This window comes from Acyrthosiphon pisum, chromosome X (genome assembly GCF_005508785.2).
Source record: "Acyrthosiphon pisum isolate AL4f chromosome X, pea_aphid_22Mar2018_4r6ur, whole genome shotgun sequence".
NCBI classification, from domain to species: domain Eukaryota; kingdom Metazoa; phylum Arthropoda; class Insecta; order Hemiptera; family Aphididae; genus Acyrthosiphon; species Acyrthosiphon pisum.
The window spans coordinates 69652854-69723432 of NC_042493.1; the positions used below are offsets into that span (position 1 = coordinate 69652854).

Genomic DNA, 70579 nt, shown 5'->3' on the forward strand with positions numbered 1-70579 from the left:
ATGAAAATAAAAACAATAATTTTATAAGTATAATAACAATATTTTTATTACTTAATCAGCAGCGTAAATCATGATTTATTGGAAACCGTTTTCGCGATAATTTCGCAACGTAGGTAGGTACATATAAATATTGAAAAATGTGGTAAACAGGGCTGTGCATTTAATGCGTTTGCACTACGTTTTTCATATTATTATGTTTAATGTTTGTACATTTAACGGGTTAGGACATTGTTTCTTACAACTGCTATATAATTGCTATAACTATAACTATAAAGTATTGATCGATATTTAAAATAAGTATTATTATTATTAAATTAAGTATAAAATTATAAATAGAAGCAATGAGCGATTGCTTCCACACCACTAATTCCCTCGCTAACCTAGCCGACCGGTCAGTCACCCACAGAAACATACACACACATAATTATTGTTCTTGTGAATTATAATATAAAATCGTAATTTTATCATCGACTTTTTTGTATATAGTAGCTCCTAAAATTGTGTGTAGTACAAAAAGTGAAGTGTGTAATACGAAATTTAAAAATGTGAACTCAAATTAAACCTTTATAATTTTATGGCTTAATTTTTTTTTATATTTGCATGGTTTTTTGTCAAGCTACATTTTAATTATAATTTACATTCTGTGAAATGGGGGTAAGTATGTTACTGATACATTTTGTAGGAGGCCCCTCTTATTGATTTGCTGACTTTCTTTGAATCCTTAAATCCGCCACTGACAACAAGTATTCACAGTTTGTTCTTTTCTTAAATCTTCCAAATTTTTTTTTTAAATTCTGAATTTCAGAAATACACGATTTAATGTTTGAAAGTATTTTTGATTGGAGGAAATTAAATACATGATCCGTATATTATATGAAAATCGTATAAAATAAAATTAACAGATACACAAATTGTGCATCATTAAGTTTATCTAAAATACCTGATGCTGTAGAAATAGAAATGTGGTCCCAGTTTGGTTCTTCAATTACATGTGTAAAAGCATTTTTAATTCTATAAAATGGGTTTTAATTGTGGAAGCGGCTCTTGAATGATAATTCCACCTAGTATCAGAATGATTTGGAAGTTTAAAGCCCTGTTGTCTTAGTAACTCACTCCTTTTAGAAGACCTACTAAAAAACGTATGAAACATCGTTAAATTACAAATAAAAAGTTTGACTGGTTTTATTGTCTTAGCGCCATATAACAATACCAAGTTCAACTGATGAGCATAGCAATGAATAAATAATACATTTGGATAAATATTCTTAATAAGACTTTGTACGCCATTTTTTGTTCCAGACATAACTGATGCTCCATCGTATGTCTGTGCAATTATTTTATTCCCTAAATCCCATTTTTTAATCACGGACAATATTACATCTGCTAATCCAGATCCCGTTTTATCACTTGAAACATCAAAAAAACCAATAAATCGTTCGACAATTTCTTCTTCTATAACATAACGAAAAATAATACTCATTTGAGATCGACAGGACACATCAGTGGTTTCATCTGCTTGAATAGATATGTAATTAGCAGTTTGTATCTCCTTAAAAATGTTTGAATTTAAAATTGTAGTGACTCTATCAATTAAATCATTTTGTATTATTTTAGATGTGCCTTTAAATATTGACGATGACAAAAAATGATCCTTAAGTAAATGCTCTTCTTGAGCGAGTAGATCAAGTAACTCAAGATAATTCCCTTTATTTAAAGATTCCTCATGTTCCCGATGTCTACGAAAGGCAAGCTCTTGTTTTCCCAAAAACAAACAACGTGGATCATACGTGCTATTAAACGTCTATTTATAGAAACTTGTTCATTATGTTTTGTAGCAGCTAATCGTCGACCTTCCAAAATAGCATGTTCAATTCGAACTTTTCCTAAAAGATGGAATTTTTCTTGATTTATCAAATGCTTTTTAGATATAGAATGTTTTTCAGATTTTCTTATAAAATTTTTTATTGACGATATTCCATCAACAGTCCATTCTTTTTCACCCCCAAAAATTACACAATAAAAAAAAAACACTTTATTTAGCTTATCACTACCAGTTAGCCAGAGAAATTTAGTATACCAACTATATTGAAATTTTCTAACGAATTTACCTTCTTTATATTCCAATGCAATGTTAGGTGTCGATCTGTTTGATTTTAATTGACACTTTTCTTCGTATGTTAACGTATTAAAACTATTTTTGAACAAAAAGTCTAGTATATCTGTTTTTTTATTCTGTATTTCCATAGTAGAAAATATAATAAATATATGTATTTCTAGTGTAATTTATTATATTATAATTAAGTTTGTAAATTGTGTAGTTTTGTATAATACCAATAATAAATAATAATAATTTAATTACTAGGTACACGCTGCTATACAATGTCAAATAGCTAAATTTAATAGTCTAATACGGACGCACGACACGCTGCAGTTTTCGTGTTTACAGAAAAATACGTGACGACCGCAATGCGAACGGCAAAAACTTTGAATGAGTCTAGTCTCAATGTACTGAATAACATCTATACAATCTATCCCCGTCCTCCGCCTTGTCATGCATATGCAATTTGTTTATATTACATAATTGAGTCTTTCGGACGGCAGACTCTCGAACTAACGACCGTCGTCGTTATCGATATATTTTTATATTGTATTGTTAATTAATAATATATATAATAATAATATATATATAATATATATAATTATTAATGTAAAAATAGAATACAAAATATTATCAATATTAATATCGAAAACCATGATAATTATTTTCAGAATGGATATAACATAAAAATATTAAATTATAATACAATTTTCTTCAAACTTTTTTATTGCGTTACTACTTGATATTTTTATGGGGAGTCGCCGTCTCAAAGACTCCCCTGACGAGCCGCCGCTGGCTCTGTTGCAAGCAAAAGTAAAGATGTCGTCGACACACTGATGTGGTTACCCACTGATGAGAACGTTACAAATTTATGTAATTTTCGGCATCCCGTTAAACCCCGTGTAAATCCCGTTGGACCTCATTAAACAGAGGTCCAACAGGATTTACACTATACAACTCTAAGGTTACTTTACGCTCGAACAACTGACCACGATAACGAGTACTGGATGTCCGAGGGTGAGATATCTTTAACCCAGACAAAATCTTACTCTTTCTCAACAGACCACGATAACGAGTACTGGACGAGAAAGTAAGTACTACAGTGTCTTTCTACCTTTTCTAAAAGTGTCATTCCCCACAAAAGCCTGAAATAAAACTTAAACACAATTTTCGGTCAGAAACACTTTTATTGATGCAAATATAAAACAATCATAAAATAAAACACTTAGCCCGTTACCCGCGTACAACCGTCGCACTTCTACGCTCCCGTCGAGTTCCTCGACGACAGCGGGACTGCCTCGTGCCTGCGCATGTAGCGGTGTTATATTATGCACAAAATATATTAAAGTGTTACCTCAGCACATTTTAGCTTCATTGGACTTTGTAATAATTTACTTATTCGCTAAATTATATTTATACGTTAATACTATATAATATATATGTATATTATAATTTACAATTGTATGATTGTCTAAGCTAGAATACAACACTTGTAATTGCCAAAATCATATAATGTATTGCTATTTAAATTATTATTATTTGCAAATTGTTGCATAGTGTAAAATATAAACCACCTGATTACTTTAAACTCACTTTTATTATTTTAGTATTTCAATAGTGTTACCTCTATTCTATTTATATCAGTAATATTATATTTACTTTAAATTTTAGTTCCATTGAATTGGCCTTAGGGCTTAGCCACGGTGCAGCTGACGGGTCACGAGTCAGGTGCTCCCCCTGACTCGTGGATAGTTTTTGGAAATGGACGGCTATATTAGCCTGTGAGACATTTCAGACGTTGGCCTATTGATATGTGGAAGAATGTATTTGATAATAGTTTGGATAAAATTATTGGTTAACCCAAGTAAATTGGCCATTTTTAAAAGTATTGGTGAAATGTTGAGAACAGTGGCCTAGGTCTTGCATATGTGGGTATTTTGAGAATGATTTTGAAGAATAAGATTTTTGAGTTATGGAGAATGTACTTACGAACCGTGGGTAAGCGATTGTGAGACAATTAGGTGGTTGGTAATCTGTCCGATAACTTGGGATCGTCCGAGATAACTTCGAGGTGTGTCCTTTCTTGCCTAACCACTAGTTGTCACAGCGAATGTTTTTATGTGTGCCTGCTCTTAATAATTATTGTTGCCTCTATAAAGAGCCTTTTATGGTAGTTGGGGTTGTTCCGTAACGCTTTCCTTCATTAAATATTGATACCAACTGATAACTTAAATTCTACGTTTAATTTAAATTATCTCGCCCTCTTGAACTAGATGTATTTAATATGAATTCCTCTCTGACATTGTTCCAGATGAAATATCTTCCTACACAACTGCAGAGCTATCCATACACGCACCATAACTAATATCTTCAATATCTTCCTGAGTAAAAGTGTTTACCCAACTTTGGAAGACATCATTGATCTCTCCAATTCTAAAATAGGTTGACGCATCATTTATTTCTAATAATTTCTCTATTTCTAATATATCTATTATTCCTAAGATTTTTTCTCAATTAATTTCACTAAAACTATCGAAATTTTGCATTTCTCTCTTCACAAACAAAAGTATGGGTTTATTCTTAATCATCAGCCTGCAATAATATATCTGCCATCAAAAGTATCATATAATATTAATCCTTCGAATTAAATGCGCAAATAGACATTATTTATACTAATTTATCTAAGGCATTTGAACAAGTAGACCGCTTAATATTATTTAAGTAATTTAAATAATTCGGGTTCTCCAGCTGTCAACTTATTTGGTTTCAATAATTTATTTCTAAACATATACAATCTGTTAAACACGTTGACTTTAAATCTACTCAATTCCACGTCCTTTCTGGTATTCCACAAGGAGACCACCTATCTACTTTACATTTTAATATATTTATCAACGATATACTATTATGATCTCCAAAATTCTACACTGATGAAGCTAAACTAGCATAGATCATAAAAACGACAGTAATACTTACAAGTGGATTTTGATAATTTACAAGGTATGGTGAAATTTAAATTACCTATCTTTAAATATTAATAAATGCAAATTCATGCGGTATTATTTAATAAAGAATCCTATCCAATTTCAATATTAAGTATTTGATTCTCAAATAGAACTTGTCTCAGGCTTTAAATACCTAGGAATAACTTATGATATCAAATTTAATTTCTCCTTACACTCAGAAATGATAAAAAATAAGGCTATGTGCAATTTAAGATTCAAAGGGTATTTGTGGAACTTATTCAAACCCTTTCCCTATAAAAATACTTTATTGCTCTCTAGTTCGTTACAATTTAGAATACTGCTCCTTAGTCTGGTTAAAATACTACATTAAAACGAAACAGTTTGTTAGTATCAGTTAAAAATAACTTTTTACGATTCATCTCGTTCAAGTTTTATGTCCATAGACCATTGTTATATCAGTTTATCTGTACTTAAAGACCATCGTTTACTCCTGCACTCAAAATATTTGTACAAATTATTAACTGGTATTATCAACTGCCCAGAAATGCTGTTTCTGATTTGTTTTAGAATAAAATATAGCCTTCATATTACAAGCTGCTTACCATTTTATCCAACTTCTTCAAACAAAATTTATATTTTAAGTTCCCCACCTAACATTTTATTGAACACAGGAAATACCTGCATTTTTGATTATAATATTTTATATTTTTATCTAGCACTTTGTTATACTTAAATTAAGTTAAAAGTACCTATTTAATAAAATAATATAATAATAATATATTATGTTGATACACAATTACTTAGCTAGCGTCAAAATATTCATATTACATACTGTCTACGTCACATTATTTTATTGTGCAATTGATAAGAAAATATCCATGAAGTGATTTTATAAGGAATATTATAATATAAAGAAATTAACAACACATGTTTAATCCGTTAATGTGATGAAAATCATTCATATATTTCATTAATTGATTGAATTTAAATTTAATTTTTTTAATATACATTTATGTATATTATATAATATATAATATACCTATATGTCCCAGACTGTAAGACGCGTGTGTCATCTTTCATTTATTTTATTGTATAATATCACGGAGCCCCACTATATGTATATAGGTATAATTATTTTGAATAATTAATAAAATGTATAATAACCGTTGTACTAGATTATCGTATGCCGAACTAGTCTCGTTTCATCGCTTTTTCCGTGCATTGCTACCAGGTCTTCGGTAAAGTATAATGTTAAATAATGTTTTACACACGGCAATAACTTTTATTTCTATTATAAATGGGTTTCTACCAACTGCATATTGTATTGAATATAAATATATATATATATATATATTAGACTTTGGTGGTCATAAGGTTATAACAAATTATTCAAGCACATCGATAAAATGTAAAAAAAAAAAATCACTTGCTGTTTTAATATATTAATCCCTTTTATTCGTCGTCGTCACATAAATAATTTAAATAAATACATTTCATAAATACATACATATTATTATAGTTTAATTGTTTGATTTACCGATGAAAAACAAAATAATGCGCATATACAGCAGCATACGCCACTTTTACGATATAGGTACACGAGCAGCGCATAAGACAAATATGGTCGGCGATCGTCTAAATAATCGTCCGTTATATAATATTATAATATAGTGAAGAAAAAAAAATAAAAAAAATACTCAAAAATTTAAGTTTAATATTATAAAATATATAATAATAAGTCGCTAGGTTGGGTAGTGTGTAAACGCAAAAATATAATATCATAATAGTAATAATAATAAAACTACTTGGATACTTTAAAGTCTTCTGCTATCTTAATGAACTGGAGAGGGTGGCAACATAAATAAAAAAAAATAAATATCATATTGGTCCAAACGCGATACAAGTGTCTACAATAAATATTATATAACAACGATACATTACTACGGAAAAATTATACTAGTTAATTATAATTAAAATGAAAAATAAATAGTTACAATCGTACTTGAATTCAATAATATATTATTATGTACAATTAGAATATAATTATATTAAATTGGTGGGGCCGGGGAGGGGACAGAGCGTATGCAATAATGAAATCCAAAGGGTGTGTACATAGAAGCCAAACGAAAGGATGGGTAAAAGGCAAAGGTACACCAAAATATAAATTATAAATAAAAAAATAATATTTTATACTAAAAATAAAAAGTTATAATCTGTTAACAATTGGGACAAAACTAGTTTAAAAAAAAAAGTGGTCTTAAGAATAAACAAATAAAAATAACACGTGAAACTAAAAATTATAAACTACACAATATTAATTTAGAACGTAAAATATGTCAATCACGACGGACGACGTACGATTATTATATTATAGGAGTGTGTGCCGTGTAAAACGAAAATATTTCCTATTAGCCAACGGAAAACGAACGCTGATGGACACGGAACAGAGAGGGAAAATTGTTTAAGACGACCATGCGCAAACTACTTCTTACTACTCCTTCTCTTTTTGGCTGCGCCGACTGCAGGCTCTGCAGGATCATCATCCAGGAACTCAAGCCGGGTGCCGCTGTCAAAGAACCGCACAAACGCAGCCGGTGGGGCTTTGGGGCCGTCTCCGGTGCGGTTGTCGTTGTAATCGATCGTCATATGTGGTGGTGGACGGTCGGGACTGAACCTCTTGTGGGACCTGATCATGGCAGCAGTCGTCATGCCGTTGCCGATCGCGGGGTCATTAGTAGGGTAACGGAATTCGCCACAGTCTTTGAACACAAAAAATGGTTCAATGTCTCCTTCGTCCAGGTCGTTTGGCACGTCCTCTTGGTCGTCGGTGTTGTTGTTCCGCCGCCGCTGGCTGTACACGACCCGCTTACCGTGAAACTCGATGTGTTTGATCTCACCAATGTCCGTGGGGGGCGTGTAAGTATCTAAAGACGAGTAATCCCCGTTGTTGGGTACCGGTTCGCCGGTCGATCGCAAGAAATGGACACGGGTGTGCTCGGCTAGGTCGACTTCGCCGTGCGTGCGGTACGTGCAGAACCTACACGACCGTTTCCACGACCGCTTGGACGCAGCTCCTGACGAGTTCATCGCCACGTGATGATGCGTGGTGTGCCGATCCAGCTGTGACCGAATGTCACACTCGAACGGGCATTGTGCACAACGGAATAGGGATGTAGTCGTCTCGCCAACTAAATTTCCGGTGGCTCCGTAGGCGGCGTTCAGCTCGTACGCAGTCTGCTGGTCTGATATCTCATTAGTGAAAGCCGTGTCCTGCGGCTGTAGTTTCAAAGGTGGCGGTAGCATCGGTTTAGTCTGACGCTGTGGCTTCCGGTCTTCCGCGGTCGGTCGCCGGCGAACCCGTTGCGCATTCGACGCCTCCTCCTGTTCTTTGATCATCTTCGCCCTGTCGGCCGCTTGCTCATTGTTCTTCCGGATCTCTGCGTCCTGCGCATGCTTCCGTTGGTGTTGCACGTAATTAGCCGTGTATCGTACCGCATAGTCACACTTATCACACTGGTATTTGTCCTGGGCTCCATGCAGGGTCAGGTGTACGGCGAACTGGTCGCGCTTGTCGAACGCTGACGGGCACTTTGGGCACTTGTACCGTTTAGTTCGAATGACACCGTTTGTTACTGTTGTCGCATAAAAGAAATTCGGGTTGCCCAACATGGCGGACCCAAACTCGGGATCGATCTGAAACTCCTCTAGTCCGTCGTTGTCGTCGGTCGCGTTTTCCGGCTGCGAATTCGACGTTGCTGGCATTGCTGATAAAATTACGGGCAAGGGAATTTTCTTTCCTTTGGCCTTCAACTTTGACAGAGCTCTCAATTTTTTTGATGTCTTAGTCTTAACTTTTTCCCTGGCGGGAAGATCTCGGTGTACGGTTTCATGCCGGACCAAGTTGCCATAAGTGCTCACTGCATAATCACAGCGCCTACATCGGTAATGCCCCGGACCATTATGTAATGTTTTATGGTACTGCAAGGCTGTAGATTTGAAGAACTTGCCTGGGCACATAGTGCACATAAATTGCCGTATATAACTTGCTTTAGTATTCTTAACGGGTTTCATGGGGGCATCACTGGTGGACTTTTGAGCGTCAAGTTCAGTGGTGGCTACACTGGTAGTGTTAATCGCATTAGCCACTGGGATCTTAGGCGCAGGAAGTAATGGTGGCGGGATTGACTTTGAAGTTGTGGTTTTAAGCACAGGTAGTAGTGCTGGTGGTGGTGGCTTTACACTGGCAGTTTTCATGGGAACGCCAACAACCATAGAGCGACGTCGTCGTTTACTAGTGTCATTAGCATACTCGATGGGCGGTGATTGTACTGCCGTGGCGACATTGGGCTCGGAATACCGCATACGTTTGGTCCGCCTTTGACGTTGGCTGTCAGGCTCGGGTGAAAGTGTTTTTGAATCATTATAATTTGGTAATTCTGGCGGAGACCATTGTCGTCTCTGAAGCTGAGGGGGTGAACCGTCACTCACCGATGCAGGATACTCAGAGGGTTGAGGATATTTAGGGTTAACCGGATATCCGGAAGCAATCAGTTCAGTAGTACGCTGTGCATACTCGTCACAATGAACGATCTCGTGCGCAGTTACATGGCTTTTGGCCCGAGCTACAAATGAACAGCAGTCGCAAGCGTTTTTCCAGCCTCGGAACCTATGGAACCGAATGTGGAACTTAAGGTCAGTGATGAAAAAGTACCGAGCCGGGCAATATGGGCAAAATTTAAGCTCAGGTTCGTCAACTTCTTTGTACTTTGTGACGTCTTCTTGACTTTCATTATCACTAGACGTATCGGACAACACTTCATTACCGGAATGAGATATTCCGCTGTTGATGGCTGTGTTCTTGTCTAGCAGCAAGCTGTGTTCTAGCTCCATCACGTATTCGAGGGCCCGAATCTGAATCGTGTCCACAACGGTGACATCATAAAAGCCCACTGTTGAGCAGCTATAACTGGTTGAGTGTACCTTGACATGAGATGCCAAGACTCCCGCGTTGTTGCATACATAAGTACACCGTTTGCATGGGTGTAGTGGGGATGGTGGAACTGAACAGCCTGATAGACGCTGCTGCATTTGTCTGTGATTCTGATGATCCGGATGGTCAGAGTGCATTCGCTCGTGCTCAACCGTGTTGTGCCGCCGACGATTAGTGTGAGGACAGTACCGACACTTGAATACTTTCGTAAAAGGCGGGACGTTTTCCTTTCTATAATGCCATACCATAGGTGGTCCGGTGGTGGTCTCTTCTACATCCGTCACAGTGGTTGTCTTGTTTTCCAGTTTGTCTTCTGCATTCTTTGCAATCATGTCTCTTTGTCCAGCCCGAACTACGGAATCTTCTGGATATCTAAGTTCTGGTTCTTCGATCACGTGTCCGTGTCGATAATGATGATACAGAATAGCTGCTTTAGTGACATTGAACACGCATTCTGTACAGTTATATAGTGCTCCCCGTTCGACGTGCAGCTGCTTATGTGCTAGTAAGTCTTTTCTACTGGTTGAATAGTACCAACACTCGTTGCATTCGAACACCTCAATTTCCGTGCGCGATACAGTTGTGGCATCTCCTTCAGACACTGCTGACACTGTAGGTGCGAGAATTTCCTGCAATTTTAAAGACATTGAGTTACAGATACAATATTAATATTTGTATTGAGCTTGTTGTTTATTTACGGGTTGAAGGAAGGGAGGGAACTAAACTTACTTTGATTATTTTAACTGATGTGGGTTTGATTACTTCTTCTGCTCTGACTATTATTTCTTCGTCTTCGTCCCGTTCTTCACCTCCATCGTATTCGCAACTAACCATATTGTTGGATATTTTATCATCAGCGGCGTTACTACTATAGCTGCTTTTCTCAGAGCTCTTGCTCGGTGTCGATGGTGTTTCAAGGGTTGATCCTCCATCGTTATCAACAAAATCAGGTTTGCACTCTACCGCCTCAATCACGACGATGTTTTCGTCAGTGGTATCGAACATCACTTCCATGTTAGTCGTTGTGTTCGTGTCATCACTTCCGTTATCGAACATTGTCGTATTAGCTGTCACGTCATCACTACTACCGTTTTCGTCGATTCCCTGCATTGCCTCCTCGTCGTCATCGTTAATTGAATTTGAAGCCGATTCATCTCGTTGCTCGGTCCCGCAATTTACATCAGTAGCATTAACATCGGTATTTACACTTCCATCGTCCATTTCGTGTGCAAACATCATGTGGTCCAACATAGCTCTGTGTTAAAAATTAATAACATTAATATTTATTAAACATTGAAGTTCAGATTTTAAAACCGTAAAAACTCACTTTTTTTCTTCCGACCAAAATGGACAGTATTCACACCTATACTTGGTTTCTTCAGGAATATGGGTGCACTGCATGTGTTCTTTCAGTTTGCCCGGACTAGCAGCTGTCACGTCACATAGCGGACAAGACAAAAAATTTTCATCATCTGAAAAAAATTGTATGTTACTAACGTAAACTGCAGTTTATCATGTATAGCTTGAATTAAAAAAAACGTAATAGTTTAAATAACTTATTTAACTCAACCTAACATAGAAATAGATAAATAAATATAATTCTCACCATAAAGCATTAACGACTTAGAATTGGTGGACAACAGCAACAACTTATCGGATGTGGTCCCGGTTGTGGAAATCTTTGTTTTCCTGCGGTCGGTGGTCGGAGAATTTTGTTCTGCCTTTTCTTTCATTCCAGAAGATTTTTTTGTTTGGATCTAAATTATATACAACGGAATTAATTATTAATTTATTATAATGCGACGCTCAAGTCGATCACATCTAAACACAATAGATAACTTGTTATAAATTATTGATTAGTGTACACTCTGCATATCACATCACATTCATAAATATCGATTTGAGTGATAGTAATTACTGCACAGTGTTATTATACCCGTAATTAATTCAAATACATTTTCAGTGGGTGGGCTAGCTAAGAGAACATTATGTATATTAGATAACATATATAATATAATATGAATCCTATATACATATGAAAAAACACTATCTCCACAGATAAGACCAAAAAACAACCATTTTGAAGTCAGCAAGTCGTTTGACACTTTAGAATTATGTAGTATGTATACATACGTATACGTATTTTTTAAATTGTATATTTTACATGAATAATCATAAATCAGGTGTTAGCAAAAACGCTGAATCCAAATATAGAGTAGAGAACCGATTTATCGCAGTTTTGGGAATTCGAGCAGCACAGGCCAACAAATGTATAAATTATATTATACTACCATTACTTGGTGACGTACCTATTAGTATAGGTTTTGATAGCTACAGTAGTTACAGACTTCGTCATTTAAGCCAATCAAAAAAATTTAATGATAATATATATACATAATGGTACAGATAAACTACGTTGATATTCGTGAAAATCGGCGAGGAAATCGAAAACCTTGAACGGAGAATTTAGTAGTGCGGGATAAACTATAAAGTTGTGCAGGTAAACTGTACACATTACATACATGTAGATAATTTGATAAAAACAGAACATTTTGGGTGATGAGAGGGGGCGGGGTAGTAAAGTCAGGAAAGTAGTTTTAGAGATAAATCTAGCTAGAGATACTAGCTTAATATGATATTAAAATTAATACTTTTGAAGACGCTGCGTAGCCTTTTTCTCAACACGTTTAACAATAAGTTATCCAAACATAAAGCCATTGGAAAATAATTTATAATAATAATAATTTCTAAAATAATAACTTCTTGATTTTCAAGCGATATATTTAATATATTAGAACAATATCAATAACAGATCCTCGAAAACATGAGTTTCAATCAAATTCGTAAAAATCTTTTATCTCTATAATCACTTTCCTGTCATTGTAATATTATGATTTATGACAGATCTTCGAGAAGATAACAAATTTCTTAATAGGGAGGTATACTCAATTAGTATTTATAATATTATACAATATATTTATATTAGCTTTTTTTTAAGTTGGTCGGTAATCATTGGGCATGGATCATAGACCTTAGAGTAACACATGATTAGTATAGTAAGATTATATAATATTACCAAATAACTTAATGTTGTGTTGATAACTAATGGGTGTGTTGTGTGTAAAGTGAGGCACAAAGTTAATTTCAGTAATAGACCAACAGTTAAAGACGGATGTCAAGTTAAAAATTATGAGAAATAATCCGTGAATTTCTAGGCTTGCGAATTGAAATGGCATTGGTATACGAACGCTTCAGCTGAATGAAGTCACGCGCTGAAAGTTAAACGACTAGAGAAAGATAAAATTGTCCACAAAACAGAGAACCAGAAATACAGGCGAAAAGGGTGTATAAATGTACCGCCGAAGTCGGACTAATGGTACCTACCCAAATACGCGCACAGGGCGGAATGTTATATGAACCTATCCTGCCTATACGGTTATACCTGTGTTTTTACGTGCACAATTAATTATCTAGGTACCTATAGCATTGGTAAAAAATAAAAATTCTTTTACAGTTAATTATTTAGCATTACCGATTATAACTGCTATATGAAATAAAAATTGTTTACACGGCCCAAGTGTGCATGTTTTGACACGTGCGATATATTCTTCGGAATTTTGGAAAAAAAAAACTGGACATACGCTCAGCTTATAGTAATACTTTAAGATTAAGTGTGAATAATAACTTTATGCTCACATTTATTATTTCAATGACGAATTGTACTATCAGCTACTAAGTTTAATTATATTTTGACGTCATATTTAAAAAAACTGCAGCTATCAAATATATAGTATACCTATAACTTGTTTCATGAAAAGGGGGTTATCAATTATGTTAATATCACGTCGCATATAATACCGTCTTTTGGCATTATTATAATATGTATATAATAATTATACAAATTTAAATTATGTTCGCTTATTGGCTATATACCATATTATATATGTTTTATTATTATTTATTAAATTAAAACTATAACAACCGACACTAAATTAAATATAATCAAGTTATTATACTCCATGGTTTGAGACTTCGAGTTTACATCATTATCGTCCAATTATATTATCGCATCATTTCAAGTAATAAATAGTACGATCGTTTCAAGTATAATCATTAATAATATTATCTATCTAGATGGTTGTACCAAATCAGCGTGTCTTGTTCTGATTTGATGATCCGCGAGCAATCACTATGTATTGTTTCTTAACATCCTCTTGGATGTCATGCCAACGCACTATTTGTTTTCACTGAACCACACGCGAGACACAGACAAAATTAATTCATGGAAAATCGTTTTGAATGATTTTCGAGTAACCTTAGAGTAAAATTACCTTAATTAATATTTTACTCAAAAATAAATGTATATTTATACAGATATTAATTTTTTTTTTTTTGAGACAAAATTATTAGGTATGTCAAACCTTTTATAAATAGAAGTTCATCATTTTTATAATCGATGATTTAACTCTAAGATAATTTGAAGATTAATTTTTTAATGCAAAAAAACGACAAATATAGACAAACCACTTACGTTGCGCATGGGTCAGAAGGAAAAATAAATAGTGAGCTAAGTTAAGAACGATGAGTTGGAAGGAGGTACAGTAATCTACACATTATACGAGTAGGAGTATAGTATGTCAAATATTACGTCATATTCAAATGGTAAAAATCCAAATGATAATATAACAATTGTTTAAGTTAGTAAAAATATTTACTATTTATTTATATAGGTCTGCCGCATAATGTCAATTAGTTTATTAAAAATAAAAAAAAACTATATATCACTGCAGTCATTTTAATTATGTTGTGACGACCTTTCTTATCCGTATATTATGACGGGTTCCAAATATTGTTGAAATATATAACAATGAAATAGTTAACATAAAGTTTAAAAAAAATCTTTCGATTCAGACAGTTAGTAGTATAAGTACTTATTCGTTATTACATACTTCCTTATACCTAGGTTATATCTCAGTTTTCGAAAGAGAACAAATTATTTGTTCTAGATCCAAGTTGTGTAGGATTTGCCTAATCCAAATCAGTTTATATGATGGTAATCACAATATATAATATATTATAGATACAAAAGGGTGAGCTATAACAACAAAATGATATCTAAATCGAATTTTTTATTTACGAATAGAGTTCAACAGAATAATATAATGTGCTATTATTTATGTTTATAATAAATGAATAATCAAAAGGACGGTTTGATACAGGCAATTTAATTCAATTTTGAGATAAATTAAAATATTAAACCTTAGCATATTAAATTAATATTAATCTAAAGTAACTTCCAAGTGGTTTATATGTCAGTTACTGTAGGTTATCATTGTTGTTTGTTATATAATTACAAGATTATATAAAACAATTGTTTAGTATGAAAATAGGAACCACAAAGCTACAGTAATAGACAAGAGCCCAAATGTATACACGATAAGGAGACAATATTTGCTGTCTTAGTGTTATTATTTTTATGATTCATAAATTCACAAAAGTTATTAATGTTATAGAATTCGTTATTAATTTGTATGTTTTTCAAACATAAATAACTTTTTTTGTATTGATGATATAAAATATACAATATTGAATTCCTGTGTATAAATTCAGTGTTTCAACTGTATAGCCTGAGTAATAAACATACACAACTTAAGAGTTTAACTACTATCACTCACATATAATTCGTTGTTGCTTGCGTTGGCCGCGTCAATGGCCGTGGTGGCTGCGGCGTCACCGTGTTGCGACGAATTAATTCTAGTGGCACCGGTGTTGCTACCGAATTCTCCTCTCCTGTAGTGCGCCTTGACATGGTTCAAAACGGTCAGCCGATCGCAGTCTCTGTATAACACCAGACAAAGGAAAAGGAAAAATCAATTATAAAATATAAAACATTTTACTAAATTAATAATCGAAGGGTGAGACGAGGGGAATGAAACGGAAATATATAATTGCATCAGTAGCATTGTCAGGAATTTTCAACGGGGGAGGGGGGTCGTGGATAATTTCTAGAAACATGTGTAGGGGGGCTATCAATAAATAACAGTTAATGTGGGGACGGTTAAACCCCATGACCCCCCGTCGTAAGTACACCCATTATTGGCATGTACCATGTATCCACTCCAAACTATCCGATTTAGTGACCAAAAATATAACAAACCTGTAGAGAATCTGCAAATATACGATTCGGAAAAAAATTATCTTTCATCAAAATCAAACGGTTTAAAACTAAAATAAAAAAAATCATTGAACTCGCACTGCTGTATTGTAGGTTTCAAGTATCATTGAGTAAGTCACTGTAATGAGTGTGCTAAATTTGAATTTTATTATGTACATAAAGAATGATAAATGTGAATTGAGATGGAAGCCTATATTAACTATTTGTAAGAATATTTTGTAATTTATTTATAAAAATATTGCATATAACTTATATAATATATAAGATAGTTTGAACTATTTTTTTCTAACAAAATCCCATATGTTATATAATTATTTGAAATCAACACCTAAGTCAATACCAACGTACAATAGAATGGTGTAAGACGTAAGTACCTATATATGGGTTTGTAGAATAAATAACTTAAAATTAGTAGAAATATTTTGTAATTTTCGTTGTGTTTATTGTACATAGATTTTTATAATATATCAATAGTACCTAATAGAATGATTCAATTTAATTTGATTAATATTTATTTGAATAAATAATAATACCTAATCGTTGGAGAGAATAAATCGTTATTTTAAAGTTTACATATCGAATATCGGCAAAGTTTAAAATTCAAAGTTCAAACACTCATAAAAACGTAATGTACCTAGCTTGTAACCTAGCTTATTTATGCAAAATATTTCTGTAAAAATAACTTATCACTATACTTGTATTAAATTTTCATGTCTCAAGTATTACAATTAAAATGTTTAATAATTGTAAACTACAAAATTGTTAGTAAATATTCGTGATTTTCACGAGTAGAAAATAGAAAACTATATATTGTTGTTTGAAAATGCTATTATAAATATTTGATGAAAAATTCCAAGTCCTTACTGTTGTTTATTTTTGAACTACAACAAAAAAATCAAAATGTTGGTGACGTGTCAATGTGTAGCAAGTAAATCAATATATTAAGCCACTTTTAATCTGGAGATTTTATCGCCCGTACAAATGAGGGATACTACCTACACTATTTCTTACGCGGCGGCCGTGCTAAGCACATGTAAATGTAAATGAATAATTATGATCACAACTTTCATGACATCAAAACGATAAAAAATATAGTATCGTCAGAGTGTCAGACCAAACTGTAGGACTCAAGTTAAAATAATTCAAATATTTTAATCGTTGCATTACGTAAAACATGTATACAAGTTTTATAAATATTAAGTCACTTTGATTAATAAATAGAAAACTTCTTAGTGAACCTAAATCCATTTCATATTAAAAATCCGTCGAAGTCGTTTCGTTTTGTCAGGCTATTATAGGTCTAAACACTACATTTTTGCTCAATGGCTGGTTTCCTTATATAAGACTATAATTTGTTTCTCATTTGGTTTATATAATATAAAATACATAAGTACAATTTGTGGGGGTGGGGGAACAAAATAATGTTGTTCTCCTTTAATAAGTCATATAGTGCTCAGAAATGTATATGCATTTGCATATTTTTATTGATCGATAATACACTACCTACGCGTATGCTAGAAATAAGTATAAGAAGCACAAAATAAATTTCATGAAAATCAAGTGTGTTCAAAAGAACGAATTATTTTTCAGTATACTTAAATATAAAATTTTTTTTAGCGAATATAATATTATAAATTGTATGTAATATTTGATATTTTTATGTCATATAATATTTACCTAGATAACATATTATAAAGAGTGAAATTTCAGTAGAAGCAAAGAAGATCAAAATCTACTATTACTCAATTAAATTTTTTAACCATATTGTTTTTAGAAAATTATAGTTATACAATTAATAAATAAACATTTTTGTAATTTTTTTATAAATTAAAAACCAAAATTATACTTTTTTAAATACAATTTAAACATTTTACGAGCATGTTTTAAAGCATGTATTTTGTACGTTTTTGGAGCACATATTTTTAATGACATGCCGTGATTTTTAGTATATAATAAATCTGAACCCTTTGTTATAGTTTTTGTTCATAAGAAATAAATTCGTTAATATTATTACATAATAATTTTCAAAATATAATTTACAATATTAATTTTTTTAAATAATCACTAAGAATAACCGACTAACCAACTGGAACCAAATCTATCGTAAGCTAAATATATTGTGGTTATCCGTTAACTATTTATATTTGGCATTACAGAGGACTTGGTTTCACACTCTAAACCACTCGCAACATAGCAAATTTTCGTTCAGCTAAACTAATCTTTTGTTGTTGGATTTTATAATAGAATGAATTGAAATAAATTGACCTATCATTGAACTTAAAGATAAGAACATTATCTGTGTTTATAATATGTGTTATGACGTTGAGGTTTTTTTTATATGGTATTTCAATTTTCATGCAAGTTAAGAGTATGTAAAACAGGACATTTAAAAATGATCATTATATCATGGAATAATTAAAAGATCGTAAAAAAGCCAACGTGTGATAGTGTGAATTAAAATTATTTATAATAGGTCAATTTATTCACTCTTGGCTATCATCAGAAGATTGGTTTAGATGGACGCAAATACTATACAACGTGGCGCACGGGTTTCACAGAGAGAGAAATATTGTAGCGCGCTGACATCCTCTTTATGCATATATGATATTTAATATTTATTTGCTAGCATTATTTCCTTATCATTTATATTTTGGTATTGTTGATATAGGTGTGTGTGTATGGGCTGGTTGCAACCACTACATTCACTCGCTGGACAGGCCCGATCATAACAATGACATTATTTAGTAAAAATCTCGTAAGAAGAAAAAAATTGTTTGAGGTAAACTAAAGTTGTCCAGTTTGTTATACATTTATTCAGGTTCCTCATACATCCACCCTTCCAAGAATAAACAAATAAATTCACACTCATGCAATAAAAAAGACATTTCCCATAACCGGAAATACGTGTAGATGTATATTAAAATAATTGTATTTACCTGAAGAAACATTTTTTGCACTTCCAAACGGTCTTACTACGTCCGTCACCTCCGGTGGCTGACGGGGGAAGGAGCGTCGTCACCCCGGAGTTATTCTGGTTCTGCTGCTGGTTCAGCTGTTGGTTCCGGATCGCCGCGGCTTTGAACCTTTTCAACTGTCCAGCCGCTGTCACGGCCTTACCCGACGACGAAGATGTCTGGTGCTGCTTGAGCAGGAGCGCAGCCCCGTTGTTGTGGGCAAAGGCTGGCGACCGCCGTTTCCTGGTGATGCCGCCGCCCACGGACTTGCGGACGCCTTTTCCGTCTTCGCACTCGCCACCGGCCGCCTTGTCCGCTCCGCCCGTTAAGTCCATTTCCATTACGGTCAGGTACCGGTTGTACTTGCTGTAGTTTCTGCGACCCGTCTCGTCCGTCATCAGCACCTTGGCTCCTTGATGCGAGTTGTATGACGCAGTTGTCTCTTCACCGCCACTCCTCTTTGCCGACTTGAGCCGGATATGCTTGGTGATATCCCAACGCCAGTTGGACCGGTACGCGCAGCACGAACACTCGAATGGCTTGCGATTCAGGTGGCCGACGATGTGCACGTGGAACCGAGAAGCGGTGGCCGCCCAAAACGTGCAGTGTGGACACTTGAATACCTGCAGCGGAGAACGTTGCCGATCAGAACACATTATATAATTTATATTTCAGTAGGTAATATTATTTGTATACTATTTTATGCACAAGTACGCACAAAAGCCTAACAATTATTTTAATGAACAGGTTGATTTTTACGATGGATACAGATTAACAGAAATTTACAAGTTAGGGTAAAGTTGTACGGAGTAAAATAAGCCGGATAATTGGGGTATTGTACAAATACTTTTCCGGAGAAATTGTGGTATGAAACTAGGAATATAAGCGGGTAAAGCGAGAAAGTACATTAAATGAGCTGAGAGCTAAACTGTTGGGGAGTCGATTTTATCAGACAGGACGTTGGGTAGAAATTACTCTAGGAAAAATGTATAGGTACATATGTTACATACGTTTCCAATAAAGTGAATATTTGCCTAGATAATATGTCTAAAATCATAGGACATAATTATTAGATATTATTTAGGGCTTATGATTATAAATAAATAATTATTATTTAGTAACATTCACAATTAAATTTACAATTAAAATATTTAGGACTGATTTAGCCACAAATCCCAACAGAACTTTTCAAAAAGTTTAAGTAAAATCAATGCAAATAACCAAATATCAGTACCTACGACCGAAATGGTAATATATTATATTATAGTAGTTATTATTATTACCAGAATTATAGCCCCATGAATATACTATAATATACACATATACAGTAAACCAACTTTATAAATATATGGTTTATATATTATATATAGACGATAAATATATAGGGACCTAAACGCCACATATTATCTAAAAAACTTACTGTTTTGTACATCATTCCTTCTTTTCTGATTGCGTGCTTCAGTTGTTCCTGATTTTTTAACATCTCAGCGGAGCAGGAGTTAGTATTGTCAGGTGTATCGTTGATGTCGTCCTCCGACTCATCTTCGACCGACGGCTGTTCGACATCGGGCGGCATCACGATTTCCGTCACGGTAACAGAATCTTGTTCTTCACGGTCATTGTCGTCATCGTCGTCTTCAGCGGCATGATCTTCGCCGGGCGGTGTTGCCACCGCGGAGGTGTTCCATACAAAAATCTTATTCTCCATCGGGTGCTGTTGCATATCTCGGCCATCGTCGGTAACGGTTTCTTTCACGGCGGCAGGTTGGCTTGGGTTATCAATCGCTGCAGCCGCAGTGGTGGTGGTGGCAGTCGTCCCTCGGCAAGTGGCCAAGTGCACAATCAACTCGGTACTGGTCTTGCAACGCTTCCGGCACCTCTGGCACCTGGTCGACTTGAGTTCAGCGGCCGTCACCGGCGGCGGTGGAGGCGGCGGCGGCGTTGATGTCGTCCGCTCTTGAGCCGTCGCGGTATGATCTTCGGTCTTGAAGCCATTGACGTCAACGGCCGCAGTAGCGGCGTCTCCGTCTTCATCTTCGCCGTGAGTTCGCTGATGTCGCATGAACTCCGACAGACACTTGGACTCATAACTGCACACCGAGCAAGTCAGGTCCGCCGTCTCGTCCACTTTGGCTTTGAGCTTGTCGAAAAACGAAGCGGTCTTGCTCTTCGGCGACGTGATGGTGCTGCTGCTTCCGGTGCTGCTGCTACTCCTCCGCCGGTCTGCTGTTGCGACACCACTGGCCGTGGCGTTAGCGAAGGCGAGACCACAGTTGAACGGACCCGGCGCACAGTCCGTGTCATCGATGATGGACGCGAAATCGCTGAGAGCACTCTGGCCCGCCGCCAAGCTGTAGTAGTCGTCCGTGGTTATGACAGTAGAGTTTTCCGATGGTGGCGGTGGTGTTGTCACGGGCAGTCGCATGCGGACGGTCGTGGGCACGCGCCGTGACTGTTGCTGTTCAACGATCGGTATGAGCTTGGGCATAGGCCGACGCCGTGCTGGCTGCTTTTGCTCCGCAGCCTTGGTGTTGCCCTCCGGTGGGCTGGTAACTGAAATCACCTTTATTGGCATTGGTGATAACGAAGTGGTAGTCGTCGTCGTGGTAGTTTTTTTCACAACGGTGCAGGTGCCGCCAATCTTTGACGCCACGGCCTTGGACGTCGAGCCACCACCGCTGCTGGAGGATACTGACGGCACGGTGCTCTTTGTCTCGGTCATGAACTCGACGACACCGCCTTCTTTTGTCGTCTCGTACGTCGCGATCTGTAAAATATAAATAATTTGTTATGTTACACCAAATTACTTAAATATACAGCAGGTATAATATAAAATACTATAAGGGTTGGAATGAGAACCTATTTTGGTGTGTATACACAGCCATCTTCGACTTGTTTGTAAACATAAAATAACTATTAAAAATCGAAAAACCCGTGTTCATCATCGGAAGGTTCCTACTATTTTTAAAGTTGTATATTTCTTGTGTTTAATAATTTCTATCAAACCAGAAGCACAATATTATAGTAAGTACCTACAATTCCTCCTTTACATGCATGACACTAATAAATAATCAGTACAGTCAAAAATTAAAAAACAGCAGTTTCTAAACAAATGGTTAATTAATCCATGATTACAATATCCAAACTGCCAAACAATAGTATAACTATATATTACAGACGCAGTGATGTGCCCTTGGGGGGAGGTTAGAGGCAATATCCCCCATATTATCCCATAAAGCCCCTTATCTGTGTCTTTGGTATTATTACATAATGAAAAGATAGGCACACCACTATATAGGTTATAACCAGACAAATAAGGTAACGAATATAATAAGACGTGGTATAGATAAAAATTACTTACTCACTGCAGGCTGACAGTGAATAACAGATAATAAATAATAATATTTACATTTTTTTGATCACAGCACATATTTTATTTTCATTGACTCTACTCATTTTGCTTAATTCTGAATCCTACTTAATTATACGCATATGTGTACCTATTCCAATGTAAGAATAAATATATTTCATAAATTATCGTCTGTACCTGCCTATATAATTATAATATTATATATTATGACCAAACCTAAATATTTTTTTTTTTGTTTCTACTAAAATTCAAACAGATACACTCGTTTTGATAATATCCTGATTGCTTGACATCCATAAAAGTTAACGTCGGCATTAAAAACGAAAAAGAAAATAATGGTCTCATCGGGCCATGTTTATGTATATAGGTAATACGCCCGATTGACTTGAGAGCAATCTCCAAAAGCACAAATTTTCTGGACCGACGATTGTAATTTACCTATATAATATAGTGATAGGTACTGCAGGTTATAATACCATATATGTATATGCGCATTACACAGGTAGCCACGTAAACGATATGATATAGAATGACGTAATGAATAAAAATGTTGAAAAAATTAACATCACGCAATTTTTTGTCACATTTTTCTTATTATTTGAGCTTTACGAACAAAAACGGTAAACCTAACCTAACTTCCAGAACGGTATAGATTTCTGCACGACACAGCAACGACGCAACATGCGCACTGTGTATATCACTACGTAGTCGCCTTCTATTATAATATATGCGTAAGAATTGCTCGATTTCAGTAGGTATTAATCAAATATTGTATTAAATGTAATTGTCATTATACATACGTAGTGTGAACCATCACGCCACATAATCACTGCGAGTAGTGTAGAACCGGAAGACACGAAACGGAAAAACGGAACTACTTTAAATATAATTAACTAATTTGGATGTAATTGTATATTAATCCGCCAGATACAAACATTTAAACGAACAACGACCTCGGGTTTCGTCTCGACGATAAAAGATTTGATCGGCAGTGGTATCACCACTTATGCACGGAAACGACTGCAAAGGCATTCACTTGTGATTACACTGCGATATACGATATAGCAATACAATATATATAACAACCGTGATGGGAGGTATAGGACAAAAATCAATTCGCACAACATACGCATTATGTACATACGAATTCGACACTGACCATAGTAAATAGTAGAATCAACGTATAAAAATGTGTCGGAATGATCCGCTTACAGAGAAATCAAAGTTTAACGTCCAACGATCTATAGATCCGGTCCTAGGCTCACTATCTAATATATATACTGACTCTTGGCAATCCACATATATATATATATATATACATAATACATATCCATAATTTATGTGTGACGAAAGTAGCTACTTACATTAATTGTTTTGTAAAATGGACCTTTAACGGAGATTAACGTAATGGACAAGAGCTCGTCGTCGGCCATCGCGCGATATAACAAAAAACCTTCCAAAAACATCAAAACCGTCATGTCTATAGGGTTAAGAAACACGATCGTCAAAACGTATACGACCGTACAATAGTAGGGGAAAGGTGTACAAAGTGGCCATGGCGGGTAAAGTGGTCATGTCTTATTATTCTGTCGTAAATAAATAAACAGCTGGTTTTATCACGTGGATTGGTTAATTGTTATCATATTTATCAACTGATAAACGACTATTGATAAAAGTATTTACCGTTTAAAAAAAAAATTCATTTTTGGATGCTGTTGATGTAAGATAAGTGCTCCACTTTTCCAACCTTCCAGTCACGTTAAATTTTCATTTTCAACCAAACCAATAATTTTAATTTTTGTATTTTGAGAACCATCATTTATATAAAAATATGTAGACTATTAATAGGTAGTATTATACATTTAAGTTAATTTTTAATGATACTTTTTTTTAATTAAAATGTTATTAGACAAGTAGGTACCTAATACATTTTTCTAAGAAATAAATTTTAGATTTAATACTGGTCATAAATTATTAAATTATACCCAATTAGTAATATAGGATGAGTGGTAGACCGTCTTTGCTCAGAATCATTTTTCGTATGTAATGATTTATTATTGAATTCAAATTTAACACATACATTACTGTGACTTACTGAATATCCAATTACGAAGTATACTCGACACCTATAGCTACTGTACAGTCGAGCGGTTACCAACTTCCCCTTATTTTATTTTTTTTTCCGTTAGGTTAGTAGAATACGCATGAAATTTACTGTTTTAGTGAGTACATTAATTCTGTAATGACATAATAATAAAATATAATAATAATAATTCGTATAATAAGCAAAGAGCTATGAAGACGAGACAATTTGAATTTCCATTTTTGTGGAAAATTGAAAAGTATAATATCATATAAACGGACTTGGCAGTAAACGGCAAGGTCGTTTTTGACAGAAACCAGCTACACCCGTAAATATAAAGTGACCGTCATAGTATCACATTATATATATATGAGATGCAAACGACGAGTTTAAGATTATTGCGATTGTTGTTAGACTATACAATATCCTAGTCATTATATGGTAATGCACGTGGCCTAAAAATGCAAAAACACGTTTAGGGCGAAGCGAACAACTCATGCGCACATGCAATCACACCATACATACGACGCGAGTATATATACTATAATATAATGCATAAAAGGCGTTATTATTTTGTCGTTACCGTAGCGGGCTGCGGCGATTACGAAGACTGTCGGTTTTTTTCCGGATACAAAATATTACGATGTTTTACTATTGGAAAACCACACACCCGTTTAAAAAATGTTATTTTATTAATGTTATTATTAGTGATTACACATACACAGCGGGATAGGACATCGCTATGTACAATATACTTAAAAAGATTAGATGCTCTGTAATCGAAGTGCCTTTTATTAGTTACCATAATGGCCTGTGGTCATAATAATATGTGGTACAGTTTAAGGCAAAGAAAACAATTTTTGTCAATTCAATATCTGACAATAATATTGAATCCAATTAATTTCAATATTAATTCTTTTTGTTTAATTATTTTAATATAATTTGCCGTATTGTGATTTTAAGTCATAATTATATTGAATTATTAGAAGATATTATGGTACACCCGCATGAGTTGTCTCCGATTTTACGGACGCATAATTACACGTTCTGATTAAACTTCATTTAACTCTGTTATGTTTAATATTAGAGAGAAGTGACCTATATTTAACACATTTTAAATTAAGAATATTATCTATTGAATCGCCTAAGTTTTTTAATTATAAAGCCAGTTATAAGCATTTTAAAATTGTAAATTGTATTACAACGCGTGGTGGTTTAGCGTTCTCCTATAATATTATGAGTGGTGATGGATAATATAATAATAATACGGTATACCACAACATTAATTACTGTAACTACTTTAGTATAAATGTATAATAGTATCACATATCAATACAACGCAAGTCCCATCAATGCATATATATTATATTATCTACCAGCACATGGTGACCTACGTAAATCACACTAAAATTGTAGATTTCCACACTTCAGTGGTGGCGGTAAAATTGTGTCCGGACTAATTTTGCCATAACCGCTACCACCACCGCCACCGCTACCGCTGCAGTGTGTGGGACCTTTACACTATTTATATTTTAGGTGTTTATAACTAATATCTGTGTAAATTATATTATATATTTTAGAAAATTGATCTCTCTTTACACACGGCCAAAACTTTTCAGTTATATAGGTATATATTCTGCATAGTTGATTACAAATCAAACATATTATTGAAAAAGTGCATGTTTTGAAACAAAATATTAATACATTATAATATGTATTGTATAGGTAATGTGCGAATTTCAAAAAAAATATACTAACTCAATATAATTAAAGTGTGTGAGTGGAATTTTGTAGCATCCTTCCCATCTTATATAGAGTAAACGGGACTTGGGTAGTTGGGTGTGAGTTATTTACGTATGAACAACAGCCGAATAGCGCAAACGGCAGCTGTTTTCGTGTAAGTCATGCATTAATAGGACGACGAGTGGAAAAACAGTTGTCGATAACAGTTACATAGGCGTTAAAGGAACCTCGCAGCCTTCAGGTCAACGATATACAGTCGGTTATCGTGACGCACCAAAGAGAGAGAAATCTGAGCCGTGGAGACGAAGAAGGCGACCAAAGGCCAAACGACTGTATAATACAAAGATAAGGGGAACGGAATGATATACGACGACGAGAAAAAAATTGAACTACTCCAGAAAAAATTATAGCTCTCTTTGTATGTAATTTTGTCTGATTACACGGTCTCAAAGTACGATGTTCAAACGTTAATGAATAAGCAAATAAAATCTTGTTAAGAATCTCGCGTGGAAAACCAATATTTAAAATGGTAATACCTATACTACAATCACGTATTTGGTAGGAAAAAACATTGATAAACATATATATAAGTACATTCTGTTTCGACATGAGCGATATTTATAGCTACCTGTATATAGTAATCAAATTTTACGAAAAATCCGTGTTAGGTTTTAAAAAAAATGTTAAGACAAACTATATTCTACAGTTTTTTCCTAATTCAAAAGTTTTCAACTCCACCATATACTGTCTGGTTCTTTCAGAAAAATTCCTCGGAAAAGGAGGAGGTTAGATAAGATTTAGTCCGATAGTGACCAATAGGCTACAACATATTTTAACGAAAATGTTTAATCACAAAATTAAAATGTTGCTTCAATAGTTTTTGTCATCGAAAATCTCTACAAAGACAGAATTTAAATTAGGTATAGGTAATATTTCAAAAGATTTTAGTATTGGATGTTTTTCTAATATTTATACGCATCGAAACAAGTCACGTGTGCAAAAGTATATATTATGGGTTAGAGCTATAATATGCACATTGTACCATATAAATTATACACGGCAAATAAACCTACAAATATTCTTACTCCTAAATATCGACCACGTGTCTTAATGTCGACAAGGTCTCCAGTCATAGTGCGCTGATCTGAATTTAATATTTTATAACCTATAATCTCCCAGAAAAGGTAAATAATATTCGATATACTCATATATTGTTGACCCGGATTACGGGCGGTATTTTCGGCGAGAACAAAAACTAGTGGCGCCGGCGCTTTGTGGTACCTACCTAGTACAAAGACAAACAGAGTGTCGTGTATGTGCGTGCGTAAAACAGGGATAACTCATTCGAATAGCGAGTGACACAGAGATATTATAATGTTTCAAAACTTAAAATACTCGTTAGTTAGAGCAAAAAAAAAAATTTTTTTTTTTTAAATTATACAAACGAACCAGTAAGTACCTAAAATGTTTTAGTCAAATATCATGAAATATATTAAACGTTAGATATATTTCGTTCAAGGTACAAGCTAAAAAACAATAATAAGTAATACAATTTAATATAATACGTATATAAAGGACGTATTAGGTATTAGGTACATTTGGTTCGGATGGAAAATAGCTAAATCGTATTTTTCTTTTTCAACTAATTGTTTAATTCAATTTAGATAGGTACTACGTAAGTATATAAATATGCACTTAAGATGTATGAGCTCCCTAAAAATGTTAACTATGTAAAAGTTTCAACATTGAATTCTCTGTAGGTTACAAAAGAAGAAAAAACTTAATTGCGAACTAGGTAAAAAACAAATCCTAGGCACTAGACCACTGAAAAAAAAAACGAAGATACTTACCAAGAAACTCACAATAATATTATTTCACTATAAGCTAGACGACATAAACAACAAAAGCTTTAATTTTAATCGATGCACGTGGCAACCGCAGTTAAGCATCCCTGCAGGTGCAGGTACATAACAAGTTTTGACATTAATATAGGTACAAAATGAACGCAGTATACCGCGACGAACAACACGTACAAAATAAAATATTGTGTTATAACTTTTCAGTGCCCACGACGTGCCCTGGTTAACTGCGCAGTATAAGCGGGGGGACGAGCTGCAAGTCGAAAGACTGATACATAATTTTATTTTAACGTAGCAGTAGCACACAAATTGTCCAACCACTATTTTTATTTAAATAATAATACAATACATATTTGTAGTAATTCCTACTAGACAGGCGGCGGGTGAACCGTCAGCTAACGCAGAAGATTAGATAACGCGAGGCGGCGTGTTTGTGTAACACATTTCTGGCTGCTGCTGCTGCTGCTGCTGCTCCTGTTGCAGCAGCAACACCAGCACGTGTATATCATGATATTAAACGCAGTATAACGTTGTATGATATATTGTGTTATAAAATATATTATTTTTTAATGTTACACACATGCGTATAATATGGTACATCACAAAATGCCAGCCGCGGTGATCTAAAGGTTATCGTAATTTAGAACTCTGGACGAAAATACTGCCCAACATACAAAGCGAGCGCGCTTTAAATCTGGTTTTTTCAATACTCCGGAGTTAAAATCAGGGGTCACTGACAACGACCTGTTGTAAAAATTTCACAAAAACTATTAACTATAATATCCACTCAAACAGTATGTAATTTGAAATTAATAAGTTGCTGCAATTATAACATTAAAAACAAAATGTAATATAATAATAATAAGTATAAGATAGCCCACCGCGATGTTAATATTGTGTGGAAAACTTAGATATGAGATGTTAAGTAAATAAATTCTCGAGTTTATGGAGAACGAATTTCATTTCCACAAACTGCAATCGATGGATAGCACTGCACAAAGTGCAAAATTTCAGTGTATCGATTATACAACGAAACGGTATACTATTTATTTTTCTCAATATTTGGACGAAAACAACAATCTCGCAATCCTGTCGCAGCTGCAGTTGTCCGGGATATCAGCACAGGTACCATAAGAATTTCCTGAATCCCTACAAAAGCCGGACGTTTAGTGGAATTTTTCTCTAAAATATCAGGCATATTCAAACACCCAATGGACGTACGGAACGGAAGAAAATTAAATCCAATAAACTCGTATAGGCGTACACCCACCGTTTAAGCGGCCGACGTTAAGTGCCGGAAAATTGCCTACATTTATAAATTGAATACAATAATAATATTATATACCTCAACTACATACGCGTATGGTGGCGGAGGCGGCGGCGCTATTGTAATGTCGTTCTAATTAGATTATAATTACGTCCCGTCCAAGTGTTTTCACAACTGTGTTTACCGCGTGTATACGTCTACAGCTAATAACGCACGAACGACTGTTAACGAACTCGCGGCCGCGGATATACTTCTCGCGCACCGAACGGACTATTAGTAAGTACCACTACCGCTACTGCTGCTGCTGCTGCAACTATGGTTGTGTTATAATTTCCATGCCTATACCGTGTTACATACGGTACTATATAATAACATCATGTATATTATAAATTGATAAACACTGCTGTACACCAACGGCGCGGCGCGGCGGCGTGCGCGCATCGAAATGTGTTTTGCAAGCTGCGACCGACCGTTCGCTGCAAAACCGTTTGCGAAGAACGCGACATCAGTACGTGTAGGTAAATAATATTATATAATAATACATGAAATATTTAAATATGTAGTATATAATATAATATATTGTACTATTATAGTGGCCATAGGCTGAAACTAAAGACGTTTTCACTAGTTCATGCTAAAATATATCAAAAGTGTCTTCAAACCAAAAATAAACAATTCGTTGTTTCTTGGTTTTGTGACGAATGAATTCCAAGAATACCAAGTCCTAATGTATTTCTTGGTACCTAGGTATTTACCACTCGTAAAGATTGGACATTTTATTTTTTTAAACTAACCTTTGTATTATGTTTTAGGTTCTGAGCGGAGCGATGAATGAATTAGTTAGTTTTACAGTACCGTTTCATTTATCATTATTTTTTTTGTGTCTGAAGTGTCTGATATTCGATTTTGAGGTTTCTAATAGCAAACTGTATCAAGCTTGGAGGCCCAAAAGAATAAATTTCAAAGTACTTTTCAAAATAATCGGGGGGAAAAATCATTTAGATTCAAGAAATATACAATTTTCAATTTTTAAAACTAATACTGAAAATGTAATTTAAAGTACCTACCTCATACGTTTTTTTTACAGCAACCTATAAAAATATGAAAAATACATATTATGCACAATATGTATGAACATAAAAGTTGAAATTTTGCAAAACTGGATATTTAAACAAAAAATATAAAATGTTGTTATTTTGTTTAAAAAAAAAATAAAAATTATATCCGTAATAGAGACTTGAATCTTTTCACTATTAGGTATTATGTATATTATTATTTACCATCCACAATTATATTTTCAAAATATTACAGACCACGTCTCTGCACAGAATCGTTTTCCCTAAATTTGACACATCCATTACAAGTGAGGTACACCCTCACCTACCTTATACTTTTTTTTGTTTTTAAATGTTTGTCCCTCCTCTGTATATTTTAAAAATATGGTAAGAAAAACGTCCTTTGGCATTAGGTGAGGCATAATTGGCGTGACCAGTAGATTCAACCATATAATATAGCGACATTATATGGAAAATACCCACCCACTAGCAGCCATCTCCATCGCACACCGCCGTTCCGAATAGATAGAAACTAGATTTCGTATTACTATTATTATCATACAGATGTATAGTTTCGTATTTATTTATATGCCACGATTCCTGTATATTGTATATATAATGTATAACTATATTTATATGGCACAAGTCCGTGGTGTATAAATCGCAATTAAGGCAGCGAAATAACATCTAAATTTTATCGAGTCGTATATTATAATATTATACAACAATAGTATATTATAGTATAGTATATTATATAACGCGCCGCCCCGCCACCGAACCGCGACCCTTCAACGCCGACGGTCTTTGGCACTGTAGCGAGGTCACCTACAAAGCTCTGCAGAGGATGACCGGGAAATGTCTATATTATGTATTATAGTATCGACCAACTGAAACTCGTACGTCATATCCGGACTTGCTATATAATATAATATAACTGCGGTGAGCCAACTATCGACTGATATGTTATTATATAATTAAATCATCATATTGTTTACATATCAGCATTTTAATTTTGTTCGACATTTACTGAAAAATATTACTAGATTTACTATATTTATAAAATAATATTTTTCTTTCTAATATTGCAGGACTGTGTTATAGAAAAATCATGGTGATTAGTGATTACATTATAAGTAATACAATAATGAAATCGTTACCAGAGCCTAGTATACACACATAATTTCAATACAATTGTAATCTATATTATCTATAACCTATAATAGTCATAATAATATTAAATACACTATTAATATCTACAAAAACAAAATATAATCAAGTACCTATAGTAAAAACTGCAAACAAAATCCATAAAAAAAAACTCTTAAAAGGATGTCACATCCGCATGTGTTGTCTCCGTCTTGCACACGTACGACATGAACAACGTGTTTACGCAGTCCGAGAATAATTCGCTTAGTTTTGGTTGTAGAGTAAACCTACCTGAATAAAATTGAATTGTGACAATATTTCAAAGGGCATGACGGTGTTTTTTTTTCACTATTCCCAATATAACGTTCATTATATTGTTTAGAAATAGTGAACATTTTAACATTTTTAAATGACCTTTAACTTTTTGAAATTTAAATTCTTCAAAAAAACCTCACAGTCTTGTCTTCTGAAATATTATCATCTTTTAATTTTGTAATAGATGTTTTTATCCTAGTACCAAAATTTAGCGAGTTCTACACAGACTGCATTAACGCATTTTGCTTCTATCGTACGTGTGTAAGACGGAGAAAACACATGCGGGTGTGAGGTTCTCTTGAAAATGGAACACACTCAGTCACGCAACACCAGTCTCAGGACGAGGCCTCACATGGTAATAAAGCTTCTGAGCCTCGTTCTTATTGCCGGTCTCCCTGCACTGTCATATAAATGTCGTATAACACTGCAGAGAAAAATATACCTCTCATTAAGTTATCCGGTCAATAAATATGTATACATATAACCAAGATGTTTATTTGTATATTTCGTAAAAAAAAAACGTATTTATTAGTATTTATACGGGTCACAACGGGAATAATTATTTATTGTTAGTGTTTGAAGCTTATTGAGACGTCAGTTATTCACGACACCCCTTAAATCTTAATAAAGTTCATCTAACAGGAAAAGGTATCCTACCTAGAAAATGAAATAGAAGAGACTGATTTCGGTTTACTTTACACCTATAATACCAACGCTATATTATGTCCTTTTATTTAATTTCATCACAGAGAAAGACAAAAGTATTTTTGAGGTTGAATTTTTTCACACAAATTTGAAACAAAATGTCACTGCGGGATCTTTTGAACGCCCGTGTGAAAAGATAATAAAATTACTACACGACGACGCAGGTTTAACGACAATACATAATATAAGCGATTGGAAAGAATTTTTCGACGGTACAGTGGTTATACTGAATAAAACACGACGACAATCAAACACGACACTAAATGACGACGATAAATGCGCACGACATGCAATTTTAGCGGCAGAACGCGCACGCCAATGATGACCGGATGGCAAACGTGCACAACAAATAATACCTACCTATTAATCGATACAAATATACAATAATGATTATAATATAATATATATCTAGGATTTAACGAACGAATGTTAAAAACAATATTTTTTTCTATACAATAGGTATATATAGGCATTAGGTACCATTTGTGTAATGTACGGGTGATAAAATGAAAACATTTTACCGACATTGTATAGGTAACCTATAATACCTGCGTCCTGCAGTACCTACAGTATATATAATATACCTACTTGGATGGTCTGATAAAATACGAACCGAGAACATTGCTGAATACCTATAATGACACACAAACACAAGTACTCGATATTTTTAAGGTTATATGCCAGACACCCTCTAACATTACCGATAAACGTCCTATATTGAAAATTGCCTACCTATATGTATAAATTAAACGCACCGTGGTACTATAGGTGTGTAATGCATAATATATACCTACGATATGCATAAAACATATATACACGCGCGTAACTAAGCGATGTCCTTCACAAATCAAAATAATAATGGCATTGCGAGTATAAAGCATGAGCTATCATGCCTCCCAGACTTGGTATAATAATATGTGACCTGCCAATTTTTTTTAATCTTACCATCGGCCTTTAATGGCTTGACAGTTAATGTTGGGATTGTAAGATCAATAATGTTAATCTGGTAAGGTTAATCTGGTATAATGTATAATAATATAATTTAATAACTATATTCATGTGGATAACAGATATTCTATGGGCTTTGATAATCTCAAAACTGTAGTCACACTGTCACAGTACTTACAAATAATATTCAATAAATAGATCATTACTCTCCGTTAAGTATTATATAGCTAAAAATGATAATTTAAAAAAATTGAAATCAAAATGTTGTGTAGAATAAAACACTTCTGACCAATTGTGTTAAGAATCGTTTTAAAACGACATAAAATACCCGCACGTATTGTCTCTGTCTTATACATACTTGCAATATACCAAATTTGTGTTAAGAAATTCCAATTTTTCGTAGAAAATTGTATTATTTTAGAGTGAACTGACCTATAAATGAACTTAAAGAATGTAATATATGTTTTTTCATACATTTTTTACTAATTTTTGGATTGAAATATTTTACATACTTGTAACATTCTTAAAAATTAAAATATTGCAAAAAATATGATTAAACACAGATTATGTTCTTACCCTTAAGTTTGATAATAGGTCAAATTTATTCATTCTATCATTAGGCTATTATACAACATTTGAACTGCAGTACACAAAATGCCATATTGTATGTTTGCAAGGCTGGGCATTAACGAGTTAAAAGTTAAAATTAAGTTAAAACGTTAAGTTAATTTTAATTAAGTTAATTAACTCGTCATTTTTTTTACAAATTAACTTTTAACTTAATAAGTTACTTTTTTTTTAAGATTAACGTTTTATTTTAATATGAATTTCCTGTAGACGAAAATAATATGAAAAATGACTTTAATAGTCATTATATGGGCTATATAATATCTACCTACACGTTCATCATTATAAATTGTATTAATAATATTTTCAAAGATAGGTTATACAGATTATCGTCCGAAGTGAATCTTGAATGTTGTTGTGAACGTTTTTCCATTATTAAATAAATGCAATAATCGGCTAGTCCGATTTTGGTTCAACATAATTACCGGCATTATAACAAGCCACAACACAGATAAAATGCAGAATTTAATAAATAATTATTTTGTAAAAAAACTAATACTATGTGTGCAATTTTTTCTTTTTGCAAATTAGAAAATGTTAACTTTAAACTAAGTTAAGTTACTTTTTTTCAAAGTTAACTTTTAACTTAACGAGTTGACGAAAAAAATATGACTAACTTTTAATTTAACTTAACTTTATTATTTTAAAATAACTTAACTTAACGAGTTAAAAAAAATCGTTAACTTGCCCAGCCTTGTATGTTTGTAAGACAGAGACTCTTAGGCTCGTTTTACAGTCACTAGTACAATATTAAACGCGCGATTTTTAATTACAAAAATTACATTATTTAAGTTCGTACGCGCCGACGGTTTGAAGCATATGCGCCATCGTGTAGTCAGTGAATCTGGAATTTGGTAAACTAAATTCGTATTGTATAAATATAAATATTTAAAACACAACCGATCAAACATAAAATTAAAAGAATGTGCACACATATATTTAGGAAAACTATTTTAGGATATAAACAAATATTATATTATACAGTCGTAAGAACAAATTTCACTTTTTTTTTTCTGATTAACCGACAGCAGAGGAGGCTCTGTGTGAACAATACTAATCCTCTCCTCCTCGTTTGTTGATGTACTGATACAAATTGGGCTAAAATAGCGTAATAAGCGTAATACATGCTTGTATATAAATGGTAGGTACACTTTGGAACTGAAAACTGTTAATGCATATTATACACTATCACACTGCACATCAGTACATAATCGAGAGAATTGCACATCATCCGGCAAGTAATTTAGTTATCTTCTTTAATTCTATTAAATTAGTTTGATATAACTACAATCTTTATTTTATTTTAAATTAGTAAAGGAAGACTCCAAGGTCTTCATCAAAGTAATTCACTTTAACTAAAACTTATGATAAACCAAATTTATTAGCTAAAGAATATTTTCATAAAACTTATGGTAGGTTAAAGCTTAAATTAGTTTTGTTTAATAAGTGCTTAATAAATGTCTACCTGATGAAAATTTTGATTTTCAGATATTCTTTACGTCAAAATTAACCACCGTGTGCTTGATATTAAATGCAAAATGTATCAGTGAATTCTCGTGAATAGTAATTACAGTTAAGTAAATATAGTTAATTATATTACCTAACTAATACCTAACTATATTATAGAATTTTTTTACTTGAAAAAAATTCATTAGGCACCAATAAATTAATATCATCTCCTATTGTGGCTTTCTACAACATTTAATATTTCCATATTTTACAGGACATAATTTAATTATTTTTTAATTTTTACCAATTAGTGATTAATTATTGTAATTTAATCAATTTTACACGTTATATTATATACCTTGCACAAGAAAGCCACGCGTAATGTATAACATTTAAATGATTCTGCATGTATATATAATATTATATTAACACACTTATACTAGTTTCTAATTCATTATAAACTATTGAAAAATCGTATATTTAATAGATTCATTTAAAGTATAAAAAAATACAATATAATATAATAATGTGTTTTAGCAATACAAATTGCCTTCAATTGGTGGATCACATATGGTGCTCAAATACGTCAAAATCGAATGTGCAATCAGTAAATTGCACGTTAATTTATCCATTATTTTCGTACCTTAATATATATTATCTCAATAGCGGCGTTATCGTGGATAGATTTTCTTCGTCAGTGCGAGTGCATTTTATATACACAAGAGAGCACTTTATAAATAGTAAGTAACAAACTATAAGGACTAGAAGTACATAAGGATATAAGGATATTGTACTTTGACCAACATCTAAGACATGGTAATAAAATATAGGTATCTAGGTATGTAGGTACCTACTATGATTATTGCCGCATACTTAGAACCTGTTAGATCATATACATTGGATAGAGCTATGATTTATTTTACTGAAGTATATAGTAACTGGGCCCCAATGTTACCACTGCTCATATTTGAAGCCGATATAAGATTAGTATGACAACATCATTATCGTCATGGTTAAGTTAATTCAAAATTATAAAATTTTATTGAATTATATTTTTTGTAAAATGTTAAGAAATAAAAATAATGATGAGAAAAAATGATTTGTACCTACTATCAATTTCCGTGACAACCAGCCCTACAAGCCATCCAATCATGGGCATGCTGAAGGACCCCCTCCATGGACACTTCACAAATATATTATACTTCCAATAATTTATTGAGAACTAATCTAGTTTAGCGCCAACACAATTTTTTTTTTTTGGAAATCATTAGTTTTTAAGTTATAGCCATACAAAGTTCACAATTTTCAATATTATACGCATTCGTATAACGCAATATTTTACAGCACGTTAGGAACTTTTCTGAACAATCTTTTTTTATAATTTTTTTTTTTTTTTGTTTTAACCTACCTATGTAGTTGAGCATGCTGAAAACGATGGGGAAGTCTGAATTTGGCGGTCATACTATGTCTTATTTTAAAGTTATAGCTATAATTCTTTCAAGACTTTGGGGTCAACTACTTGCTTCACGCACCGAATACGCATGATATACGTTATATCTCTATCCAGTGTATATATAATATAATATAAGCTTCGAACCGAAAAGCGTCATTCGAACGCGTCAAAAATAATATTTTATAAATATAAAGTAACGGACATTGTATAGCTACTGCAGTGCTATATAGTATATTATACCTACTTATATCACATTAAATTACCTCCTAACATATATTGCATTTTTCCGTTATATTACATATGTAGGTATATTACATACCTCTGTGCCGTCAACCGCTGAGCCCGGAGCGTCGGACGCGCCCACTCGGTACCGGCGGCGGTTGGAGCCGTTTGCGGGGAACACGCCGCCCACTGGTGGCACGTGGTGGTTTGTCTCGTGTACCGTGAGACTCTGCTTGATGTCAGCAGAGAACGAACAGTGCGAGCACTTATACGTGCCCGGCGCTATGATGCTGTGGTTGCGGTTGTGCCGGTCCAGGTTCCACTTGTACGGCGTCCGGAAGTCGCAGTCGTCGCATTTGATCATCGGCATCGTGTGGTACTTGACGTGCTTAGTGTACCGAGCCCGCATGTGTGTCACGTAGTTGCACTTCATGCACCGGAAGAATTTCTTCTTCAAGTGCGCCGACTTCTCGTGCCTGTTTACCAGCGTCCGGCTGTGGCTGCCGAACGGGCACACGGAACACCGGATGAATGTCACGGACGGCTTGTCCACTTTGTACTTCTTCTGCTGCAGTTGCGGGGGCGGCGGTAGTGTCACCGGGGATGGTGGTGTGGGGGATGCTGTCTGTGGTATCGAGACCACGGGCACATGGTCGTTAGCATCCACTGAACCGTCGTCGTCGCCTTGCTCATCTTCTTCGTCTTCGTCCTCGTGTTCTTCTTCTTCGCCGGCCTCTTCATCGTCCAGCTCATCTTCCTCTTCCTCGGCCTCGGCTTCGGCTTCGGCTTCAGCTTCGGCTTCAGCTTCGGGCTTCGGCTTCGGCTTCAGCTTCGGCTTCGGCTTCAGCTTCAGCTTCGGCTTCGGCTTCCATCTCGGCTTCGGCTTCTTCGTCACCCTCTTCCTCAGCACTGACCGGGTGCACCTCCTCAACGTCCACGTCCTCCACGATCACCAGCTTGGCTACATGCTGGTCCGTAAACTTTTCGAAACGCTGCACACGGATCCGGACAGGTGGCACCAGAAGCGGTTTTCCGAACTCATCGAAACCATGATGTTTCTTGTTAGCTTTGCTATCCGTTTGGTGCACCATATGCACGTGCCTCTGCAGCTTCTGACTGTGCTTCGATGCGTACAGACAGTGCGAACACTCGTACACTTTGAGTCGTTCGGCGTGTACGTTTTTCTGGTGGTGCAGGAAACTGCGCGGGTTTTGGGTGTAGTAAGGACACTTGGCGCACGCGTAGTTCCGCTTGACCTTACACTGGGGCAGTGGAAGTTTCGGTTCCGGCAACGTCGAAGAGGACGGCGCGGACGAAGACTGCTGCTGAGAATATTTTGGCTTGGGCCCGGGCTTTTGGCGGTGCGGGTTTCCCGAAGACCCGGCCGACGGAGACGGCAAGGCCGTCTTCCCCATTTTAAAGTACCTGCGTATCAAAGAAAAACACATGTATTAGTGTTGACGAAATCGTTGTGCAGTCGACACAGTATTACACAATAATTATGACTCGACAGTAGGTCAGTCGTCGTGCAAGACGTTATCGTATATTTTTCTAATAATAGGAGGTAGTCGTCGCGCGTAAAAATTCTTCGACCAAAATATCTCGCTGGACCATACACGACGCATGCACGTGGCATCTGCAGGTTGTCGGATATGACCTAAGCTAGTGACATAATATCGACGGTTATTATTGTCTATATATAAGAGTCACGAGTAGGTCCGACAGTATCTACAAGCCATACTGCAGTATTTTAAGTTATTATAATAAAAAGTATATAATAATATAATGTATTATATACGATTGTCGTCCGAACGCGTTATTGTTAGTACAATAATTATTATTATCAATGTACCGGCGCTGATCGCCGGAAAACATGAAACGGAATCGTATAATGCGCTTACCTACATATACGACGCGCCGCCGGCAGAAGCTGCGCGCCGCCGTTCGTGCTATAAATAACGCGGCGAAGAAGACTGCCCGCTGCTGTTGGTGCAACGCCGCTCGCGAAAGTCCCCCGACGACTGCGACGCAAATATCGATGTCAAGGAGGCGCGGCTAAGCGCAAAACCTTGGCGTATATACTTGCAGCACCGGTAGCTATAGCACCAGCGATACACGATGTACAGCCAACTATATGTATAATATGTATTATATTATTATGTACCTATATGTATTATTATTATTATTTGGCCACGAGAATATACCATGCGAGTGCGGCGCGTTTCCGACAGAAATATCTGTCGATGATTCTCTCCCGCGGACGGAGATGACGAAAACTCTGGGACCGTTATTATTACATTATTATATTGTCATGTTCTGCGCCTAAGCGACGCACGCGCAACCTTCGCGGTCCGTTTATTATAAATAGGTAGGTACTGCTGTACAGGGCGGGAAGGACACGGTATAGGCAGGTATACTGTTGCGGCGGGAATCCGAGCCAATATCGATTTTTATCGTTCGATTCCCGGTGCTTTTCGAAACGATCACGATAAATAATTGCATTTATTTATATATATATACGCCAGCATAACTACGAAGCGTAACCGGTTAAATCGATAGTTGGTATATATCATAATATTATAACGCATCTGCAGCGGGCGGGGACATGCGCTCGGCAATGTTTGGACGTCCGAAAGTCATCACTCATACATTATACAGGCGCATTAGATTTCGGTTTACATCATCAAATAAAATTTACCAGAACCAAATTTTTTTCACGATTGCACCATTATACGATTTCCCTGCGTAGATTTTTCAAATTACGCGCTGGGATCAAGTGTGTGGCTAGCACGTGTGATATAGCGCGTTCGCAGGAATTATAGGCATGCCGATACAAAATATTATACTAATATTATATAATATTATACGACAGCGAAATTTGTATGCAAGTAAAATAATTAATACAATATATAGTTGTGTATAACATAAACTCACACATGGTAATAATAACAAGATGAGTTAGACAAAGGCAAACTATAGGATCTGGGGAGTGGGGCTTCATCGCTTGTTATATATTGATGATCCGTAAAGACAAAGTTTTAAATGAATAAAATGAAATGTGTAGACAAATATAACAATAAATTACTCATGATGATATTATGTCACTTAAACTAAAATAATTATATAAGTACAGCAATTTAGTAACTATTTATTTCACATTAATATGACATTAATTACATCTGCAGGCACCTCAGAGGTTTGTCGACAGTACCCTTAGTCCGGGTACTGCTAGTTCTAATTCTAATCGAGTGTCTAGTTATAACCTCGGCTTCCCGCTGCACCGTGTCGTGTAGAATTTAATATAATATTTAACTTTTATAGGTATAACATTTTACCAGCATTTTTACTAATATATGGAACACGACAAGCCGCCGTGTATAATCATCTGGTTTCCGCCTTAAGTCTGGTAAGATTAAAATCTATACATAAGTTAGATATTGAATGTTGGTATTACCGCAAATATGCAAGCGTGCTTGGTGTACCTAGGTATGTGCGAAGATTTTTGTTTATGCAGAAAAATGTAAAGTCGAAAGTACCTAAATGATCTTCGTGGTTAGTTAATATATGAGTAAAGGTAGGTACGATTCAATCTCAAAACCAATATATTATACGCGTACCTATTGAATTTCTAATTATTATATTGATATCATATCAAAAGCAAATTGCTTAAACATTTTGGTTGTAGGACTAAGATCTTAATTTGGGGGGAATTAAGCCGTTTCTTTATTGCGCTTCCGCAGAACAAATGTCACCGCGACATATTTATAATAATATAAAAATGTCTTATAGTACCTACCTATACGAATATTGAATATACCTATCTAGTTAAATGAATAAAAAGCATTAAAAGTATACAATGAATAAAATATGAATTTATTAATAGGTTCTTAATAGGTCTTATCAATAGGTTGATTTTATGACTTGTTTTAACTTTTTTTGTATACCTACTATAATAGTTGTTATACAGCCGCATTCCACTATAGCTTTGCAATCTTGCATTTCATCTGCTTTCTTATCTTTAATGGTCTAGAAAGCACCATTCGAGTGGATATAGAATTTTCTATAGGTATTATAATATATTATTACGATATTGTTAGTTTGCGTTTAATTTGCTTTAGGTATATTATACTTATATAAAAATACGTGAAGACATAATCGTGATATTTATTTAAAATTTTTTTTTCAGTAACTTAAATTATTACAATATTAAATTAGATACATATTGCTTTAACCGAGGCTTTAACTTAGGTTAGGTTCATATTAGTATTTAAACATTAGATTTTTTAGATACTTGGTTTTTTTATTCACCTCTGAAGAGTGAAGACAGCATTATTTCCTACCTACTTAATGTACGGACAGCGATCAGGAAAAAAAAATGATAAAAGGTCACACATCGGACGTATGATATATGAGAAATGAGTATGAGCAATGAGCATACTCTCGTGTGAGGAGCAATGGGCTTTACTGTATACGTTATAATTATTATATTATTCGAGCGTTATCGTTGACAGCGGTTTCGTGTTCGCGGTGGTTGCGATTTCTACGTCATTCTCGTCAGCGCGAGAAGAAACGACGACCGCGGCCTACTAATAATAAAATAGGCATTACACTGACACCATAGGTATTTCATGAAACAGTGTGGTCCGTATTCCATGGTGTGGTCCATGTACAGAATTTTCATATTATTCGCCAAATTTAATAATATCAGAATAATATAATTAAACGATTTGACTAGCCACATTTGAATAAAACCATCTGACCCATAGCAGGGCAGTGTAATATTTTCAACTACTTGATACAATATACTGTGATAACGGGGTATTAAACCACACACGGTTTACACGGAATACGGAAACGGTGCAATAGCACCTACTACATTAATATAAGTGTAATTTACGAAATTTTTCTCGGGTGTGCGCGGGCCGCATAACGCATTCGGGAAGAAAACAGTCCCGCCGCGAATCCCGGTGGTCGGAAACCCGTCGATAATAATAGCCACAAGCTGCGCGCTTACGGTGGAAAGTTAATCGCACGTGGCGCGTCGCACTTGCAGCAGCAGAGCAGCAGAGAAAGTTAAACGTGAGCGCATAAATAAAATAAAACGCCGTCGCGATGCACATAATATAATATTATTATACGAGTTATTTGTCGTCGTCGTCAGCTGCAGCCACGCGTACAATGTACATATAGGTAATAAAGTGTACCTGCCTATATTATAGACTGCGTCCGCGATGATGATTATTATTACGACTGTCGCCGTTTGCGGACTGGCGGACGGCGGAGGTCTCTGTTTTAATTGTACCAGACGAATCTTTTGCACTGAGAACAAAATAATATTATATCGTTTCGACGGTATAAGTAAGACCGAAAAAAAAAAAAAGAGAAAAGCGATTTCGCCGGGCGTCGGCGTTAAATCCGACCGTTCAGGAAAACGGAAACGTCCGAATTCGGGGTACGGTAACGAACAACAGTGACAACTGACAATACTAAACCGGCCGCATGAATATTCTACTGCGCCGGCAGTGGCACTGTTTCGCAATACTGACAAACAATTTACCTGCCTAACTATACATTATGCAGGCATTACAATAGAGTAGAGTACGTCATGACGCGTATATAGGAATGTTGTGTGCGTGGACAACCGGCTTAGGTATTATTTTTTATTTCAAGTGCATGTGCTTTTGGAAACGAAATCCTGCAGCGATCACGTCGTATATAATATGCGAGACTGGACGCCGACTTTCTCTCGCCGAAAAAACAATGCGCGGCGGTCGAGGATGTCCAGATGACGGACGATCAACACTCGACCGCGCGGTGACGAAACAACGCGCATCATTTACGACGACGATATCGATCCACATAGCGTTCTCTGCGTGTCTGCTTATATATATATGTATTCTACAGACCATATTACATTTCTAATAACCAATTACATATTACACTACCTATATCTGTAGTTGTATATAGTTGCAGTGGCAGTGGTTTTGGAGGTGGTGGGGTTGGTAACAGCGGTATTCTACATACTCTTACAGTAAATAAAAACAGGCGGACATCTATACGGCTATTGGTTGGATTTAAGTGTAATAAAAAGTCAAGGCCCCGTCCGTGTTCAACATATTGTATATTGTACCAAACTACCAAACAAGTTGAGTGTGTTATTTTTAATTCAATAAAACGAAATACTACCAAACGCGCGGGCAGCGCATGTAAGTATACATAGTTAGGACCCCAATAGCCTCGGTAACGGCGTATATTATTATGCACACATTATATACCTATAGATACGCCATCATATTATTATTATAATATACAACAACAATATATTATACGAAACCAAGCGTGAGCCCCTTTCCCCTTTTCCCTCTCCCGCACACAACCCGTTCGTCGAGTCCAATTTATTTCGTTACGATCATCATCGGAGGTAACCCCCTCACCATTATGTCGCGGCCTATAAGATTAATAAAAAGAGCAAAATGTAGAGCTGCAGTGCCCATATTATATTATAACATCGGGTAACACACATACGACGAGCATAAACACAGCACACGCATATACACACTCACACACTCAACGATAACGATAAGACAGACAAACACTGTTATACACACGTCACAAACACACACACACACACACACCGACGTGCGGAGACATAATAATAATAATAATGTAATATAATATATGAACGATTATTAAATAGAAAAATATATGTCGAGCGGCGTTCGCGCATAGATATAGTGCGTAGTAATAAGTAGTAGCTACCCGCGTATGTACACACACTGTCGTCGTAACGAAATTACAGCCAACGTTCAGAGCCGTGCTGCACACACATGCGAGCTAATAAAACGATGTCGTTATGTCGTATTATTTGCACACACTAGTATACAGTAGTACACCTCTGCCTACTGTGTGTGTATGTATGTGTGTATTTAGGTAAGTATATATGTGTGTTTAATAATAATATAACAATTAACTATATATCGTATACGTAATCGTTATACCGTCCCTCCACACGGATGCCCTATGCGTAATTGATTTAGACGGCGGTATAATAATATGATATATAAGTGTTGTAACCGTATACGTGGTTACGCTTAGCAATATTTTCGAGTTATATGACTATGCAAAGTGTACCTACATCACCATGATATTGTATAAAAAGTTTTTTAATGCTAATATATATATATATATATATATATATATATGTATTTAATGTTGTAATAATGTACACGTGTAACCGTTGGATGACGTTTACAGGTCACGATTTGACGGCGGTGATGATCCGCCGTTGGCGCGAAAAGAAGACAGTACGAGATGCTTAATAGAGTTTTATTATAGGTAGGTACTGCAGCACGGCAAGGAGAACCGGAAGAAGAACGCGGCGGCGATAGCGGTGGTGTTGTGGACGACGCACGTGGTATGCGCGCGAGAAAGGAAGAGACGAGTGAACGGGTTTTCTGGAGCGGACGGAAACGGTCATCGGCGGTGGAGACTAAATATAGGTCTTTGACCTCGCCGACTGTGGTATACGCACCGCGGACGACGGTACAGTAGGCTGTGATCGCGCTCCGGTCGCCGAAGACGTGACCAACGACGACTGCAGATACCGTGTCATATAGGCGAAAAGCGTCGTACCGGTGCACATCGAGCGGCGTCCGCGGTGTCTATATAGTGGGTGGCCGTAGTCGACAACAGCCGGTGGCCGCGCGCTATCGTAATGTGGCCGGCGGCCGGGTGTGGGAAACCGGCGGAAGGTCGACGAGACGGACGCATGGCGACAACGTTCGCGGTTGATGCGGCTTTTTACGCCCGCCAGTCGCGGTCGGCATCGAAACACGATCTGGAGCCGAAGTGTCGGCCGGTACCGTCCTCGTTCCACTTCGCGCGCGAGAGCAGCCAACGTCCACGCGGCGCCGCTTTCCACCGACCGGTCACACACGGCCGGATTACGAAATCTCTATACACGAAGAACGTTTTCGGTTTTTTCCATAGCAATAATGTACATCTATAGTACGATCGCCGCGACCATCGGTTTCCGCGGCGACACGTGTGCGGTGCGTGTATAAGCACAAATTCACTGTATATAATAGTTTATATCTGACGGTGCAAATCGGACACGACGTGGGGGGAAATAAAGCAGAGCGTCCGTGCGTATACGCGAGCCGACGCGCAGTGGTTTCGCGCGCTCGGCCCATAATCCCGGCGCTGCGGCGGTTCAGGGTCGAGCGCGCCTTTTGTCTCGTCGTCGTCCGGCGAGCGCGGCGCGGCGGTACCTCGTCACCCCGCCGCATGTCACCGGCGGCGGCAGCGGCGGCGCGCGCGAATACGACGACGATAATATAATATTATTTAGGTCACACGCGCGCACGCCGTAGTCGTCGTCGTCGTTACGGGTTTGCGAACGCGTATTATGTACACGTCGTCGTTAAATATTTATGGGCAGCGGTGCAGAGGTCTCGAGTTGTTGATCGTCGTCATCGTATACAGTCATCGCGCGGTCGTCTCGGTCTTCGTCGTCATCGCCATAATCGTTATCGGCGAATCCGTCGTCGACCTTGCGCCAAGTTATATATACCGTCAAAAAGCTCCAACTCTCGCGCTGCTCTGGCAGCAGCAGCAGCAGCAGCAATAATAATAATATATGATGGCGTTTTACTACCATCATAAATCACACATTTTACCCGCTGCGATAAGATTCCGGTGCAGTGTACACTTGCACGGGCCCGGAATTCAGGCCCGTTCATTGCGCGCATGAAGTACACGTTGGGCAAACGAAATAGGCACGCCGTCGTGGAAGATATTCTATACATTATCATAGAACACGTACTTCGAAAGAGAGAGAGCGAGAAAATTCTTCTATACGGTCGCCGAGTTATAAAATATATTTTTCGCGACCGACGGCAACGTTCACGCGGTTTGCGCGACGATATGGAAGAAACGTGATACGGATCGCGTATACCAAAGCTGCTACGTACAACATAAAACCGCAACGATCGATACTTTATTAATACAAGCGAAGTATACTTTGCTGTGTATATAGGTAATACACATTATTATACGGTCGACTGTCGGTCGGTAACTCGAACTTTGATAGTCGACATCTCGAGTATAAAAAATTCTAACCATTACGCTTAATTTGTTTTTGATATCTCGAAATTGTTATAATAACCTGAATGTTGTTTTTCCTCTTGAACTTCGAGTTTCGCGCGTGCGTTGCGGCGTCGGCCGTGTCGAAATATTAGATTATATAATATTATTAATATTATGATTTAATTCTCGCTTGCGATCGCGAAACACGCGTTGAAAACTGTGGGCAACGCGTTCGGAAATCAAACAGACGCGCAGAATAACATGTATATAAACCGCGAGCCGCTCTGTATATATAAGAACATTTATATTACTCGACGTGGCGGCCCTGAGGGCGTGCGAGCGTCAATAGGCATTGAAACAATGGGCAAGACTATATATTATATTTTTCTCCGAAAATGAAACACCGTTTTCTCCAAAAAAAGAAAAGTACTTTCCATTTTTCTCCACATATTTTTTTGATCTAAAATCATGCTTATTGATAAATAATGATATGTTCATTTTCATTCAATAATATACATTATATACACATTCAATCTTATTATATATAATATGCATTATACTTATAAGTTCTAACATTATACCTATACCCGATATTTTAGCCGGCACCGACAGCCTTAACTGTTGTTTACTGCAGTTCAATGTGGTATAGGTACCTACTAATAGCCGATACTCGTAACTTTTAACACGTTTATAATATATATGTATCAACTTTTATGTAATAAACATAAAAGTATTAACCACCGACGTTTTTCTGAAAATCAAGTTTCCAAAATAACTATATTGAATAGTTATTTAAAATTAAAATAATATTATGTTTGATAGCATATTAAACAAAAGTTGTTTTGTAATTATAACTTAATGTTACATCCATGGTGTATTTGTGAATATAATTATTTTATTTGTTTTCTTATACATAAAAAGGTGGGTAAGCGGATGTCGCTCTGCTGTACAGTAGGTTACAAGTGGGTCACTGTATAATGGATAGTATTAAATTTGAATTCAATGATATAATATCACTGTATAAGAAAAACGATTCTGAGCGGAGACGGTTTGTCAGTCTAGGTATTAGACATACCTATTATATTATTATTAAAAAAAAATATGCACAGTCTTATCAATTATCATTGAGCATACTTCGTATTCCTTATACTATGGAAGATTGTACGGATAGGCCATAATATTTTGATATTTTGATTTTTCAGTTTCATATATCACCGAATAATATTTTTAAATTACAACAAAAAACCAAGATCGTTAATACTGATTTTAATATGTAATTTCGTCCAAATTTGAATTTAAAATGTCTGTAAAAAATAACTGTGTTCGTATATTTTTTAGTTACAGTATGAACTATTTATGAGAACCTTTGTTTTAAATTTGCAATCCTTAGCTATAAAAACTGAACATTTTATAATTTATTAATTACAATGATTGATAATTTTCGAGATTTCGTCCAAATTTGTACTTAAAATGACTATAAAAATAAACTGTGCATATGTATTTTTAATATTTTTCAACTGCTATTGTAACAATGTACCAGGAGCTTTGTATTAAATTTTTACACTTTTTGGCCCAACAGATAAAACTTTATTGATATTTATAGAAAAAAAAACTAAAAAAATTGAATACTGAAAAATGAAAATGTCCGTAAACAGTTCAAAAAAAGTCAAAATATTTTCAAAAATTATATGGTGTATAGGAAATGCTAATATAAACATTCAGTACAATTTTCATGTATCTACAGTTATTTGTTTTTGAATTACAACAAAATAAGGAAATCGCTACATGAGAAATCGAGTGAATATCCAATGTTGTAAAAATTTGAATTTCAAACGATCATAAAAATTTAATTTGACTTTCTTAAGGTATTTTTTGTTTGATAAAGTTAGATAGTCTTATAAGGTATCTTGTATTACATTTAAAATCTTAGATTTAAAAAGATAAATTTTTACGAATTCTTAACTCAAAATAATTTGCTAATTTTCGTGATTTTTCCATATTTTGTCAATTTTTGAACTTTTAATGCTTATAAAAAAAAACTGTGACTAAGGATTTTTAATATTTTTCATCTGCTTTTGAAACAATATACTAGGAGCCTTTTATTAAATTTTCAAGCTTTTTTAATCAAAAAATAAAATTTTATTGATATTTTTAGAAAAAAAACTAAAAAAAATGAAAACTGACAATGTCCGTAAAGAGCTCAAAATAAGTCAAAATATTTTGAAAATGTTATGGTGTATAGAAAATGCTAATATAAATATTCAGTCAAAATTTCATGTATCTACGGTCATTTTTTTAAAGTTACACCAAAAACCAAATTCAATTTTGTTAAAAATTGATTTTGCGTAAAAATTCCCGTTTTTCCTTAATTTTTCTTTGGTTTTTCTTGGCGCTTTTAAAAATTACTGGGAATTTTAAATTTTGACCTCCCCAATGCACCACCGATATTCACTTTCCAATCGAACAAGATACTGAAGTTGAAAATCGAAGCATTATTTCGACTACTTATCGTGTACACAGACACAAAAAAAAAATTTAAAATTAAAAAAAAAATAAACACATCATTGTAAAATCAATACATTCATCGTTCCATTCAGAATCTAAAATATATATCTAAGTAGGTATATAATTTGAAAAATGTCGATAATTTAAATAATATAATAGGCATTTACCATGTGGTAGGTATTTTGATTGTAATTAATTATATAATATTATAGTTCTAAATTATTATTAACAAATTAATATTTTGATCATAATTATGTTTAATTTAAATTTATTCCATAAAAAAATTTTAGAACAATATTCTTGGTCAGAATATGAAAATGACGGTTACCTACCTACCTATTCAAATCAATGAGAAGGTGACAGGATCTTATTTCGATTATGGATGAATACGGACATACCTATCTCATTTTTAGAGAAAAATAGCTATACGGTCGAAACAATACACCCTGCAGCGGAGCGTATTAGGTCTCGTGTCCCTCACCCTTCCCACCCACCGTAGAACGCTCGGAAATAGATCGTCGTCTACCTGGCGATGGACATAACGACGACGAGAGCGGTCTCCGCGGCACAGTTCTTGCCAAACGGCGGCGGCACACTTGGCCGCGGCGAAGATAAATATTTCGAGCTCGTCGTGTCCGCGGCTCGACCGTGCCATAAGAATCTACCGGCGAGGAGAGAGGCGGTCGTACCTATATATCACATAAATAATGACAATACGTAATAACATAATATTATATTATATGGCGATGCGACGACGACCTTGACAAACAATTTTCGTAACGTTTCCTACCGTAGGTACATAATATTATTATATACTCGACGTCGTCGGTGTCGTCGCCGTTTATCACGTGCAATAATAGTAATAATATCGTATCGACATTAAAATATTATATATTGTAGCGGACGGGAAAATAAAAGCCAAGGCGAAACACAATAACCGCCGCACGACTATACTACCTATTCTAAGACAAAATGTATTATACATACAGTATCTGAGTCTATATAATATATATGTTATATTTACAAAATAGTTTATGTTCAAAAATTCATTTGCGTTGAATTTTGCGAATCAGTACGAAAGAAATCGCGTAGTAATATTTAATTGTCGTTACACTTTTTCGAACTCCACCGTGATCGGTGGTTGAGTACGGTTTTGTACCGCTTGTGACCGGAGCGGTGGCCGGAACTATACCTTTTGAAATGACACCTCCCCGCCGAACTTCATAAGGCAGATATAGTAGGAGAAACCTGGGGAAGAAGGGGCACCTAACTTTAATTTTATTTAAGAGGGTTAATATTTTATTTTATTGAAAAAACAAAGATCCTTTATAATCCTATTTATCCTATTTATCCTATTAATCCTATTAGATTTTTTGGCATTACCCCACAGTTGGAGTCCATATGTCCACATAGGTTTAATTAAGGATTTGTAAATAAGCAGTTTGATATTTAATTTAGTATGTCTGTTAGTTAATAATGTTTTGAGCAACCGGATGCGTGCATTTAGGGCGAGTTTTTTTTCCCTTACATGTTGCGCCCAGGTGAGGCGACGATCAATAGTTAGTCCTAGGTACTTAACAGATTGAGATGATGGTATAGGTATGTCAGCTAAGGAAACTTCAGGACAGGGAGCAATGCGAAGTGTAAAGGTAGTGTGTAGTGACTTAGATTGATGTACTTTAACTCTCCAATTATCGTACCAATCAGACAGTAAGTTAAGTGATGTTGAAGGTTTTGGGAAGCAAAAATTGGATCTTCATGCATCGCTATAAATGCTTTGTCATCCGCGAACTCAGCTACAGTTGTATTTAGAGAGGTGGGTTGATAGCGGTATATATATTATATAAAATTGGCGAGAGTATGCCACCCTGTGGGACTCCTGCATTAATGTTTGCTATGTTTGAAACGGACAATCCAAACCTGACTTGGAGTGACGGCCGCTTAAATATTATTTTATCAGCAAGAAGTATGTTGGTGGGAGAAAAAGTTTTAATTTATAGAGAAGGCCTTCGTGCCAGATACGATCAAATGCTTGCGACACATCAAGAAATACGCAAGAACAGTATTTTTTTTTTTCAAGTGAAAAAGATATGGCATCAACTAATCTGTGCAGCTGGTGAGTTGTAGAGTGATTGACACAAAACCCAAATTGAGTATTAGGAAGTACGTTACTAGAGTAGATACAGGGAAGGATTCTTTTTAGTATAAGTATTTAAAAAAAAAATAATAATATTGTACAGGGTTCATCTTGCCCAATTATATTTTTCCCGTCTTACTCTAAATATTAATGCTTTGATTTAACGTGTTTAGGTATTACTCTTAAAATAAAGATAAACTCTACTAAAGTCGCATTAGTCGAAACCTAACAAGACTAGCCATTAAAAGTTATATAAGAGTAATTAAGAATAAACAATTATTTAATTAGGTATACTTCTTCATTATTTGATATTCGAAAAATATTACATCGCATATGCCATTAAATTCAAAGCACCTGTGTACCGTATCTATATTTGTTGATATTAATTAATATTATTATGACCACCATACTAAATGTTTTATCGAAACATTTTTTTCAAAAAACTCTAGTTTTTGAGATACAATGATGTCCCATCTTACCTCAAATCTTACCCATTCCCCTACATGCGGATCCTGCACGATCAGACCCACGAACTCCATGGTCATAAAACGATTTTCTTATAGGGAGTGCCGGATGCGATAGCGATACAATCATGAGAATTTACCGAGGCTTTTTCCCCACATCCCCCAACACATTTCTAAAAATAATTGTTCATTTTTCTTATCATATAAAAAACAAATATCAACATAATAATTTTCATAGTCATTCAAATACGTATACACAATTTAACTGCATATTTTTGTGATTGCTGTTTTATTATATACGACCCTAATAATGCGGGTTTGGGGTTGAGGAATTGCTAAAATAGTTGGTAATTTAGGTAAGCACTATGACTATAGATAAAACTATACAAGCTAAATATAAGTAACAAAAAATCACGAAATTTGAAAAAAAAAAAGGATAATAGGACATCAGAAATAAACTAGGTAATAATAATGTATTAACTAAATATGGATGAGAAAACATTGTCCTAATATCATATAAAATAACATGAAAAATTGATTAATTTAATGGTTTAAAAAAATGTAATGGATTAATCAAGGGTCACTAAATCATGTCTAAGGGACCATTAGATCACACGAATCAATATTCGTTAAGTGTTTAGTGATACATTAGCATAAGGTATTGTTCAAATCAATGACTAATTTAGAAATTTTTCGAAAAAGCTATAGATTATCATATAGTTAACAATAATATTAATGATAGAAGAAGAATTGGATTTAATATTTATAATCAATGATTTAAATCCTCCCCCTCGTTAAAATCCCACCAACCCTCCACAACATGAACCTAAGTCAATGGGACTCCGCGACGTGTTTTTTTACGGTTACAAATGTACCTATATAATATTATGTATTACTATGTGCTAAACGACACAACATAACATGACGTGTATATCTTTATCGCACGATGTTCAATATCTATTATATTATATTATTATTATGTTACGATGCTTACGGATACAAAGTCACGGCGATACGACGATTATTCCCGGCCGACCGAACCTTGGTGCGCGCGCGCTCTTTATAATCGCTTAACGCTTCAATCGTTGTAACACTGGCATCGTACCGGTGGATGGGGAGTCGGGTGGGTGGTGTTGGTGGGTAGGAGGAAGAGAGACGGATATGTGCATTGCTACATTTTCGTCATCGACCAAGACACGACGGAAAAGGAGCGGCAGCGGCGGTGGTCTTCTCGTCATCGTCGTCGTACGCGCCTAACTTACTATGTACACATAATATAATATAAGTGTAATGTATTTATTACTATCGTATACTGCACGCGAGGACGACCGCCGACGCCGACGCTGCATTTTAAAAGCTATAAGGCTCGGAATTGACTGTATACAAGAAGCGTCGTCCCGAGAACGTGTGACCGGAAAATAGACCGAATGTTCATAACGTTCCAACGAACGTTGTTATAGTTTAGGTAAAATATTATGTCATAGTCGATCGTAATTAGGTCTAGGTTCTGGCATAGGCGTATACTGCTGTCAGGTCAAAATATCACGTGCCCGAAAATTATACTTTCGGTACATTTTTGTCGACCTTCCGCGGCGTATATATTACTATATATTATAATAGTATCAAATCATAAAATCACCGTAACTGGAGAGTTTTGAGCAATAGCCAATATTGTTATATAACGTTACGGCGGCGCGGCGCTCGCACAATCTGTACTTTTCGGATCTACAATATTGTTGTATACGCACAGTGACGACACATTCTCTTAGATTTCGCGCGAGCGAAGATAAAAGTACACCATTATCATTATAATACGTGCAGGCGGATGTGTGGTGGGGGGCTCTAGAACCAAACTAATTTCGTACGAAAGTCGTTTAGGCGTTAGCCTGGTAAACGGTATATGTCGTCCGCTGATGTGCGATGCAGTATACGCCGCCAAACAAAACACACACACGCACACACACATACACACACACACGCACACACACACACACACACACACACACGCACATATACGCACGCACATATACGCACGCGTGTTTAATTGTCGTCGTCGTGTCACGCTTCATTAGCTTTATTATTAGCGTTGTTTCGTATATATATTATTATTATTATTATTATTATTATAATGAATCGAGAAGGAAGACGATACGAACTACTCTGTGCCAAGGCCGCTGCCGCCAAAACGTAACTCGTCAACAGATTATATTATAATAAACGACAACAATCCGATCATATTAATGTACCTACCGCACCAAATGGACGTAGACCACTGGAAAGAAAAATCCGTCCCCGCCCCCGATTGGCTGTTAATATTCGATTTTACGTTTCGCTGCGACGAATATAACAACGTCCGAAGTTTATTAAAAAAAAAATAAAAACAGAAATGCGCAGCACGATCGCCCGAGTGGATTTGGTAAATAACGCGAGATGATGGACAGGCGGCGTCCAAACGGAATCGATTTCACTTTTGTTTGGTTTTATTTGAAAATGCGTAGATTGTAGTCAAGAGAGACTTTTAGAACAAGACAAAACTTATTGAATTTTATATGTTAACGATGATCGAGGAAATCTTACCAAAAATGTACAATAATAGCTACCACCAACTATAATGTAAAATAAGGACGTGTTTCATCATCGGGCTTGAGCACGCAAATGGCATTGTAGCTGATTATTACAAAATATCACCTACGCAAATATACTCTCGTTCAGTCGATGGCTGTATACTATATTATGTTGGAACAATATGTGGCATATGTCAAATGTCTGTATAGTAATAGGTACTGCAGTTATAAACGCGGAAAAAACGTTCAATAAACGTCGAGCAGGTAACAGCGAACAGCGCACGAGATTTTCCACAAAAAAATTACGAACAACCAATGGGTTATACTTATAATATAATACAGGAGGGCTGTGAATTTGTAGGAATTTTTCTTTTGGTGATTGTTAAACGTAACTTTGTAAGTACATAATTTGAATTATGTGAATCCATTTATGAAACTTTTATTTAGCATTGGTTTGCATTTTAGGTCATATTTTCCTTTTATAGTTCATTTTCCGGTATTTTTAATCAAATTTCGTCAATTGAGAGGTTTGAAAAACACTTTTTTATTTTTGTATACAGACTGTACCTATACGTACTACTATATACGTCGATAAAATCAGGCGATTCCTATAGATACCTAGATAAGTTATTTGTGGCATATCGTATATCAGTCACGAATTTCCAGATAAAGTTGGTTGATTAATAATTTTATTGGTAGGTAATTATTATTATTTTTTTTTTTATTAAATAAACAAATTTTTATGCATGTAAAATGTTATGTATTAATGTATAATACCTATCAATATAAATATTTAAATTAAATTAAAAACCATTTTGAGTGAATTTTATACAATAATTTTTGGCATTTTATATTGCATTTTTTGAATTTTAAGTGCGTATTTTACTGCATTTTTTAAGGTTTTTTAGTGCATTAAATTTACAGCCCTGCTTATATATATTGTATGACCAACGACCATCCTTCTCCTTCTCCTCCTCCTGTTCGTCAGCTTTCGGTCCACGGCGATACTATGCACGCATGCGTCACTCGGAGGTCTTTCTGACCGAGACCCCTCGAATGCGTAGTTCAGAAGATATATAGATGGGTTCGTATGTATTATAATCTTTGAAGACCCTATTCGTTGCCTATTGTAGTTTTCCGTGACGGAAGTTTAGCCATGGAGAGTGGACAATTATAGTGTACGTCGGCCGGGTTTTCGTCTAGGGGTAAATGGCGGGAGAGTAAAATTTGATGCTGGACGGTTTGGTTAGATTGGCCGCCATTCATGCCACACGACGAGCATTTGGCCGGCGGTCGGGAGGTTATTATTACACAGACGTATTTTACGAACGAGCGCGACCGTTGTATAGCCTCAAGAGGGTGTCGCACGGCGGGGGTTTAAAAATAACCAGAGGGCCGCCGCCGCCGCGGCGTCGAGCGCGCGAAACGCAATCATATATAATAATATACGCACACGACTAGCGGATGAACGCGAGCGCGAAACACACGCTTGCGGACGGCGTTTCCGGTGCAGTACAGTTCTCGACCGCCGCAGTCGACGTGTATAAATGAACACCGTATATTATAATATTACACGGCCCGCGACAAGAGTACCTACGCGATAACATGTAATTTTCGAATAATTATACGACCGCCGCCGCCAACAATGACGACTGATTACGACCAAAGACACCGTGTGCGGGTCGATAGTAAGTCTACGACTAGAACGGGCTGCGGACCGGCAGGAATTTCTGGTGCGAAAAACTTGACCCGAAAGATCGACTTGCCCCACCATTAGCGCCGTCGAGCGTGCACCTCGAACACTTCCACGTCCTCGAAGACGAGTATATAATATCATATATACGTGTTAAGACCGGAAGTCCCGTCGTCACGAGGGGTTTCTACACACGTATGGCTACACCCTCGCCCCCATCCCTTCACCACCCCCGAAACTGTCGAGACACTAGAGATCGCGAAGAATGACAACGACGACGAAATATTGCCGACGGAAACTGAATGTCGACCTAATTGTTATTTCCGGACGTCGGTAAATGTACATAGTCGTCGGACAGACTGAAGACGTATAAAGGCCGGAGGTAGTCATAACGTTTCGCGGGATTAGAGTGAACGAGCCATATTATTATTATATACTGATTCAGAAAAGTCGTAAAAGAAAAACGAGTCGAGAGGGACCTTAAGTGCAGGAGCTTAGTGTCCTGTCGATGTGGACGCTGCCGGGCAGTTCATATATCCCTTATGCGCGAGTCCTCAAAATAAGTGGCACGACGATGACGATGGAGGTAATGGTGGCGGAGGTTTGAGCAATAGTGGCGGCGGCGGCGTGTAGTGCTGCTGCTGCTGGCACGTTGTAGTGTATTATTATGGTGGAGGGCTTGTCGTCGTCGTCGGGTTTATCGATTCCCAGCTCTGGCGCTCGCGATGGTTACACAACGCGCGGCTATAGCGGCGGGTGGGCAAACAGAGGGGTTTCCCACCGTCGCTCGCAACGAAATTCGGTGACGGCCGGCGGTGTATATCATAGCGCGGGCGCCGAGGTGGCCACCGATCGTTACATACCGTCGTCATCGGAGCGCGATGTGAAAAAGAAGCGCGTGACAAAAACAAAACCGGTAAGGTGTACAGCAGGGTAACCACCAAGTCCATGACACGCATACGTCTGCAGCAAAGATATCCTAAGCAGCAGCAGCAGCACCAGCAGCAGCAGTCATCAGCATGTAGCGGTTAAAGTGACAGGGGCAGGTGGTGTCGGTGGCCACCGGGAAAAACCACCGGCGTTCGATATATTATAGTGTCACCAATATTATGTTATATTATTTTATAATATTGTATATTTGTATGTGTTGAAAACACTTCCAATACACGAGAATACTATACGCGATAATATTAGATAGACAGTACAATAATATTATTATAATATATACAAGATAATATATTATATAATTATTATAATAATAACAATATACTATAATACTATATACGGTTATATACTATAATATATTATTATCTTATTGTGTGTGAGACGTATTATAGTCGTAAAGTAGTGGGCGATGAGTAAAAGGGTACTTACGGGAATTATTATAATATTCGTTACGTCCGCGGCTTATGCGAAGAACACGCCGGCATACATCGCATCATTAATATTATTATTATTATTGTTATTAATTGCGCGCGCGCGCACACACTCGCAATACACGCGGTCGCGGCAGCAGCTGTCGTGCCGGTGGGCTGCTGCTGGCTATCGAGTCTCGTTCTGTTCCGTCGGCCGGCGCACTACAGACTAACCGACCGCACGAGGCGGGCAGGCAGGCAGGCAGGCAGGCAGGCAGGCGGCGCGGCGGCAGCCGTTACGAAGGTTGCACGGCTACCACCACCACACCACCGCCACCGCCACCACCGACCGCCGTTTCCAACGTCGTCGCCGCCGCCGCCGCACCGCTCTTGGTATATAGCGTACCATCGTCGTCGACCAGACACGGGCACTCCGCACACGCATGCACGGCGCGCACGCAGCAAGCCATCGACACTCTAGTGAGCGGTCCCACTCGAACGCGCGCGCACGTACAAGCGCCGGCACCCGCACACCCGCACGCACACGCACCAGGAGCGTCGTCCCTACTTTTACAGCGGCCGCGGTTCACAATCACTTGGGGGGAAAAGAATCCCGAGAGTCTACAGAACCCGCTGCTTACTAGACAGAACTATAAAGACCGAGCCGGAAGCGGCGACGTCGACGGCGGTGGCCCGTTTTGTTCGAACACGTGGGAACGCCGACCGCAGACGGCGCGGAGGAAATTCTCGGACGGCGAAAGACGTGTGTGCCGAAGATATCGAAACCGACTTTACAATATTGCCATTGCGACGGTGTGTGTACGTTATTATAATATATTATTGTGTACGATTCCTCCGCCGCCTTCGTCGTTGCGCCGCCGTCCAAGAAGAGAGATATTTGCATATTGTACAGGCGTCGCGCGTGCGCCATGTATGTCAAGGTGACCGCATCGGCGACGCAGTTTAAATCGACGCAATACTTGGCTGCGGCGTAATATTGTTAGTACCGAAACTGTACCCACATAATAATAAGCGTGCATTTGTAATGCGTATATTACGTCCATCCGACCGTTTCTGTTTTTCTGTGCACCGGTTCCTCGAGGGAGCACCGAGAAACCGGACGGCGCGAAGGGTGCCCGACGACGGCGGCAGCGGTGCGGGAACCGGTTCGCCGGGTGGTTGTGAAATGCCGCCCAACAGTCGTGCGACACACTGGACCACGGCCGTGTCGTGTAATATGGCCGGCGGCGGGTTTCGCTTCTGCCGCGGGAGAAGCAGCTGTGCAGCGCGGGCAAAGGGTTATGACACGCAGACAACAAAGTACGACGGTACACTTATAGCCGCCATCGCCATTCCCGGATCTCGCGAGACAAAAGCGTCATCGGCGGTTACGGGAATATGTGGCGGCGATAGCGGCGCGTGCACAGTAGACTTCCTCCCACCGCTTGTTGTGCAGCCATTCCTCTGCACGTATACGGTTTTTTGTCTGTTACGCGCAAGCGACCGCCACATGGCCCTCCGATTTGACGGACCTCAAATTCCTGAACGGTCTGGTCATCGTCGCCGCGCTGTCGGGTGCGGTATGTTGGCGATGGGGCGGTGGGGTGAGAGCTTGTCAAGTCGCCGCAGTTGCCGAAAGACTGTTATTATTCGACGGCTCACGTCATATTGTTGTTTATCGAATTAAAAATATGTTCGCAACTGTAATATTATTAAAAACGTTGTATATAATATATATAGCACGGATTCTAACGACATTGACCGTCGTCGACGACTACCGCAGTGGCGATGAAGTAACAACCACAACTACACGTCGAGCATATGGGTAGGTACCTACATCTATATAATACGATAATATTATATTATGCTGCGCGAATGCTATACTATCGCGAAATCGAAACGAAGTAAAAACAGGTTACAAGCGAGCTCCACCGTATGCAGGTTAAAGTCGTTGGGAATAAAATATGATATATTATTTCTATGGTACACTCTACGGAGATATTATAATATCTGATATACGTTATCTGTAAAGAGAAAGACTCGGAGGACGACTACGTGAACAGGTACTCGAAGATAATCAGGGCCAGGATCTAGACAAGCGACGGATTAGGAAACCACATCATAGTACGCTTTTACGTTTTCATTATTGTGAAACCGAAATGAGTACCACAAATTATAGATTTCAATCTAAAATAGGTAGGCGTCTAATCAAAATGACGTTTTCAACATTTTCAAAAAAAGTTAAAGCTGTATTACGTATGATAAATAATAATAATAATTTATTTTGCAACAATACTAAACATAAATTTTTTTTAAACATAATATACAATTTACAATATTGCAGCAGCCTAATAAGCAGAGCTTTTGCTGGGGGAGCAGTTCTTAAAAGGAAAAAGAAATAAAAATATACCTAAGTATAAGCATTAATGAAAAATGATAACTAAAAAAAAATTACTGAGTTGTATTAAGGGAATTCATGTTACTAGACATAAAATAATATCATATATAAATAATAAATTTGTCATATATTATAGTAAATATTTTATAAATTAACGATAAGGACCGGTTTGTATTAAATGATCAGATTCAAATTAAAAATTACCAGTCAGAAAATGTAAAACATCACTTAAAACAATTTCAAAACAATTTTTACGACCTATATTTATATAAATAATTTCTGCACAAGAAATTGTATAACTTATAAGATTTTATTAGAATTTTTTCTGTATAACCACTATAACTAATCAGTACTCATAGTACAGGTATGAAAATATAAAACTGCTATCGAATTAATATTCCATTTTAAGGGTGCCTATAATGTTATGATGGAATGTGCAAATAAAAATCTCAGTTACTAAACCTATTACAATAAAAATGGGCGCATATTCCATCATTATCCCCGCACGTGTTAGAATTCTTAGATACGGCGGCGCCGCAAATATACACAAACGATTCGACAGATATATTCGTACAGCACGCGTGTTCGGCGATGATTACACCGCGACCGCGACGTTTGTTCCGCCGCCGAAATATTGCTTTATCGAAAAAGAAAAAAACGCGGACGAGCGCACGCCACAGCAATTATTATTATTATTATCATTGTACACATACGGTGTCTATAATAATATAACAATGATAATAATATTTTATTGTTTATGACGACATTATAATATTATTATGATGTGTGCACGAACATAACAACTACGGGCGAAACACAACGACAGCGACGAGAGCACATGGAATCGAGGTATGTTGTACAACTATGACGCGCAGCATAAAATGTAATACGAATAAGCGCTCTGAAAAAAATCCATCGATCCGAGTGTATATCGGTCAATGTTTGATTAGAGTGTACAAAGGTCACACGATATATCAACAGCATGCGTATAATATGTGAGTGTTATATTTTATAGGTTTAACGACGACGTCCGCCACACACCGACAAAACGAAATCGAAGCGACGTTTTATTATATTGCTCCCGAAAATATCGTATGACACCCATTAATGTTTCGAGTGTTTTGTACGCGGTTTTGTGTTTTGGACCGCGATTGACTTTGTCAGCACCTAATCCAATTAACTTAACACGGCGTCGTTCACGATGGGCGGCCACACAACACGTCGTCCTGTAGACTATATAGAGTCAAAAACGAACGACTCGAACGTCATTAATATTTGGGGGGTAAAAACCGTTTTTGGATAAAACAACTATATGGGTAATGTGAGCTCGATTTCAATCATAATTCATGACCAATATATGTCAGGCAGTTGTTTTTTGATTCGGGTAGATTATATTAGTTCCACGTCACAAGTGAGCGTGATTTTAAAATGTACGGATTAGCTTAAATATTTTATAGCTTTTAGTTTATATTATCTACGTTTACTTACCGTGTATCATATTATTTACAATTAGTACAATGTGTAAATCCGTACAATTCGTTTTTGTACATTTAGTTTAAACATTTCAATTGTTGTTACAGCTTATTTTGTTCATAAGTACTGAAATTCATAATGGAAGTAAAAAAGGTAATATTTAGTTACATGAAAAAGGGGGCAATTGATGATGAATACAAGTATTGATTAATTAGAACTCTTAAATAAATATTAGATTTTATTAACAATAGTTTTATCAAAAAAGTATTTAAAACGATTTTCGTTTATAAAATAAACACAGATAATATGAGTGAAGCAAGTTATTAACCTATTATTTATTTATTTATTTACAAAACATCATAGCCTTACACGAATCGGCAAAATCAACAATCAAATGACCATGGTCATTGTCATCAAATTAAATGGTAATTCAAAGGTAATAATATTAACAGTGCTTAAATAAGCTGAAACAGTAAGCTTAAATATGACCTAGGGTAATAGGTTATATAATTATATTACTCAAATTACCGTAAACTCATGATAAATAAAAATATTTTAAGCATAACTTAAAAGTATAGGACCTACGCCTAGTTCTAGATTGGTCAGCGTTTGTCGCAGTGGCGCCAAAATGAGTTACCAAGTTCGACTTGATTCAAACATGCGCTTTTGAGAGGAGATGGATGAAAATCTTCGATGTCACAAGGAAGGTTATGTAAATTATAATAATTCATTTCTGTGGACTATAGTTGATATTTTGACTGATTTATTAAAATATTTAATCACTATAATAAATGAAATGTGTACCTATATAGGCCACAACAGTTCCGTACCTATATGTTATAATTTTGTAGAATATTTGGAATTTTTGGTACCTATTATTGACAATTTTATGAAAAACAGGATGATTGATAATAATATTATATTTGTTTTTAATCAAAATAAGATTAACTGCTAAGTAGCGATTATGAAAAATGGGATGATTGATAATAATATTATATTTGTTTTTAATTAAAATAAGATTAACTGCTAAGTAGTGATTATGAAAAATTTAAATATATCTTTTATATATTTAAAAGGAAATTCACCACCACGCTGTCACAGGGAATACATACCACCACTATACCTATATCGACTACATATATCATATATAAATATACCAAGCATAAGGACCAACCGTAAAAAGCCAGTTGTCTGTATACCTATGGAGACTAGATAATCAATATTTTATAAGATTAAATTTGAAATGTTTAAAATAAAATATGTCATGTGAATAGAATCATCATAAATGTGACAGCTATCGAAAAAAGGGTAGGTGGGATGATACTTTTGTTAACTGCCTGTGCACCACACTACTTTTCGCTTTTTATTCGTAACATTCATATTTTCTTCTAACAAAACGCCCACAGATAACCAACATACATAGTTGTTTGGAGAAGGGAACGGTTCAGTTGTATTGTAAATTCGTAACGGAATCTCGGTTAAAAGTCTTCAGACGAAAAAGTCCTCAACCGTAGTCTATAATTGTTATAAATGTAACAAAAAGACGTACGAAAAACCGGAGCGTAAATACGAAATCTCGATACTGGTTTGTTAGTATCAATAGTGCTATTATATAGTGGAAGCTCCGTTGAGTTACGATTTTAACAATAATATCAAGAGCAAAGCAAATCGATTTGAATCGAGTTAAAAATATTAATTAAAAACAATCCACGTTATAAACATGCAGTTTATAAATAATAAACAATTTTCTGGTCGTTGGGACCATGAATATTATAGGTGGCATGTCATGAGTTCAACTTGAACTGTTCAAATGTTTCAAGTTCAGCAGAGTTTTCGAAAACTTAGTAGCGTCGCTTCCAAAATCCGCAACAGCGCACGATGACCTCAGGTAAGTGAAATTAAAATACGAATAAAATTCGTTGTTTACCAATGTGTAAATGATGTAAGCCAAAAAAAAAAAATTACGTAAATTCTTTATTCACAGACTGTATTAATTATTGACGATTGTCGCCTCCGTCATTTTTTTTTTTCATAAATAATAATTATTACAATAATGTAAAAAAGTACGTATACGTCGATGACCGCTGTGATACTAGTGCATAAGAAAAAAACTAATGTTGAGTGACACAACTAAAGGAAGGTATATTTCAATACTATAGTTGAAATACATTATTTAATCATTTGAAAGCAATATGCCAATAATATACATTATTACATTATATACTGTTCGTGTTAGATGGAAATTCAAAACAAAATAACAATTTCTACCCTTCTCTGCCTGCAGCCTGCCCACATCGAACAATGTAATAATATTATATTTTATTGTCAATTGATGCAACGAAATAATAATAATGTATAATATTTAACCAAAGTCGGACATGGGTCGCACGAACTACGTTGACAACAATAACTCGTAGGTAAGTACGATAAGTCGACAGTGGTTGTACAAGTTTACAACTAATCCAATATATTTTACGACTTACCTACCTATTTTTCGTTTCTCCGTTGTTATCGCGACTATAGATATCTAAGTAAGTGTATTATAAACACAATATAATATGTACAGCCGGAGTCGTAATACAATTCATATTTTATTTATCAAAATAATTATTATATTGATAGTAATGATTTAATATACCTTCTATATATTATATTCAATGATATTATCGATAATTAATTATTGGGCATTTAGACCACAAATCACAATAATAATGTAAATAACTGTAGATTGAATTTTAACTCGTGTAGTCGTCGTTTATATTATTTTGAATACCTAGTTAATAATAATAACTACAATAATTATTATTGGCAATTGATTTAAATTTGTAAAATTAATCAATTCAGCGAAATGTTTGATATTTGAATACAACGGACGACGTTAGGTCTACTACACACAGTAAAATCTTAAAAGACTAGGCCGGACGCCACCTATTTTGGTTAACACAATAATGGTGGTATTCATCGATTTTTTACTAAAAAAAAAATAGTAATAAGGTGGACAACAAAGGTAGGTACAGTCAGCTATGCAGTACAGACATACAGTAATTGTCGAGTAAGTCTTTGTAATGTATTAGACTTGAATTCAATGATAAATCATATAACACGAAAAACGATTCTGAGATAATATTGTGTCACCCAAGAATACACTTGTAAAATATAAATAATCAAATTTAATAACTAACAATATACTGAATATCAAATATCATATTTTTTTTTAAATCTAAGGCTCATAAAAATGTAATAATTTTTTTTTTTTGGTAAAGGTAGAAAAACTTATTGGGAATCTTCTATTAAAAAATGTCGGCTATGAAATATATAATTTTTATTAATTTCTAACTGAAAAATAATTTTCAAATGTTCGGGTTTTGAATTTATTTTGTAAAACTTTTAACTTTAAATGCATATAAAAAAATCATCGTATCTATGTATATTCAATATTTTTGAACTGTTATTAAAGCAACTTATAAGGACCCTTGCATTACATTTAAAGCTTTTTTACTAAGTGAAAAAGTTATTATCTACAATAATTTTAAAAAAATTTACAAAATGCAATACGTTTCTAGAGACTATAAATAGTTCAAAAAGAACACAACGTATCATTATTTTTAACCAATCAATTTTCTATCAGATTTCATTAATATCATAATTAATTTTAATGAACAATAATTTCATAATATAGGTAACAATATTCTAACTTATAATAACTAATAAATAATAATTAATAAATTGTAATTTTTTTTTTCATTTTGTGTATTTTTTTTCTCTAGTCTAAACATTTTGGACATGACTATAATGTATGCCTACTATTGTAGGTATAATGTTTTTTAATTGATCTGCTAAGATTTGACTTATAGCAATAAATATAATATGAAAAACATATAAATATCCTTTGTATTTTTTTTTTCAGAGGATATAAACTTCAAACAGTGTGTATGCATCACTTTAATTTCTAAAAAAAAACACTATAACGCAGCACAGAACTAATTAAGATACTCTTAAAATATTGTCGTATTCAAATATGAATGCATTACAAATGTAGAAGTGAGAGTCGATACTAATAGATTGTATTTTAATTGTTTAGCTGTCAAATTTAATTATCAGAAATATAATTGTCGTTACTGGTTTGATTAAATGCAACTCATCGTGAACATTTAATTACCAGTAAAGCAGAATATTTACTGTGCCGATATACAGTATAATATACAGTATACACTCTGCACCTATACACTATACATCTCGTGTATTTGCTATTTTCTCCATATAGGCCCCTACACCTGCAGGTTGTAATGGTTTTGTTTATATCACTGCTAATATTCTGGCTAATATCGCGTTGGTATTCTAAATAACAAATCCGAATAACGTATTGAAATAATATGAAAATCTACGCAACAACTTTAGAAGTGAATAAATATTATCTACAGACACTCTTGAAACTCATGTGTCGGTTTTTTTATGAATAGCATATTTCATTTATATTTTTAGTTATACCAGTAATATAATTAATTTTTTAATATGAAACAAAACATATTGTTTACAAACGTATACATTTTATTAAATGTATCAAAAATAAAAATATACTATACGTTAAACATGCGCCTGTTTAGCTGACAATTTTTTGTTAACGCCCACTCATACAGATAAAATGTACAATATCAAATGTTCAAAATACTTCAATTGCGTATAGCATTATAGCCTATAGGTAACTACAGTGGAGTCTTCCGACGGATCATACGACAACTAGAAAAACCCGACAAGGTTTACTTGATAAATTTGTATACGAAATCACGTATCGGTTTATGCAGTTAATAAAATACCAGTTACACGTAGGTATCTCAATATACCCGTATTATATTCATCTATTGTCGTTACTGATAAATGCGTGGTAATACAGGTAGTGTTTGAGTGTTTGAAAATTTCATGAAATTTAAAAAAATGAAATATTTCAATTATCATTATTTTTGTAATTTTGCTCTTGTAAAATATTAAATCATTATTCTAAATAAATTAAATACCTCATTAGTCATTGACACACATTTTTTTCTTAGTTTTAATGTATAATAATATTATAATATTGTATTTTTTTGCTGTACCTATTATTTGATGTAAAAATGTAAAATAAATAAGGAATAGATAGGTATATTGTATATTATGTACCATGTACGTGGTAACAGAGTTTTCTTGATCGAGAATCCTTATGACATGTATTTGTATAATTGTATATAAAAAAACATAATAAAAATAAAAATATAAAAATGGAATATAAATTTAAAAAAAAACGCTTGGGTATAACGTTTATCATATAATGTGTTATCATATAATGTAATAATTATGTTATGTTATGAAGATCATTATTTCTTATTAATGTTAACATGTATTATAATTATATAAAACAAAAAACATAATAAATATTAAAAAGAAACAGTAAAATGAAACCAGTACTTAGGTATATATTATAAAGATCATAGTTTTCTTGCTAACGATTCACATGAAATAATATAAATTATAATTGTAATTTATGTATAATAAAAATATAAAATAAAATAATATTTAAAAAATAAAAATGAAATATTTCTCATACTTCAAACACTAAATACAGGTACCGCCTTTAATGATTCATATATCGTATTCTATCATTACGCTAATAATACCGGTATTATTTCCAATAATTTAATAATAATATTTGTATACATATACGTACTCAATAAGAGAGGCAGGGGCAAAAAGGCACTTGACCCTCATAGTATAGTTTGATTATCTTATAACTTAAATTTTAAATAAACCTTCATCCATTTCTACCCACATCAAAATTGTCAATTATAAAATAACTTCAAATCATAAAGTATAAAGTAAGGCTAAGATTTTGTATCAAATTTATTTTTGGCGGGGAGTGTGATAAAAAGATAAGCATTACCTTTATAATAGATAGTTTATATAGATTCGTTTCGTACCATTGTGATTGTAATGTAGTAAACTTTATTTTGTTTTTATTTCCTGTTTCCCCCTAGATGTGATTTTTCCATAAAATGTACTTTTTGTAATAATTTTCAAAATTGTATTATATTAAAAAGGAAACCAACTGTATTATAGCCAGGAATCAATGAATTAATATTCTTCCGAGTATTCTTCTAACGTAATATAAATTATTTAATTTATTATCGGGGTACCTATACCAAATATATTAAAAAGATAACATAATTATCAAAACACAGGTTATTACGTAGTTTTATCAAAGTGACCGTTTTAACTGTTAGAAAGGTAAAAATTAATTGTTTTGTATTTTAAAGATTTAATTAAATAAATACTTTTTAACGATTTATTTTGCTACAAAATCAGAACTATAATAACAAGTTTTAAATATTTTTATCTCAATTTAATATAAATGAACTGCGGAAACGCTCAAATAATCAAATATTTAAGTTTTGTTACTTATGAATAGAATTATTTTTGTGTGTTTACCTAACAGTTATTATGAAAATGTATAGTAGGTACCTATTACATTCATATTTGAACTGAAAGATGGGATAGAACTGTTAAATAATAACTCGATGTTGTGCTATTATCTGTAATATCTGTATCTACCTAATCTTTGTAGACATGTTTATTATTGCAGATATCGTGTTATTATATACATACAATATTAAATAGGTAAGTGTAAATTCCAGGTAAAATATACATTTTTACCTATCTTAAGATAATCTAAGACGAAAAGTCAGAGTTTAGCCGAAAAAAAAATTATTGGATTTCCAAAGCAGCAGAATAATGTCTATCACCGAGGATTACGCAATCGTCGAGACCTAGTGATGATCTACCATGACATGGACTTCTTGTGGGCAGACGGTCAGTGGCTCATAATAATGCTTTGTAAAGATTCTATACAGAAAAATACTATATTCACGAAAATATTATACCATATATAAAAACTAATGGTTGAATATTATTAATATTAAACGCAAATGACTTTAAAAGTTTAAAACCAACATTCAAAAAGTTACCTAAAGTTGATGGGCCATGTATGGTAAATATTTTGTTTATTCCTAAATAAACGAGAAAAAAACATGCTACGTCTACCCACATCATAATATTGTTATACGGTTTGCGCATAATACGGGTCTCGGAGCTTGTTTTGAGGTATATAATGTGCACTCAATTACTCAAACTATAATCGTGAAAAGCTAAACTTGATTTATTTATTGCGAGAAAAAATGGATCAACTCTCATAGTCATAACTAGATACAGGGTTTAAAATTTATTTTTTTCATTATGATTTGATTGCGCAGCAGTAAAAAGGGGTTTTAAAGTTCAGTCCGGCATATGAGCAATGAGCATATATGGAGATCGAATAATTTGTGTATTTATAATTATTTTCATAGGCGCGCCTCATTGTTGTTTTACTATAACTTGCATGTCAGATTAAAATTAATGTACTCGTTTGGCGTGTACAGAGCATGGACCACAGCGTTTTTAATTTTCATCGGTTTAATCACTTCTGGAAAAGTCACTATAATCCAGACTAAAATATTTTCTTGATAACTATTTCTATATTTATGATATAAAATCTAAAATTTGTCGGTTGAAATATCCACCGCTCATGTTATTTTTACGACTATAGTTAAGACTATAGTTAAGACGACGTTATTTTATAGGTATTGTTTTCAATTTTTATTCGTTCAATTATTATTAGGTATAGGTATCTCAACAAGCGAGTTATCTAGATGTTTATATAGAAACGTCAACCCTGCAGCGGATTCACAACAATATAGGCGGTATCGAATAAAATCGGCTATAATACCCATTTGGCTCGTACATAATCAGGACTTTCTCAAAAGAGGTGTAGTTAAATATGTGTTGTTGTTTTTTTAATTGTAGTAAAATATGTATTTTAAAGTACATTTTTGTGGTTGAAATACTAAAACTGTTTGGGAATTTATGTAGGTATTCGTGAAACCCGAGGTGAAACCTTTTTTCGATGGGATCCGTTTGGGAACCAACAAAGACAATAGATGAGAGCCATTTGGGTTGCACCGATAAAATCTGATGAACCTCGTGAAGGGTTTGAAGTTAGAATTAAATTATCGATATTCGATGATTGTAGCTACATTGCCTATACGGTGCCCGGTAACAAAATATAACGCTGACTAATGGTATCCAGTATACGATGTATTGAGAAAATGCACAAATATAAAGAGCTAAATGAATCTATGTAGTTGATTAGAAGCAGATGATATGTTTTTACTATAACAAAAATTCACTTAATCATAGATTTACAAGTTAGTTACTAAAAACATATTAAAATCACTATTTACTCTGCAGGAGTTACTATACAGAAGTCGAATAGGTACTCTCCACCCCCAGCCAACCCACAACTCACGGACCACAAGGACAAGTCATCAACATTTCTGTTGATTTTTCCTATAAAATATATAATTGTATTAATTAGTATTAATAGATACTCTTGGTATTGTGGAAGACTATTAGCGTCAAGAAAATGTTAAAAATGTATTTATTTAGACACGCAATATTCATGCAACTATTAAATATTTAAATAATTATATTTTTGTATACCTTCTACTATTTAAGAATCGTAATAGTATTTATGGTTTTATACGCAAGAATATGTTTTCGCCCAAAATCGACCTTTTGATTTTCACCCAAAACACAAAAAAAAAGATTGATTTGGTTTTCACCCAAAGAAACATTATTCTTAGTAAACGAAAAAACCTTTTGGTTACCACTGTCCACTAATATAAAAAAACATGTACCTATAATTCTAGTTAAAAGTGGAGGAAACTCCAGATTTTAAATTAAACTATACACCGTAATCTCACCAATAAACCAGATAAGTTACAATCGATAATTGCGCTGAAAGTACGGATACAATTTGAAATAAAATTACGTACCACAATCGTTTTTATACTCATTGCTAGGCATAAATTAGCCTGTGCACACATTGCACATACAGCCACGGTGGTGCGAAATTTCCGTTCTACACAGCCAGGAAATCTAAGATATACATATATCAAATGCATGAAGCTTATTGAAAAACATTAACGTGATTTAATTTACAAAACTTGATAATATAATGACCATTAATTTATAATAGGTATTGACGTATCATACCTATTATCATTGTAATATTATAATTATGTGGGAACTACAATTTTGAACACAATTAAGATACCACCTACTATTAACCAGCACAATAAACTCATTACTGTTATTATTTATTAACTGCATCAGTGTGAGAATTATATTTATAATATAATAAATAGTACGAAGGATAAAAATATTTTTAAAAAATCTGTTCTCAAATAGTTAAACATGAATAATTGGGGAGGATTGACTGTATTAAGAGGACGTCGCACCAGCATATTATGTTGTCTCCGTCTTACATGTGTATGACATACTCAATTTTATACTCAGCAGATCACGTTTAGCCTTGTTAATTTTAAAATTAGAGTGAATTGACCTCTTATAAAAT

General features: G+C 35.1%; 2 protein-coding genes across 2 annotated transcripts; both read right to left on the minus strand.

The window, feature by feature from the left end:
- Nucleotides 1–985: 985 nt before the first annotated feature.
- Nucleotides 986–2244, minus strand: LOC103308335 (zinc finger MYM-type protein 1-like). The gene is made up of 3 exons (XM_008181555.1): nt 2109–2244; nt 1788–1991; nt 986–1704 (listed from the first exon to the last, which is right to left on the minus strand). Exons 1-3 carry the CDS (start codon nt 2242–2244, stop codon nt 986–988), a joined length of 1059 nt encoding a protein of 352 aa, XP_008179777.1.
- Nucleotides 2245–6758: 4514 nt separating this feature from the next.
- Nucleotides 6759–38840, minus strand: LOC100571316. The gene is made up of 9 exons (XM_029485234.1): nt 38445–38840; nt 37523–38374; nt 20604–21950; nt 19166–19806; nt 15730–15892; nt 11661–11811; nt 11382–11526; nt 10784–11309; nt 6759–10683 (listed from the first exon to the last, which is right to left on the minus strand). The coding sequence occupies exons 1-9, from the start codon at nt 38838–38840 to the stop codon at nt 7546–7548; spliced, it is 7359 nt and encodes a 2452-aa protein (XP_029341094.1). The 3' UTR covers nt 6759–7545.
- Between the last annotated feature and the right edge of the window lie 31739 nt (nt 38841–70579).

Bases quoted from the DNA above. Each gene is read 5' to 3' on its own strand.
- LOC103308335 (XM_008181555.1), bottom strand. From the start codon at position 2,244: ATGGAAATACAGAATAAAAAAACAGATATACTAGACTTTTTGTTCAAA. The intron at 1,992-2,108 runs GTAAATTCGTTA...GGGGTGAAAAAG, and splicing joins TGCATTGGAATATAAAGAAG to AATGGACTGTTGATGGAATA. The intron at 1,705-1,787 runs GTATGATCCACG...CTTTAAATAAAG, and splicing joins AAATAGACGTTTAATAGCAC to GGAATTATCTTGAGTTACTT.
- LOC100571316 (XM_029485234.1), bottom strand. From the start codon at position 38,840: ATGGGGAAGACGGCCTTGCCGTCTCCGTCGGCCGGGTCTTCGGGAAAC. The intron at 19,807-20,603 runs GTAAGTTTTTTA...TCTCCGCTGCAG, and splicing joins AAGGAATGATGTACAAAACA to GTATTCAAGTGTCCACACTG. The intron at 11,527-11,660 runs GTGAGAATTATA...AATTTTTTTCAG, and splicing joins TAAGTCGTTAATGCTTTATG to ATGATGAAAATTTTTTGTCT.